The sequence below is a fragment of the Cyprinodon tularosa genome, unplaced genomic scaffold (genome assembly GCF_016077235.1).
Source record: "Cyprinodon tularosa strain WSP-4 unplaced genomic scaffold, ASM1607723v1 ctg761, whole genome shotgun sequence".
Classification (NCBI taxonomy): domain Eukaryota; kingdom Metazoa; phylum Chordata; class Actinopteri; order Cyprinodontiformes; family Cyprinodontidae; genus Cyprinodon; species Cyprinodon tularosa.
The window spans coordinates 1-65,643 of record NW_024039520.1 but is presented as its reverse complement, the minus strand read 5'-3'; the positions used below and the strand labels follow the sequence as shown (position 1 = coordinate 65,643).

Below are 65,643 nucleotides of genomic sequence, written 5' to 3'. Positions count from 1 at the left end.
GAGGGAGAGATACAATTTAAATAAAAAAATAAAAAAAAATGAGAAGATACATTAGTATTGCTGTTGAGACACACACCAATTGAAATATTGAAACAAGTTGATTTCTTAGCTGACATTTTAAACATCCTTTATAATACATATATGTTTAGCCTTCCTGTTACTTGATGAAATTCTTACTCTCCTTTTGATGGCCTCCAGCTATTTCTCAACATGCCGTTTCTTTACTTACTAACAATTATTTTGCAAAATCGATTTATCTATTATTTTTTTGATTAATAATCGGATAGCCATAGATTCTTTAAAGAAGAATTTTCACAAAATTAAAACAGGTGAAAATAAAACTTTTTCACTTAAATTGTTCTGGATAGAGCATATTGACAGAAAATTTACTTTTTTTATTTTAAATGCAAAATGTTGATGTATTTTTTTTAAATATATCAACATTAGTGCTCCAATTTGGACGCCCTGTCAGCTAAAGGCATGTTTTAGAATCTAGTGTTAATGATTAAGAGATCATTAAATTAGTTGACGATTATTTTAATAATCAGTTAATCAGGAATAATCTGATTTTTTCGGCCCTAACTGATACTGGTTCTTTTTCACTCAGCAGCACCATCTACCCAGACGAAAGATGTTGTCAGTATGCCCAGGTAAGTATGACAGCTTTACTGGTCAGAAACACATTCACCTTCTGATTTACCGGCCGTTTAAGCTGAAAACCACCCACCTGTAACTTCAAAGAGCCTTTACATATCTCCTATCCCTCGGTTTGTCACAGAAGCTGGACAAAACTCAAAACATTTGGACCAGTGTATAAACATAAGGCTGATAAAGTGACACTGTTTAGAGTTGGCTCAAAGTTGAAATAACACACTTTGTTTATTCTAGATATCTTTTATGCCTTGCCTGTCATTTCTACAAAGGGGAAAATATGCATTTAATGACTGAGAGAGAAAAAAACTGATTCACGATGACTCATGGGTGCAGGGATATTTGGGTCCTTCAGAACTTTGTTGTTGATCCGACAGTAAGAACATTGTGAGTCTGAGTCAGGAAAGGGCCAGTCAGATGGAAAATACACCCTAAGATCCCAACACAGAGTCAATGAAAAGCAGCTCGCATGTACAGAAAAAGAATTATGGTATTCTATGTGTTTGGAAACATTTTGCAGCATCAATCTGACATTTATAGCCTCTGACCTTAAACGAGATGACCTAACAGGAAGGAACCGTTGGGGAACACAAACCTTCTCTGGCCAGCAGTAATGAATGGAGTACTATTAACACACACACATTCACAAAGGCTCTTACATCTTTTAGACGGGTGGCACCTCTGTGCAAAAACTTGATTTCACTTCCAAGAACACAGCTGAAAATCCAAGCGACCCTTTCTGCTTAAAGCTAAACAGAGCACCATAAATTATCACCATGAAGCAGGTCCAAACTGTGCTGTGGACCAACAACAACCCAGTGAACCCAGTGAAGCTATTTGATGACTCCTCCTGGACCACCTGAATCAAACAATGCTGAGTCAATATGGCTCCATAGTTCAGGAATGATCCTGCATATAAAACAGAACAAAGTGACAGGAGCTGCCTGCACAGAAACGCTGTTTTGTCACTTAAAGTGTTGCCAGAAGTCAATTACAGATGAAGCGAGGCTTAGAACAGCTTGATGAGTAAATAAATAACCACAGCTATCTAATTTTGCATCATTTTAAAAGGTGCATTGTGCAAGTATAAAGGTTTTATTTTCCTTCCCCACTAGGGTTGAAAGGTTAGGTTAAAATCTTATTGGGTTACATCATTGTGATAATGATACAATGAAACTATTAATCGATTATTAAAATAATCGTCAACTAATTTAGTAATAGATTAATCATTAACTGGAGTCTAAAATATGCCTTTAGCTGACAGAGCGACCAATTATACCAACAATGTTAAAAAAAATACCTAAACCTTTTGCACTTAACATAAAAAGTCTGTCAATATGCTCTATCTAAAACTCATCAAGTGGAGTTTTAACATGGTTTCATTTCTTTAAATGTATAGAGGACAATCATTTATTTCTCAGTGGATCATCTAAATAAGCGTTCCTCCTACTTGTCAATTATTCTGGTGATATGTTGACGTATGGCTCTCCTATGTGCTCATCCCGTTAGCTATCTTTTTCTGCACATGGTGATCTACGGTCTCACACAGTCATTGAAGCTCACATTTCTCACCGAGGTTCTTTGAAAATGGCCGAGGGTCGTAAGAGAAAAAGTGTCTACGAAATATTAGAAGAAAAGAAAGGCCTCATAAGAGGCGGATATATCCTGGAATGCTTTATGCCGAGTGCTTTCCTCGCAAAGCATTATGGGATTTGCTTTCACAGCGGCCCACTATTGGGTACGGCGACCAATAACAAAGATGGCGCAGGCACCACGCAGTGGAGGAGGAGTTACTTGACCAACGGGGAGCAAATAGCAGTGATCATCTGTCCAAACGGTCAGTTAACTGAGTTCACTATTTAGTCCACTATATAGTCCCCGCTCTATATAGTCACTGAGGGATTTAGGGGATAGGGTGGACGTATAGACACAGTAAGCTTGTATGAGCTATGAGGACAGCAACTTTTAAAAAGACCGTGCACGAGGAGAAATGGACTCGTGCACGCTCTCGCACACGTTTAATACCCGCTTCACGGGAGCGGGTACAAGGTTGTGCATGTGCATTTCTTTTTAAAGTGGAAAGGGCGGGTCTTCCTCCACAATACATTTAAGGAATCTTTGGCTATCCGATTATTAATTGATTAATCGAAAAAATAATTAACAAATTAATTGATTTGCAAAATAATGGTTACGTGCAGCCCTAAAAGTGATGATTAAAAAAAGTATTTCTTCTTTGCAGTCTTTCTTAGTCAAATGGGACTGTTTACAACAGCAAATAATAACCCCACAATCAAAAATATTACTCTTGAAGAACATATTTAAATTGGTCTTCCTCAGGACAAGAGTTACAAAAAATTACGTCAAAATATATATCACTAAACATTTCGTACTAGCACCCACCTTTAATGCATATGCATGTGGGGGTGACGCACTGGGCCCTCTGGTTCATCTTGCACCTCTAACCCAATCACAGACTCCACACAAGACTAATAAAAATAAAATGTTTGCCGACTGATGTCTGATCGGGATTAAAAAAGACAAAAGTTACTTTTGGGGTTGCTTTCAACAAGGAGGGAGCTCAGATCTGTCCTGAATATGGTCCTTTTCTGCTAAAAGGCAAAGATGCTCCTTTCAATATAGCTTAAATATTAATAACTTTCTCAACTCAGATGATATTATGCCTCTTATAAGCTAAAGACTTGTGTAATCACAGTGAGAGTCTGCAGGCCCTTTCCTCTTCTCAAATGCATGTGCACAACAAGGCTGTTATTTAAACATGTCGCCAGAGGGGGCGGATGTCTGCAAAACTGGGACTTATGCTATGCTGGTTTTAACAAAAATGAATGAGATTAAACTTGCTCTATGAAATGCACAGAATCTTGAGCATTACTTGATAATAATTCAGTTGCCAGCCTTGGATGAAGGACAAAATAAGAAGCAGAGAAAGAAAGAGCGAGCGAGGAGGATCTGCAGTAAGCTCTGTCATGTGTAAAGATTTGGGTTGAACCGTATAATCACCCAGAATCTCAGTAATTCTGCCAAGTAGCCAACAGTGTGCTGAAAGAAAAAGAGAGACAGAGAGAGGCCTTGGAGTAAAATGAAAACAGTCGAAGAAAAGAATCTGGAAACTATGCCTGCAAGATGACATTGAAGTGAATGTATAAACACCTGATTTTAAAGATGGAAATCATTGTAAAGAAAACTGTAAACGACTGAATGTCGCAGGCCTTTGAGAGAACATCTGGGGATTTGCAATAAGTATAGAGCATAAACCCTGCTAAAAATAAAACAATTTCTTCCTGATCTCTACTAATAAGTCATAAATTGTGTAGCCAAAAAATGTTCTCACAACTTCTACGATGTAATATGAATCAAACAGATGTAAAGCCTTTAAATCGGCGGCTTTACTGAGATAGATCGCTGTTATCCTATAAGATTTGGAGGCGGTCATACACTGGGTTCCCCTGAAGACAAAAAATAGCAGATTCTGACCGACATTTGGCCTGCAGTGTACCAAAGCCTTTCCCCTTATATTCTCACACAGAGTACACTCCACTAAAGCACGTTTGTTAACTTTTAAACTCACTATTTTATGATTTCCTCTCAGATCTGTGATATAACCCAGGTGTGTGTTCAAGCTCTCACGTTGCACAAAACAGAGACCACGATCTTTGTTGACATTATAAAACCAACAATGCTTTTGAAAAAGTACTTTGCCCATAAGCTGGCATCCTTACAAGCAGAGCAAGAGTTTACTAGGGTTAATGTTTTTTTTTTTTACCCCATTCAAACTTTGATAATCGTAAAACGTTTCCATGCTTTGCAGAAGCCAATCAGACACCAAAGGATGTTGGATGTGCTCACACATTGGCATCTTCTTCAAAAGAAGAACAGGATATTATTATGAAATGTTTGATGTATTACATCTAAAACTTTGTGGGATTAATTTACATGCAGCTCCTCCCTGAGTCCCTTTTTTTCTGAGATTACACAAGGCCTGGATGCTAGCTGGATCCTTCTAACACGTGGTTCTCAAACAGTGGTTCAAGACCCGCTAGTGGCACTTCTGTAGCTTCTAGTGGGACCCAGAATACAGCAGATTCGCTAACAGTGACCTGGCTAACTACTGTTAGCTTATACTATTTATTATTCATGCTTTTCTATGCATTTTTTTTTTACTTCATAACGCAGTAGTTATGTGCTAACTAGCGAAGCTTGTAAATCTCTGTGTGAAAAAGATAAAGTGACATGGGATTAGATTAAAAAAAACAAACAAACAAAAAAAAACAGACTGACTGGGATTTTATTTTCAAATTACCTTGCTGTTCATTAGGCGAGTTGAAACAGGTGCACAAAAAGTTGCAACCATTTCCAGTTTCTTCCTCGTTGGTTTCCCTATATTCAGCTCCATCTATCATCTAATTAATTGCTACCCGCTTCCCTGTCCCGGCTGAAAAAAAGGATCCCCATAGCATAATGCTGCCACCACCATGTTTTACTAAATACAGGAAAAGCTTAAAGAGTTATAACTGAAGAAATGTTTCAAATGACATGCAGTGCCAGTTTTCCATCACTCAAAGCATTTTACATCTATTCCAATCACAAAATTCCTCAAACGGCCTTCATATCATAGATAGATTTCTACAAAAATTGAGTTATAGCCAAATATAACTTGATCATATTTATCTGCAAATAGCTGCGCTGGATTTCTTTATTTTATGTGTATCGGAAAAAAGGGAACTTAATGCAAGTAAATATATCAGATAGGGCTGAAACAACTATTCAACAATCAGATGAATCGATTATTGAAACAATTATCAATTAATTTGGAAATCAATTATTGTTAAATGGAGTATAGAGACTCTAAAACATGCCTTTAGCTGACAGCTAAGAATCGTTCCAGTAATTATACCAAAATTGTGAAAAAAATATATAAACATTTTGCATTTATGATAAAAAAAAGAAAATTTTCGTCTGTAAATATGCTCTATCCAGAGCTCCTCAAGTGAAAAAGTTTTAGTTTCACCTGTTTTAATTCTGTAAAAAATCTTCTTTAACCCTTCATAGGGCAAGTTACCCTTTCTGATCACTTACAAATGGAGTCATCCCCAGTCTCTCCATGAGGTCTAGAAGCACAAGATCTATATCCAGTCATTCAGCAAAGATACTGCTACATGGCTGCACATCTTATTCTAGCATTTGAGCAATTAGATGAGCCCTTGAATTATGTATTTCCTACTGTAAATTAAGTTGAAAAAAGTTAACAAGTCAAGAAAAATGTAAAAAAGTAAAGTTAAAAAATTAATAAGCCTAGTTAACAATTATTTAGATTTATAAACTAAAATGTAAGTGCCAGTATGAGCATCAATGCCTCTAAGGTTATGTTGCACCAAAAAAAAAAGTGTTTTTCACTCTCACAGTGTTTTTCATTAATTTCTTATAGAAGCACTCTCGTTATTTTTCTTAATATATTGTTGGAATTTCTTGTTTTTACATTAACATACATTTTTTTTGCCATCAAATTATCCCATTTTTTTCAATGTTACAAAGGTAATAAGGTCTTGTCCTGGATTCCAACAACACTATTGTTTGGAAATTTCCAAAATAATCATCAGTTGCAGCCCTAGTATCAGAGTTGTGTTTTACTCAACTTCTTTGCACCATTAAAGTGATGCAAAATTACAAAAGAAAAAACACAATAAAGTTTGAGGTGACATGTGAAAAGATCATAGTCAGTGAAAGACACTCAATTAAACTGTAAACAGCATTTAGTTTAATTTAATAAACTTCTTGCTACTCTAACACCTCAGTCAGAGAGAAACTTATCAGATCAAGAAGTGATGCTGTGGCTTTATCATCTTATTATTTTATTACCAAGGCCACATTGATCACCAAAGAGGGAAGGGTTTTACAGCTTTATACTCTGACCTGCAGATTTAGGTCACTACTTGAACCATAGTTCATCGCTTTAACGATTATATGATCATATAAACTAACAATTTTAAGGGATTTTCTGTTATTTCTAACGGCAATTAAAATCTCTAAGAGCAGCAGAGGGTTTACCATGGAGCAGATGAGCTAACCATCATTAGCTCTCCTGTATCAACAGGTAGCTGCAGGTCTGACAGGTAGAGAGCACTTTAATTAACACGCCATTATTCATTGGAGCTCCAACTGGCTCTTTCCTCCTTTATGTTATAAAAACGACTGTGAGCACCTGTTGAGAGGAGTTTATTAACTCGGCTACAGAGAGGTCACGTCATGCTAACGTTACCTTAGCTGCCCGCTGCTCCATAACCATAAACTAACCGCCGTGGGGGTTAGAATAAAATCTTCAGTGCGCTCTGTGTCGAGTTTATTCGGCTGACTGCGCGTGGATAAAACTGAGCGGGGTATTGTTCAAATTAAAGTTTACAGAAAACACAGAGAGGACGCCTTACCTGTGGAGGTGGCTGTCAACGGCTCCTGTTCTGCTCTGTGGCTATGAAAACCGAGTCAGCTGCTCTCCACCGGCCGGGGCCAGCCCTCAGGGGAAAAGCCTCACCATAACAACCTGACCTGAACGTCTCTCCTCCTACAGCGAGGCCTCCGCTAGGGGGCGACAGAGTCTCCAGGTGATGTGTTTCGTTGTGGAAGTTCAAAAGCTTACAGTACAGCCTTTATTAAAGTATTCTCACCTCTTATCCAGAGGCGTAGCCAGAAAATTTTCATATGGGTGGCCAATAACCAATGTACACTGAGGGGTGGCCGAAACCGGATAGACACCAGAACCTTATGGTCAAGCCAAATATCAGATTAACTATATTTTTCTACAGCCTTTGCTAATAAATATACGCATATACTTAAACATCTGTGCTTTCTGGATTAAAGGTATAGTGGATAAAATACTTTAACATTTGAGTTCTGGGGCAAACATCCTTTCCATTGTCATTACTTACCCTTATCAATAATCATTCTGCATAAAATTGATATTTACAAATACTGATACCTACATAAATTGATTATTTAATATGTTTTTATTAAAATAGTTATTTTCAATGAAGAGTCCTAGAGGATTTGCAAAGACATAATTTTCTCTTTACCCAATATAACACAAAATCTAGTTCTGAAAAGAGCATGAATTCTGCACTTATCATCTTTAATGTTAGTATATTGATGTGTATAATTAACCGCAGTGTTTTTGTTGTCAAGAAATTATGAATACATGAAAAAAAGGTAAGTAATATATGAAAAATTCAAATGAATATTCCACTTGAGAGTATTGCTAATGCCACCATCTGTATTGGAGGTTAAAATAAATATTAGGGGTGGTCACAGGGGTGGTCAATGATTGGCTAAGGGTGGCCATGGCCACCCCTGGCCCCCCATCTAGCTCCGCCCCTGCTCTTATCCATGATTATTTTGCAGATTGATTTATCAGTCGTGTGTGTGTGCCTTTTTTTGCAGTGAGCACCAAATATTTGTCCTATCACACCTGAGCTGTTGATCTCTACAGCTCCCACAGAGATACCAGAGACCATCTTGGTTGACCGACACCTTAAATTTCAGCTCAGATGTTGTTCATCACTCAGTAGGTTTGCAGATGTTACCTTATCGGCGTTGTCTAAACAGCCTGAGAGGCCTTCACTGCACAGCTCAAGTGAAGTCAAATCTGCTTCTGCAGAAGATCTGAAACCAAGAACCTCTGAAAAATAACACTCACACGAAAAATACAACAAAAGAATGGATGGAAATTAGTTACATTAGAATTTATTTACAGATATCTGATGAGATGGGAATATATACAAATGCAAGCCACACTTTCCAGATTTGTATCTAAAAAAAAAAAACTATGCACCATTTGTCTTCAACTTACTAACAACGTCATTCATTCAGTGTCAATTATCTGAATAGTTTGAAGTCTGTGGTTGCAACAGGATAAAATGTGCTAAAACAAAATTATTTGCATCCACAAACTGACATTAGGTATGTGTATGTTTTTTTCTTTTTAAATCACTCAGTTTTGTCCAGTTATCATTGGAGAATTTGACATTTGGGTGCAATCTCTGATTAAATACTCTAAAGTTAAAGGAACATACTAAACAAACCTTTTGTAAATAAGTGGCTGTGCGGATGTGTCGTGCCTCACAGCAAATGCACACTACCCTTTTCTCCCATATGAATACAGACTGTATGAACATCCTCATTTGATTCACCAATTAGAGCAGGTTTCTTGTTGTCCCAGCGTTGGTATCTAAAACTAAATACACAGTTCTGATCTTTTATAGTTGGCTGATTCCTGCAATAAGCCAACTATAAAATAAATATTAAGGGTCCTAGTTAAAAAAAAATATCTGTTTAATAGAATCTTCCCTATGATTGTACATTGACACCTCATAGGCTGAAAGCAAAAGCTTGGGAACTACTGTTCAATAGGGATGAAACGAAAATCAAAGCTTAACAAACGGTTTTTCAGAGCATGCGGATATTTTATGTGGCTTATTTTCCTGGATTCCTGGAAAAATATGGCATGACACTGACCGAAGAAACCTCATTTAATGAAAGAATGGAGAACATAATCAACCTGGTGTTAATAGCATTCATTAAAGACTTATTCTAATCGAGAGATTTTTTTATGTCCTACCATCACAAAAAGAAGTTTCCTCTTATATTTTACTAAAGCTGTTCCAGCAAGCACCTTAGGTCCATTGTAAAGCATGGTGGAGGATTGGTGATGCTTTGGCCTGCTACTTTTCTTTTATTGTCAGTTAGACATTGAATGTTACCAAGCTAATATTAAGTTAACAGTTTTAAAGATTATTCTTCCATTGTCTCATCAGAAGAAGAAGAATAAAAACCCTCCGAGGAATAAAGCTCAGACAGACAAGATGATTTAGACTGTCTTAAACTTTCTCTGCCCACGACAAGCAGACATTTGAAGCCAACTTAGGAGGGATTTGTCTCGACCCAGTCAGCCTAAACATTGACAGCCTTGTTCCTGGTGCTGCTCTATTCACAGGGATTCCCATTCTTCTTATGCTTCAATCACTAATCCAGTAAAACCAATTAGGTCTCACTCCAGTAGACTGGAAGAGATAGTTTGAGAGGATGTATTCAAAGGGTTGTTTTGGGAAATCAACACTACGGGGTTACATAATGTAGGATACAGGATTCCCTGCTTCAGCACTATGTAGGACCACAGATAACTGTAAGAATAATAAAGAAACAGTGCTTTTTTACACCCCAGGTTCTGCTGATGATATTAGATGAAAGTCAAACTGTAACCACTAGAGGGGGACAAAGTCTGCCAGCAACAAGGACACATATTAAAGAGAAGTAAAGCCTTGGTGTAGATTGCGGCAGGTGGGTGAGGGATGATTGTTGAACATATCAGTAACCAAACAGCTTGAATAATGCTTCAAAGCGGGAGAAGATGCAATGTTAAGTGGTGAGTAATTTCTTGGTAGGATCTCCCAAAAAATGTTTTATTTTTTTCCCCTCAAAAAATATGCAAAGGGCTCAACAAGTGTTGGTGAGATATTAGGTGTTAGATTGTTAGGCCATCAGTGCAATAAAAAGGCAGGGGTTTGCGCCTTAAAACTTGATTCTCAGGCCTGACTCCATCTAACATGTTAAAATTGTTGATTCTTCTGTGGAATTTGTAATGGCAGCATGATTTTTCCAACAGCTGGGTGGGGAACATGATGGCTCATGTATAAGGTGTGAAAGGTTCTGCCCTGCACAGCACTTAGCAGCCTGTTGAACACCAGAAAGCCCAATGCTTGCTTTTGAATGGGAGTGCCCCCCCATAGCTGCTTCCTCACATGTTAAGAGCCCCACCAGGGTGTGGGAGTGGTCCTCCTCCACACACACACACCCCAATGGGAGCTCATTTTAATCCAACTTGTTTTCACTGGCTTGCTGGGAAGCAAGACTTTACACATTAGCACTACATTAACTTGAACAAAAGAGTTGCATTCCAGAAACCTTAGTGTTTGAGTACTGGGTTAGGTTCTGACCAGAGCTGTTTTCCATTTTTGGAAACAGGGAAACAACAATCAGTCCGAATAACATTCAATCAGATGACGAGAAAGCCAAAAATTCAAATTACTGTTATATTTTATAGCTACTTGTGTTTTCATTGAGCACTGTCTTTATGGATTATGAGAAACCTGCAAGAAAAACTGGTTTCTGCTACCTTAAGAATCAACAATCTTTGTTAGCATGAAACCAAACTGAATTTTTGAGAAACCCAGCTCTGAATGTACATATAAAGAACCCAAATTAACAGTGTGTGGGCATCATTAAAGGCCACACGAAACCTATAGCCTAAATATAAAACATTAAAAAACCTTAGTTATTATGGACAAACTGAGAAGAAATCAAAAGCATCTGTAAGCAGATGGGTTGTTGGGTGATTATTGGCTTAATACAAGAATTATGGTAAAAGTTGCAATTGAGATGGATCCAAGATATGTGATTTCTTTATTTTATTTTTTTATTATATGGGTTGTAGACTCAGCCATAAGGTTATTGTGAATTTTCAAGCTGCAAACCTGCCCATAGAGTCCACCACCATGGTGTTCTACTGTTACAATTTTATGTTTTAGTTCTTTCTTGAAATCCATGAAATGTTTCTCAGATGTAGCTCCTTTTCTGCCACCATACAGATACACATTTTAAAGGAGACCTTTAATCACAGATAAGAACAATATGTTAATGTGTGCTCTCTTTGATATGATCAGCAATCTAAAAATATATACAAATAAGAAAAAATTACTGGCTGGTAGCTTTAAAAACTCAACACAATTGAACATAAATAATAATAAGACTGATATCAAATAGATTACTATTAAGGTCAAGATGAACCCTTTTTGGACCACTTTCTTTTAGAATTCAACTCATTGTTTGGTGTTTATTCATACTTTCTGTAATAAACAAACAAACAAACTGTGAGATAAGTGTTTATTTAGTGAACTCCTGCAGTGGAAATTCTCATGGTGGCTTTTTATCTCCGGCATGCGTTTGGTGGAAAGAAAAATAACCAGTTTGTATATTAGCGTTTCAGTGTTTGTATATTAGTCAAAGCTTTTTGTATATTGCTCAACAGAAATAGTTGATTAGCTTTAATAGAGATCACCCCCCGCCACTTTGATTTATAGGTAATAAACCCAAAACCTTACAAGTTTTTCTTGCGCAAAATGGGGGGGGGGGGGGGGGGGGAAGTGAAAAACTTGTAAAGTTTTGGGTTTATTACCTATAATTCAAAGTGGCGCTTCTTTAATAAAAATGTATTATTATTGAATCAAAAGAGGATGTTTTCCTCCCTGAAATGTGGTGTTTTATTAGAGGTTTTGGTGCGTAAAGGTGCCATGCATCTCTGCTCTGGATGTGGTGAGTTTATATTTCCCTAAGAGTATTTTTATGGTCTTTCTCTGTCCTCTTTTTGTACACAATCCCTCCCCAGCCCCCCCAGGGGGATCACCACCTCTGCTCTCAGATAAGGCCCCCCCTCCTCCTCGGTTACGCGGCTGGATTTACATGAAACTGTTAATTGTTTGCTCTTCAAATAGAGTCAGCCTGGAGCCAACAGTCTTCCTGAACTTAAGGACCGACTCTACGACCTCCCCTGCCCCCCTTCTCTCCATCTCCCCCCCCCCTCTCCGGGGTTGCATCAACATGACAAAGCACTGGCCGGAGCAGAGCCTCCTGGCACCAGCCGCTCTGTTCCACACTGGAGATCATCGCGACCATCAACTTGACTTCTGCAGAAATGTGCAGCGGGACCTTCCTTCCAGCGTTGTAGCGCAGCAACCGGCTGAGATGGCGCCTCAGCAGCCACCCAATGCGCGCAACGAGCGCTCCAGCGGTGCCACGCCAGCCCACTCATCATACCCGGGCTGCAACGACGCCAATACGAAGCTGCGGGACGCGGCGTGGAGATCTGAAGGAGAAAAAAGCAGTTCCAGCTGTGGGAAGAAAAAAAACTACCAGAGGTATCCAAAACCACCCTACTCCTACCTGGCTATGATCGCCATGGTGATCCAACGGTCCCCAGAGAAGAAGCTGACCCTCTCAGAGGTAAATGATCAGCGAGTTATTTTTTGGATAGCACTTTTACGCACAGTTCAATTTCTGCTGGCTCAGAAATTACTGGAGAGTTCTTTGAGTTACAGTGAAAACATGAAGGCATGTGGTTTCCATTGAAGGATGTGACACTAAACAGTAACCTCTGTGTGACACTTGGGTGACCAGCACTTTGGTTTGCTTTGATAAGTTTGGACACTGCAGTGAAGCCAGACACTGATCTTTATCAGAACACAGATAAGGTATACAGTACATGTTTTAGAAGAATGTTATTTTAACCCTATGGATGAATATTCTGGTTGTTTTATTGTTGCATTTGAAGTGTTAACAGAGACATTCCTTAGCTGCATCAAATATGAATGAGCTGTTTTTTTGTTGTTTCCAGATCCTGAAGGAGATCAGTACCCTCTTCCCATTTTTCAAAGGGAACTACAAAGGGTGGAGAGATTCTGTGCGGCACAACCTGTCCTCGTATGACTGCTTTGTTAAGGTTTGTATATTTAGACTTTTAAACACTTCAAAAGGCCACAGCAAAACCAGATGTTATAATTGTTGCTTTGGAGGGAAAGAACTTCTTGATGTCAAGCCAGATGTGTGAAAAGCCTTCATATAAGTTATTTTAACCAACAATAAAATATTTGAAAGAGTTCAGCCTCTTAATGCACTGGCATTTGTTAAGCATGGAGAGATATTGGTTTAGTCAAAATAATTATAAGTGGAGTATTTTTTTCATTTATACTTTACCTCTTATTTGGTTTCTCTTTATCTGATCCCTGTCTATTTTAAGAAATAGGCAGGCCGAGGATCCAGCTTTACCTTGTCGACACATACTGTGAGGAGATGCTAAAAAAAAAAAGCTGACCACTAGTGACCAGCTGTTTGGGATGTAGGCCATTATCTGTCCTAGCTAAATAATTGTAGGCCTGAAAACTAAATTAATATGGACTAGGACCTTTATGGAAACCATAGATAAGAATGATGGAGCTTTTGGAGCAATGTGTAGAAAAACACCCCCTGGCCTTTGTTAGGTATGGTTGAGTGTCTATGATGCTGTGGGCCTGTTTCTATTTAAATGCATTGGTTCTACAAAATGTTTGAAATTGCATGAAGTTTTGAATTAATCTCTAAATATCTCTACTTAATAATAAAAAACAAGGATGCCACATGCCAGTGATTTGATTTCTTTGTTTAAAGAAAAATAATGTTTAGGTTTTCTAGGGCTGGATTTTTCATTTTAAGTGTGAGATAAACATTTTCAATGATATACATTTGTTTCAGGGTGTTTTGCACATTATCAAGGGCCAATACATGTGGCCCCCACTGTATGAAGCTTTACAGGTTTTTGCTTTTCACTGCTATTGTTTTGAGTTTTTGTGAAACTAAATCAGCCCTGCCAGACCAGGTCGTCAGGTCAAACGATCAGGAATTTTACTTTTTTTTTTTTTTTTTCCTGTACTACAGGTGCTGAAGGATCCAGGCAAACCCCAGGGGAAAGGGAACTACTGGGCCGTGGACCTGAACCGTATTCCTCTGGAGCTTCTAAAGAGACAGAACACGGCTGTGTCGCGTCAAGATGAGACCATCTTTGCCCAGGATCTGGCTCCATACATCCTGCAAGGACACAAGCCTGAATCTGAGCCGCCTCCTCCTTCGACCGAGTGCGTGACCTCTCTCCCATCAGGGTCATCAGGAAATCCTTCACCGTCACAAGAGGACTTGTTCCGACCCAAACTGGACTCATCCTTTGCCATCGATTCCTTGCTGCACAGCCTGCGGCCTACGAGTGCTTCTGGGGATGTAGACAGGGACTGTTGGTCTGAAGTGGAGCGCCCTCGGCCTTCGCCACCTCCCCGGCCCCGGTACGCCTCCTCTGCTAGCTCAGTGAGTCCTGCATCCACCTCGTCCTCTGATGAGGAATGGAAAAGTGTGTCCCACAGTGGGAAGCGTGTTCCTCCTGATGGTGAAACAGCTTCTGATGCTTATGAGGACTACAGACCACCTTTGCAGAAGTCTGCCAGAAGAGATACTGTTGCCCCTCCATGGGAGCTACCAACCTCCTACGCCAAATATGCTCCCCCCAATGCAGTTGCCCCCCCTAGTATGCGGTTTAATGGAGGCCCCTTAATGCAGCTGCATGGCGGACTTCCTCTTTACAGCTATGGCAGCTCTCCCGTGGCGCCCACTCACTTCATAGGTCACTCCTACTGGCCCATCCTGCCTAGCAGGCGAGTCTCTGTTCAACCCCCTCCTCTGCTCATGGATCTGGACAACATGCTGCAGTCTGTACCTCCCAATAAGAGTGTGTTTGATGCACTGTTGCCTGCTAATCAAAACACTTACTCTCATAATCAGCCTCAGAGTCAGTACACCCTGCAGAACGGGGCTCCTGTCAACAGGTTTCACCCATACTGACATGCATTGGCACAGACTGAACGACAAAACCAAACAGTAAATGAACAATAAGCTCCAGACAATCTCATTTATTGTGTCAAACTAATACAGAACCTGCTATGTTTTTTTTTATTTTATTTTTATTCACAGATCAGGACTTTCGGAGAAGTACCGGTAGCAATTCTGTCTGCCCTCAGCATGGGGCAAAGCTGAATCAAAACTACCTCAAAAAAATCTGTACAAACAATATCTACCTCGTTGTTTCAGTGAAACATTGAACTGCTACTGGCTCTTTGCACTGCAAGTCTTGTTTGCACACTTGTTTGAATGCAATGTCTTTAGGATTGCTTTTTTTTATTGTTGATCCACTGTGACTGTTGAATGTAACGGGTGTTTACTCCCGAGGAAAAAAACAAAACGGCTGCCAAATCCCAAAAAAATGGTTCAGGGTTTAGTTTTTTTGTTGTTGTTGTAGCTAATATTTTTGCTGGTGTTAAAGTGTTTTTGCCTGTGAAGGTTTAATTTTGTTTGTTCTTAAAGAATGTCTCTTTCATTACTTGCAAGAGAAAAACCCTCAAAGAATCCATCTTTTATAAATAATCCACTTAACTTCTAGAACACTCTGCACCAGTGCGGCTCTACTGATATCTAATAATTTTCTGATAACAGAAAAGTGAGTTTCAATTATTATATCTCATATTGTCTTTTTCTCTAATTCTTTTTGCACTATTTCCATGATAATATCTAAAAGGAACTTCTTTCACACATCTTCCTACCTCGACTAAAGAATGTAATCTGATATTAGTCCGTTTACTACTGACCTATAAGTAACTGCATGCTGGATTTTATATGCCAGTAAAGTTTTCTGGAGTTTAACGGTTTTATGTTTATTCTAACAGTGTTGTATAGACAAATAAAATGGATGGTTTAACATTTAAATGGTGACTTGGATGCTGTTGTTGCTTTTAAATCTCCTGAGGATCCAGTAAAATAATCCTATATGCTATATATCCTATAGGCCACTAAATGACCAATGACAATTTGAGCCATTAAACATCTAAAAACTTAAGTTATGAAACCAATTACAATTTTTTTTCTTATTTTAATATAAGTGTAGGATAAATTATTTTAAGACCACTTATTGTAAATATATGATAAACAAATGCAGGGGGGGTAAACAGTCTAGAAAAGTTATACAGCTCTTTAAATGATAAGAAATTTGGATGGTTGTCATTTACTCTGAAAATGTTGAATAGCCAATTTTTTCATATGAAGTAGCAACAAAACATCTAAATAATCCAGTGAACTTAATATTGAATAGCTTAAAACAAAACGCATGTAAAGTTTCAATTCCGACCTTTGCAAATCAAGTTTTTTTTCCCCAGTGTTTTATACATTTGGGCGCAACATAATTTAGTTTGGTTTTACTGTGTATTTTACAAATCATTAAAAGCATGAAACATAAATTGCCTCCTGATTAAGTGGTGTAGATCAGCTTCATGTCTAAATCGGTAACGCCCAAAATGACATAATTGTGTGACCACTTGTAAGATTAACAAAAAAAACGAACGTCTGTGCTTTGAAATCAAAACTGAGTTTGGTCAAAGAATTGCAGATCTGATTATAAGCCCTGACCTAAAATCCCTTTGTACCTGTGGGTTCTGTCAATAGCTCGGCAAAAAAAAAAAACTTAGGATAGTTATGGTGTTTTGGAAATATTGATCTATATGTAAAAGATTTTGAAATTCCAATTTTATTCTAAATCAACCAAATAGAAACCAAAAACAATTGTATGTGTTTCATAGGTTACTAGGAAAAGTTTTAGATAATCAAATTACATAATTTCTCACACTTTAAGACTGCCTAGGAACCCTGTTGTGTTTGGGTTTCTTAATCTGGGATTAGCATTAATGATGCACTGATTGGATTTTTTTCAGCACCATGACAAAATCACTGGTTTGCTTTCTGACCAGTTCCATTATTTCACGCTAAAGTCTTGAACCCACAAAAGAGAAAAGCTGGACAGCAATTGACTATTTAACAGAGGACAATTTGAATCTATTTGAAGATTTGAATTATGTCCTTTTATGCATTAAACCATTCGTCACTACCTCATTTTTCAAACTGCAAAGGCAAACTGGCTCTAAATGTGGTATAGTTGCCCTATATATATATATATATATATATATATATATATATACATATATACACACACATCTATCTCCCATAACCACCAAAACATAACCGAAGTGGTGCAAGAGTTTATTTTGTGTGTGTGTTTTTTTTTTTTATATATATTTATAAAATGTTTTTAATTAACCTGTTGACAGCAGGAAAATCAGGTGATTCAAACCCCTGGCTGATTTATTCTGGCATTGCTTTAGATTTCCTTACTATCAGGGTTCAGCTTCTTCTTTTCACCTTTTATGTTATTTTTAAATCATTTGATTCTGTGAGGTTTCATTTCTAAGATCTTTAGTTTTCATCAAATATCCCGATTCTGAGTTTTATAAAAACTAAAAGGACCAGTGAGCAGATGTAAAGCCACAACTAAACTAAATGACAAAGTTAATGAATGGTCTCGGTACGTATTCCCCATTACATGCTCTGTTTAGGTTTACTGGGACATTGAGCAAGCCGTTATAGGGAACAGTAATGCATCTTTCTATAAAGAACACACAGCTCCTAACCTTTACTTTACTCGCCTTTAAAACTGAGTTTTAAGCCACTTCAGTTGGCAGCTTCACTGTAGGAACTTTGATTCAGGAATTGGTACGGTAGGTTCCAGCCTTCTTCTTTCTCTTGTAGCAATCAGATTTCCATCAACAGTCCAGCAGCCATCAGCCTCCCACTGCTTCCCCCCTGCTGGGACCACTATCTCTGTATCAGTTGCCTACGCATGCCTGCACTCCCTCGCCATCCTTTCTCCTTCTGCTCATGATCATTCCTGACACCAAAGGTGGGAGGAGGGGGATCAACGCTTTAACTCCTCTCTGCTTAACAAAACAATCCAGGGTGTGACTACCTGTCACACATCAAGTCTGTATCATTTAAACTGTCTTTATATGAAGAATGTGGATTTTTCCATACTTTTGCAAACAGATGCTTTTCAGATGAAAGATGAAGGAAATAAGCCTTCTGTAACAAGCCTTCTCTAATCTTCTAAAAGAAGGAAACATAAGATAGTTGTAAATATGGAAGTTTTTTTTATAATTTTTTTTAAGTAAACAGTTGAAATAGTTAAAATGTGTTCAGGCAGTTATGATTGCACCAGATTAAGGAGTGGAAATTTAACAAAGTAATCCTCATATAGATCAGGAATCTGATCCAACCTTCTGGCCTGATATCAGCTTTCTTTTAAAAATCTTTATTTCTTGCACTATTAGTCTACTAGAAATTACAGCTGTTACAGTTTTAACTTCTTTCTCAGGCTCTCATTTTATATGATTTCTACTCTCCTCTGGCCTCCAGGTTCCTTTTCCTTTCTCCCTACACTCCCTCTTGTGCCATTCGGTATTCAAAGACGCTCCCCCTCTCAGTGAACGTCTCATTCAGACGCCTTCTCTTGTTCTGAGGTCCCCCGTTCTTTAGCTCCTCGTTCCCAAACCCCCCTCCTCCTGGGGTGTAGAGGCAGAACATGTCCTGTAAGAGGAGACAAAGAGCAGACATATGTCTTTAAAAAAAAAAAAAAAAAAAAAAAATCAATGTTGTTTTACTATTCCTCAATTATAAGATATAATAGGTAGATGTCTATGGTGCAGTTCTTCCTTTTGGATAGGAGGAAAAAACAATGCAGTGACAGATGTTACAATTGGGATCAAATCAGAATAATAACAAAATTAAATATTTAAGTAAAGAAATTAAAATGTGCCTCAGATTAATAATCCACATGTGATTATATGGGTTAAATCTCAGAAACAGATGCAGTGTAGACAGCAGACATGTTCTTATCTGTTATTTAAGCTGCTGTTATTAATCTTGTCGGCTATACCTTCTTTTAAAAGCACTTTTTTTGTTAACTAACTTGTGTTATCTTAGCTAAAGAAACTAGAACAAAGTTTGTCATTGCTATATGCTACTGATAACGACTGTTAAATCCAATTCGTTTCATTTATTTACTTTTTAAGATAAAATAATTACTACCCTTTTATTTTAAAACTTCTTGTTTTTTATTTTTGAGAAAGAACATCCTATTTAAATAGATGTAATCACACAGCAAAGTTAATTAGAAGTTTAAAGGGCCTAAAATTGGTCATGTCATGTAATCTCTACTGAAAAAAAAAACATCAATGCTAGTTAGAATGTCAGGATTTAAGTAGTTTGTCAGACAGAAAACAGTCAATTTTGATGGAAAATGATTAATAATTAGTAAACAAATGGTTTTATAAAGCCTTTCATTTTAATTTGACATGGTGATGGGGGAAAAAAAAGTTCCTCTAATCAGAGAATATCAACTATGCTTTAAAAAAGAAAAGACTCAAATGCAGTTGTATTCAGAATCATTGAGGTGCTAGAAATGAATTGAGAGCAGCGCAAAATGACTCAAAAGAAACCAAAAAAGAGAGTTTGTTTTTCCTGTGTTGGGATGTCTGCTGTTCATCGGGTCTAAAACAACAGAGACTTCAGCCGAACAGGAAACTGACAATATTAGAGAAAGCTTATCGGATTTATTCTCATCATTTTCATCATGGCACAGGCTGATCCAGGAAACATTGAAGCTAAAAATCTGACTTAAGGTCTCGGCACATTAAATCTGTATGGAATATCATTAACAATTCTAACTACGCTAATCTCTGACTAAGAATGTTAAAGACATATCCGCAAGTCCACTATGTAATTATTTAATCTCAATTTAGAAATATGAATTTGATCTTGTCAAACTGTATTTCTCTCACTAAAACAGGCTGTAACATCACCACACATTCTTTTATAGAACACATTACATTATCAGTCCTACAACAAACGAAAAGCAAAACTATAAACTTTCCTGCTGCAAAAACTTTTCTAAAAATAGGTAAAAATGTCTTATGAATGCATTTCCATTCCTCTCTAATAAGTGCATTTGCCTTCATTTGAGCAGGTATGAAGTATTTAGAAATTATGCACTTTAAATAAGATACGGCTGTTTTTTTTTTATTTAAAACAAACTGCAAATTGTCTTACTAACCTGCTGAAACAAAGAGAAAATAAATTTATTTGAAGAAAAATTAAAGGTATAGAAGAGGATTTTCACTCTCCACAAAAAATACACATGCACAACCCTTTACGCCTATTAAAGAGCTGGCATGCGCCCATTTCTTCTTGTGCAAGCTCTGTTTAAAAGTTGCTGTTTGCATCGCTCATACAAGCTTACTTTCTAAAAGAAGGTTTGCAATTTTTCCACCCGGAAAAAGAACATCCTCTACTATACCTTTACCTTACACAGAGTTCCAATGTTGAGGTGCTTGTAACAGCTGTAATGGCAGCCGATTTGTTTTACTCTATATGTAGATTTGAGAAAATCTTTATGCTACCATAAATATTTGTTGATACGATTTTATTGTTTAAATTTTCAATCAAACACATGCATAAGAGAAAAAAAGCACATAATTCTGAATGTAAATCTAATTTAGTCTAAATGCAGCAGGTCTAATGGGGACGTTAAGCAGAGAATCTCCGAGCAATCGTTCCTCGCCTTACCCCGGGCTCAAGGCTGACGCTGGTCTTTGCTCCCAGGTTGAGGGTCCGACCATCAGCTCTGTGCAGCAGGTTGAGTCCTGTTGCTCCATTCTCGCCCCCTGAGCATCAGAGAGAAAAAAGCAGGAAAAAAAAAAAAACTCTGATCAACAAGTGAAAAAATCTCAAGACCTTATAAGGGAAAAAGGAACTAAATGAAGGAGATCTGGAGCAGGAAGCAAAGATTACCCATAAGGCCGTAGGGGCGGATGGCTCGTCTTTCAGTCAAGACAGACAGGACGACCTTGTTCCTGAAGAGAAGCTTCCGGATGACTCCATCGCCACCCCCGGTATTTCCCTGCACCTCCTGAGCCGGGTCGCAGGGAGAAATGCTCTAAAATCACCGGATATCTGGACAACCGATGAATACGAGCTGAAATTAGTCAGACAGGAGAAACAAGACAAATCCGTGGCGCCTCAGCAGAAAACTGCCCCCACCTTTTTTCCAAGATCTCTGGATCAGTGATGCGGGTGTTGGTCATGTGAGAGTGGACGCCGCTCCGCCCGTGCCAGCTCGGCCCCGCCCCCGCTCCCCCAGCTACCGTCTCATAATAGCCGACTCTCTCGCTGCCGAAGGAAATGTTGTTCATACATCCCTGATCGATGGAAGACAGCAGTTGTTCAGACATCTGCAATCATCTGGTCAGCACTATTAGAAGAGAACCAACCTATGTCTCACCTGAGAGGCAGCGCACACCTCAAACGCCTTAAATATGACATCAACCACTCTCTGAGACGTGAGCACGTTTCCTCCAACCACAGCTGCATTCAGGGATGGCTGCAGGATGGAGCCGGGGGGTATGATAACTTTGATCGGCGTCAGGCAACCCTGCATGAGCAAAAATAGTTTTGCTGGTGAAGATTCCCTGTCATCCAGGTCATAGTCATTCCAACAGAGTTAAACGTTCCTCTTCCCATCCAGGAAGTTTTTTCCTGGATGGGGCGGACCTGTTCATCTGGTTCAATTTGCATGTTTTCTAAGCAAAAACAAGGCTTTGTTTTGCTCCACTCTATAAAGCCTCAAACTCAACACTAATTCTGACATTTTGAATTGAAAAAACTTCCTGGATGGGAGGTGAAACGTCTTCAAACTTGGAAACTAAGTCCGGTGGATTTGTTTTTTTTCAACTGTTTTAGAACAAAAATAGTTTTGCCCATCTGTTTTTGTCCAGATTTATAACTATTTCTCCAGGACTGGAAAAACTTTAAACAGGAAGGTCAACATAAACGATTTCTACCTGATTGAGGGGGATGTCCTGTCCGACCATGCAGCGCAGGCAGTAGATGAGGGCGGACAGGGTTATGGCCCGTGGGGCGTTGCAGTTCCCCCACACCTCCGTTCCCGTGCCTGTGAAGTCAAACACCGCGCTTCCCTGTAATGACGAAGGTTCATCATCATCCCTTTACATCCTTGGTTTAAAGTTATCCCCCCAGGAAGAAATCCTCGTTCACCTCTTCTTCATCAATCTGAACCCGAAGTCTGATCGGTGTCCCATCGTCCATAAAATCCTCTGATTCCACTTCCAAGGAGCCGCTGTGCTGTCGTCGGCGTGCAAACTCTCTCAGCATGTCCCTGACCGCCAGCTCAGCATTGCTCTGAAACACAAAGGTCACACTGGAACCTGTAGTCACCCTACAAAGGGATCATGTATAAAGGACTTCTCTTAAATAAAATATTAATTCCTTACAGTCCCTTACATTACAGTTACACCAACAGACACCAGAAAGCAGTACATCATCAAAAGAAGTAGGGATACATAGAAAGATATCTTTGAAGAAAGATAAAGGTTTGTATGGGTATTTTGTTGGAATCTAAATCTATATATGCTGCTATTAAAGACACGGATCTATTGGGCAGTGTCTCCCAACTTTGAATATCTAGACACTAAAAGGTATGCTCATTCTTTGCAGAATAGTTCAAGCCCTGTCTTAGTTAAATTGGTTTGGGTTCTTGCCCATCTGGGAGACGAAAATCTAGTAAGAATGTATCTCAAAGCCTGACGCAGGTTTTCTTCAGGATTTCTCTGCACCTAAAAACTGCATAGCTTCAGATAAGCTCCGACCAGCTTCCCTGTCCCTTTGCAATGCCGATCTCAGGGCGGTATGCAGAGTTAGCAATTATTTTAAAAAAAAGTGCAGAACAACTACAGTATGAGCCATGCATTCTACAAATATGGTCTTAACAAAAGAGAAACAAAAGATAACTGAAATAAATGATTAAAACGTGTGGTCACGAAAACCAAGACTGTCCATTTTACAAGAAAAAAACATAATGGTACATTTTTTATTGTTGACCTTCAGTTTAAACTTCAATAAATGACAAAAAAGTTTAAAAATGTAATGTGACAAAAATGAAAAAAAAAAAAAAAAAAAAAAAAAACTGAAAAAGTTATCGGGAACACTCAGCCTGTTTACCTGGATGTATCCCATGTAGGCCTGGACCACGTCTAAGCCGTAGCAGTCAATCAGCTCTCCCACTAACTGGCTGCCTCTCTGATTGGCTGCTACCTGAGCCCGCAGGTCTGACAGGTTGTCGTGGAGATTACGAGTCCCAGAGCAGCCGGGGTACTGGGCCGGAGCCTTCAGAGCTTCAGTGACGGCTGATATGGAGACGAGTGGAAGAGTCAGGCACAGATAAAACACCACAGGAAAACATCCATGTTCTAAGAGGCAAAGGGAAACAGGATGCGTTTTACCTTCTTCTTGGAAGACTCCCCCAGTGACAAGCTTAAATGAGGTGAAGACTGCCCCCTCCTGCTGAAGGGAAGTGGAGTGGGGGGGCATAGATCCAGGAGTGATGCCCCCAATGTCAGCATGATGCCCCCTGCTGGCCACAAAGAACACAGGCCTGTTGACTCCTTTCCTGAACACCTTGGGTTGGAAGACAGAACAAAGGCGACAGTGAAGGAAGGACAGATATAGGCACAGATGAAGACGTTTAGAGAAGAACCAAAAGCCTGACCGGTGTGATGACCGTCAGGTCTGGGAGATGGCTGCCTCCGGCACATGGATGGTTACTCAGAATCACATCTCCCTCGTTCAGTTTGTTTCCCATTGATCTGATCTTCACAAACAGAAGGAAAAATGGGTCATTAAAAAAAAAAAAAGAGTAAACTGGTACCCAGTCTGAGTTGATGAGCTCCTTCTCCTCACCTGATACTGGACCGTCTCCTGCATGGCCCCCAGATGGACAGGGATGTGCGGCGCGTTGGACACCAAACCTCCATCAGGCCCAAACACAGCACAGGAGAAGTCCAGACGCTCCTTGATATTTGTAGAGATGGAGGTCCTCTGGAGGACTCTGCCCATCTGCTCTGTAGCAGTGAACAGAACAAACATACACAGATAAATCTATTTCATAACCCCCCTAGAATCCCCTTCATCCATGTTTTTAAAGTTCCGACCTACCTGCGATGCTCATAAAGCGGTGGGAAAAGATGGAGAGCTGCACGGTGTTGAGCTCAGTGCCAATGGCGCACTGGGTGTCTGAACCCACAGTGAGGCAGACGTTGCCTTCTTCTGTTAGACGGGCCTCACAGGACGGCTCCACCAGGATGGTGCTGAGGGTGAACACATTAAAGACATTATATAGCAACCAAAAAAATAGCAGGTATGTGGATCGTTTTAATGTAAAGGACTGAAAGAATTTTTTTTAGATGAATTTGGAACAAACATCCACAAGGATACAACCAATATTATCTTCAACAGATGATAAAAGGCCCAATTCCTTTTTTTAACAACGTGACAAAAATGAATAATGAAAAAGGGTAGAATACTGAAATTATTAATTTCCATCATGGGCTTATATTTAAAACTTTTTTTTTTTTAAAACAACTACCTGGTGTTGTATGGTGACGGCCCAGGTCACCATTAACAACACTGGATAATCGTTTGCAATGTAATCACAATCTTCAGAAATGCAAACGTGCATTCACATTATATTTAACAAGAGTATGTCATCAATTGTATCACTTCAGTTCTGTAGGTGCCGATAACAGGCTTAAAGTGGATTTATAGCCACATAGAAAGGCAGAAAAAACTGCTAATAGCCGTCCTGGAAGCACAATCCATCTTGCGCAAATACATATCCATCTGGGTGTCCATAAATAATGTAATTATGGTACTAAAATTTGTTATTTCTATCCTTAACTCACTAGAGAATGATCATCTTTAAAAATATTTTAGGACTTTTGTGAGAAACTTTTGATGCTTTTTACATTTTCTTTGTTAAACTGCTTCTCTGACGTCGTCATCAGACATGCTCAGACAGTCCAGCAAAATATGACTAAACCATGTTTATCTGCATTTTAGTTGTTTCTTTCTTCAGATTATGCACTATATACCATAAGCTGAAAATGAAACAAAAAACATAAAATAAAAAAAAAGACTAGATTTATGTTTAAATCCAAATCCGAAAAGGTTAGCCATTGGAAGTAGCGTAGGATCCCATTTCCTGTGCAGATCAGGCAGAGACGAGTGATAAAACAGAAAGGATTCTAAATAATTCATTTTTTTCAGGAAATAAATCATTAACCTTTAACATATTATATTTTAGCACACTTACTATTTTTGGGGAGGGAAAAACGTAATTTAGGTCTTTTTAACAAAATAAAATCCAGAGCGATGTATATCAGGATACGCATGCACAAATGAGCTAATGGCGCATGCGCAGAATCGATCTTGTTTCCGGGACTGATCGGGTAGTGACAGTAGTGCGCAGATCCATGCATACCAGTGAAAGATAGCACTTGTAATGATAGACTCTGAGCATGTGAGCATTCAAGGCTCAGAAAACAATGAAACCCTGGAGCCAAGCATGTGTGTTTGTGGTTAGTGCAGTGAGTTTTGTAAAAACAAAAAGAAAAGGCTTGATTTTTGGCAACATCGTACAACACCAGTAAGCACGTGAGGATAATTGCAAACAGAAGTGATAAAGCACTTGATTGACCAGCTTTAACCTTATGGTAAAAGAGCAGCTTTGAAAAATATGCTAAATGAATGAAGTATAAAAAAATATACATTTTCTTTTCTCTTGAAAAATTATGTTTTCAAACGACCTTTTTTCAATCTCCGATCTGATTTTTTTCCATGTCACACTATTTGCGTATAGAGAAGAAGCTTTGACTAGGCAGGGTGGGCAGATCTGTGTAGATTTTTTTTCACTTCTGTTTCTGTGCCATACAGAGATTGAAACAATTTCCCACATTTCACTTGGACAGATTACGAAAAGCCATAAAGAAAAACGAGTCTGTGCAGCATCTAACTCCAGATCAGAATAATGCCGATATTAAAAACATAAGGAGATCTACATCTAAAGAAAAGAAAAACACCAATAAACGCCTTGGGACACCTTTATATGCTGACTGAGGGAGAGAGAGGTGATTCTCAGAGGGGATTTGGGAAGTTTATCGATGTTTTTTTCCCCCTTTCTGTTTTTCATAGAGGTGAGAGATACACTGCGCTTACATGCTCTGTCTGTTCCTCGTTATTTAGTTTTTTGTAGGATCACCATTTACCAGGCCTATATCCGTTTTTTCTGCTCCTGAAGTTTCTTTTTTCTTTCTTGAGAAGTGATAAACTATGCTTTCTGTCCCTCTTTTGTTTGTTTTTTTGTGAGGCTAATAGAGGAGCACTACTTTATCCGATTTCTGTCCTCCTAAACTCCTATCGCGAGTAAAGTATTATATTTTTTTTGTTTCACTCGTTGTTTTTGCATGAGTCTGTCCCACTTGCTATATATGTTCTGTGTGACTCCAACACTGACTCTTCCCTTGTGAGATTAACAGGTTTTATTTTGTATTTTCCCCCAAAGGTTTTTACTTTGTAACCACGTCTCTCTTCCTGTCAGACCCATGAAATTGATGCTGAATTCCTGTATAGTCTGACTAAAATAGACCTGGGGTCTGCCTCAGTTGGAGCTACGCAAGCCTCCTTGAGTAAAATCGTGTTGGGTGTAATCATCCCCATTGGCTTTCAATGAGCGCTAAACGCTACAACCTCGGCCAACGCAATTTTCTGATTGGACACAAAATCAAGTTCAGTGTGCTCTGGCCTCTAGCCAGAATGTAAATCTGCCGAGTCATGAGAGATATCAATAAGAGGCTGAAACAAGCTGTGACAAGACTAATGATCACTTCGACTTAAACTGGTATAGATTTGTTTATATTCTTGTGTAGGGTTGAAGGATTTAGCCAAAAATCTAAATTGGGATTACTTTCAGCAATTATTGTGCTGGAATTTTAGATGTTTTACTCCAGGGTTTTCAATTACCTTAAATCTTGCTTGTCCAGAGTCCATTGCTGAAGGACTTTACTGTAAATTTTGTTTGGAAAAAAGCTTCTACTTGCATGCTAGCTGGAGGTTTCCTTCCTTCTTCATGGAAACAAACCCACTCTACAGGTGCTGGTCATAAAATTAGAATATCATGAAAAAGTAGATTGATTTCAGTAATTCCATTTAAAAAGTGAAACTTGTATATTATATTCATACATTACATACAAACTCATATATTTCAGATGTTTATTTTGTTTAATTTTGATGATTACAAATGACAACAAATGAAAATCTCAAATTCATCATATCAGAAAATTAGAATATTACTGAAGACCAATAAAAAGAAAGGATTTATAGAAATGTTGGCCAACTGAAAAGTATGAACATGAAAAGTATGAGCATGTACAGCACTCAGTATTTAGTTGGGCCTCCTTTGGCCTGTATTACTGCAGCAATGCGGCGTGGCATGGAGTCGATCAGTCTGTGGCACTGCTCAGGTGTTATGATAGCCCAGGTTGCTCTAATAGTGGCTTTTAGCTCTTCTGAATTGTTGGGTCTGGTGTATTGCATCTTCTTCTTCACAATACCCCATAGATTTTCTATGGGGTTAAGGTCAGGAGAGTTTGCTGGCCAATTAAGAACAGGGATACCATGGTCCTTCAACCAGGTACTGGTAGCTTTGGCACTGTGTGCAGGTGCCAAGTCCTGTTGGAAAATGAAATCTGCATCTCCAAAAAGTTGGTCAGCTGCAGGAAGCATGAAGTGCTCTAAAACTTCCTGGTATGTGGCTGCGTTGACCCTGGACCTCAGAAAACACAATGGACCAACACCAGCAGATGACATGGCACCCCAAACCATCACTGACTGTGGAAACTTTACACTGGACTTCAAGCAACGTGGATGAAGTGCCTCTCTTCTTTTCCTCCAGACTCTGGGACCTTGATTTCCAAAGGAAATGCAAAATTTACTTTCATCAGAGAACATGACTTTGGACCACTCACCAGCAGTCCAGTCCTGTTTCTCTTTAGCCCAGGCAAGACGCTTCTGACGCTGTCTGTGGTTCAAGAGTGGCTTGACACAAGGAATGCGACAGCAGAAACCCATGTCTTTCATACGTCTGTGTGTGGTGGTTCTTGAAGCACTCACTCCAGCTGCAGTCCACTCTTTGTGAATCTCCCCCACATTTTTGAATGGGTTTTGTTTCACAATCCTCTCCAGGGTGCGGTAATCTCTCTTGCTTGTACACTTTTTTCGACCACATCTTTTCCTTCCCTTCGCCTCTCTATTAATGTGCTTGGACACTGAGCTCTGTGAACAGCCAGCCTCTTTAGCGATGACCTTTTGTGTCTTGCCCTCCTTGTGCAAGGTGTCGATGGTCGTCTTTTGGACAACTGTCAAGTCAGCAGTCTTCCCCATGATTGTGTAGCCTATAGAACTAGACTGAAAGACCATTTAAAGGCTTTTGCAGGTGGTTTGAGTTAATAAGCTGATTAGAGTGTGGCACCAGGGGCCATCAATTTTGAACCTTTTCACAATATTCTAATTTTCTGATATGATGAATTTGAGATTTTCATTTGTTGTCATTTGTAATCCTCAAAATTAAACAAAATAAACATCTGAAATATATGAGTTTGTATGTAATGTATGAATATAATATACAAGTTTCACTTTTTAAATGGAATTACTGAAATCAATCTACTTTTTCATGATATTCTAATTTTATGACCAGCACCTGTAGTGTATTAGTGTCTTACTCTTGTAAAAAGTAAGGTGAAAATTGCATTTTCTTAAATTGTGATTATATTGCAAATACCATTAATTACCCAGCCCTATTCTTGTGTAAGGTTTTTATTTGATCATTTTCCCAGACATGTTTTCCATTTATACCCTTAATGTTCTGATTCTGTTTGACAATTCCTTAGTTTTCACACCATGACTTGCCTTTTTCAAGAGTGAATGAATGTTTAAATCATCAGGATATCTCTGTTAGTAGTCTAACTGGCAGTATGCAGCAATATATGGTAGAGGGCAAGAGCTGCATTTCTCTCCTATGGAAAACCTCACCTAAAGGTCTAGTGCAGGGTGTTCTTTTTCTAGGTGAATCATCAAAATAAGTCATCCTACTAATTGTCAATCATTGCCATCATCATATGTGCTCGTCTATCTTCACTTACCGGTGGCGAGTCTGACATAGTGGAAAAATGGCAAATCTTCTTTTGAAAAGTAAGCTTTAATGAGTGATGCAAACAGCAACTTTTAAACAGAGCGTGCATGAGGAGAAATGGGCTAGTGCATGCTCTCCCACACATTTAATAGGCGTTCCTTCTCGGGTGCAGGTATAGAATGTGCATGTGCTTTTTTTTTTTTTAAAGTTGAGAGGCGAGCCTTTTCAAAAATTCGTCAAAATCCTCCACTACACTTTTAAATGTTGCCCCTGACAGCTCTGTAAGATACTTCAAAGCATATTGGGCCACTAATACCCTGATGGAAGTAAGCAGCCCACGGAGAAGCTTGCCTGTTTTTGTCGATGATGATGGCCGGGCCTTGGATGCTTTTACCACATGGCAGCTCCTCCCACAGATATACACTGGTGTCCATGTAGCCATCTTCAAAGTAACACTTGGTCATCTGCAGGCACAGATGCCATATTATTAATCTATCAAAGAAATATCAGTTATCTGCTTATTTAAGGTGTTAATGGATCAAATGTGTGAAATGTAAATAGTAGGGCGAGATCATGTGTGGTTATAATATCGTGGACTGTGTATACCGTGACTGGTTTGGCTTCTGTGTTTCCCATCTTTGGTTTATGCACAGAATCGATCCCGGATTTTCCACAGCCTCTCACTCTGATGTCGTCCACCACGATGGGTCTGTCTGGGATGGTGAATCCAAACTCCTTCAGATAACTTTACCCAAAAAATATGAGTTATGGCCATGAAGTAAAGCATAAACATGAAGCAATGTTAGCATGAAAACAGTAAACTGCGATATAAAAATATGAATATCAACCTAATGGAACATTATGTCAACAAATACGGACAAAGCTTTCTGTTAGTGAGCAGCACATTGGGACAGAAAACAAGCAAATGATGAGACTGCAGACCGTTTGGTGAAGGCGCCGCGGAAGTCCCCTGCTCGACATGATTGGGCGTGGCTGGGAAATCCGTCAGCTGTGACCATAAGAGCGCAGTCAGTGCCTTGGTAACGCAGGTGGAGGAAAACCTCTGTGGTAATCTGACCGCTGAGGAGGACAAGAGATGCCTGTCAGATTAAGAAACCGTTTACAGTCATCGTTACTTAGAAACAAGCAATTTGGCAAAAAGGTAAAGCAGTTTTTAAAGGTATGCCTTTCTGAATAATACAAAAAAGGTAAAATAAGCTGTTATTGTATAAATTTTCACAATGAAAAGTACATTTCTTAAAAAAAAAACATGAACGAAGAAAACATTCTTAAAAACACATAAATGCAACCTACATCTTTTGCTGATTAATTTTTTTAGAGCAGGAAACTAAAGAGAATGAATTATTCAACAGCACTTGTGGTAAAAATGTCAAAAAAATGTCTTTCAAGTGTTGCTTTTTAAAAAACAAGGTGACCACGAGATGCTGCTCTCTACTTTAGTTTGCTATCAGTTGCCTTACAGAGGCTTCCTTTTTTTCCAAGTTCTGATCATGCTTCAGCATTAACCTTAAAATCTATTCTAACTTATTATAGTCATCTATACCAGCTATGTCAATGAGTGGAGGGTAGCTGCAGAATGAGCCGACAGGATTAGCATTCAGGTTTGAAAACAATCTGGATAATAGAGCTCTTCTAACAATATGCAGGAAAAAAGAAGAACCAACTTTCCAACTGTTACTATTTAGTTTTAATAGGCGAATTCATCAGTAGTTTCTGTTGCCTCTGACCTGGAGAAGCCACGCGCACAGAGTGTGTCACGGCAGCGTCTGCAGAGCTCCTCCATCCTGCGGTCGAGCTCGCTGAAGCACTGCTGCTCATACTTTAGGGAGCATGGCTCCTGCACCTCCTCCACAACATCTGCCAGGGCAAGACCATACGCTGACAGCAAACCACTGTATCTGAGAGCGACAGACACACCAAAACCAGATTATCAACAATTTATACGAGCAACTAAGTACCCCTGCATATTACTTTTACTCTCTTTGCTCTCTAGAAGCCATTATCAAGCTTACTTATGGATGAAGACGGTCTTCATTCCCAGAGCTCGGGCTATGGCGCAGGCATGCTGGCCCCCTGCACCGCCAAAGCATGCCAGCACATGCTGAGACGTATCATGACCCTTTGCCTGTTAGGTTTGGTGAAAGACAAGGGTTACACGAGGCAGTTCTTTTTGGCTGTTGTAATGAAAGTTATTCCTGCAGAGTTTTGAAGTAAAACACCTGAGTCAGCGCCCTGATTGGCCGGCACATTGCTTCATTAGCAACACGAATGAATCCCATAGCAACCTCTTCCACACTCATCTTTGATTGGCTGTCTGGCATCATGTTCTTCTGCGTTTTGCTGTCCCCATTGGCTGCTGCCTTCATTGGAAAACAGAAATAATGAACCTCTCATTCCATCATTTGACATCTGTCATTAAAATAAAGAGCTAAGTCTACCTGTGTTTGGTTTACAGACAGGAAGGTGTTTATCTCCTCAGTGACAGAATGAAAATGTTTCATAGTCTCTTCCAAAGACAGGGGTTCATTCTCTGCAGGGCCGAAGATTTTAGGGAAGAAGGAAGGAAGGAGGCGACCCAGAGCTAAGTTAGCGTCCGTCACAGTCAGGGGGCCACCTGCGGAAAAATGAAAAATAATCTAATAATCTAAACTATACAAAAAAAAATCTGAAAAATCTGACCAGGAAATGTACCTTTTTAACAAAGGTACATTCGTTTTCAGTTAAACCTAATTTTTCTTGAAAAAAAAAAACATTGTGGAAATTGGCTATCTATGATTTAATTTGTGCCATTTTTTTCTTCCCTCCTTTCTGAAGAGAAGGAGGATTATTAACCCAGAGGAGGGGCAGGGAAACAGAGCTGAAAAACTTCAGCTGTGAATTATTGTCCAACAGCAAGGAGATTAAAAGGGCAACTTATAAAAGATGGAGCCTAATGCTGAAAAAGGATTGGCACTTGAAGGAGCAGAAAATAAACACAGAAGCAGTCTGTCATCTCACCTTTCCTATAGCAGGCTGGTCCTGGATGCGCACCAGCAGATTCTGGTCCCACAACAAACATCCCTGATCTGGGAAAAATTCAGACATATATTCTATGACTGTTGGAAAAGAAAGCAAATAAACCCCAAAAGTGTAATCTGTAGGTGTAATATAACCTAAAAAAGAGCCGGGACCCTCCGCCTGCAGCCACGGTGTTGATGTCCAGCTGAGGCGCTTGCAGGGTGACTCCAGCCGTCGTGGCCTCAAACACGTGTTCATATTGCCCTGCGTAGCGGCTCACGTCGGTGGAGGTTCCTGCAGCGTAACAGAATAGAGAAAGATAAAAAAAAAAAAACAGGAAGTAAAATATCTATACTGCATAAATATACTGTTTAGTTCAAATGTATGGGTGTTATTAGGGTTTAAGGTGCACACACACAAAGGTAGCCTCAAACAATTTAATTTTTACACTGCAGAAGACAGAAATTTAATAAATAGTCCTTGCACTCAGTATAAATCCATGTTCTGTGGAGGCCCAAAGTGTCTGAGAATAATAATGAACAAACAGAATCATGATGAACCAAGGAACACAGCGGATAAGACAAGAAGAACAACAACAACAACTATGCCATTTATTAAAAGTCATGGAAAGTGCTGCAAGCAGTTGGACCTGTTAGGGACACAGCAAATAGGTGGAAGAAGGCACTCTGGTGAGATGAAGCCAATTTTGTAGCTTCTGGGAAGAAAACCTATTAAAACAATTTAGATTTTGGTGGAGGTTGCTTTCCAGCAGAACAACGACCCCAAATATGCTCCCGTATCTTCAATTGGATGGTTTAGTTCAGAGCATCTTCTTGTGCTCCAGTGGTTCAGTTAAGAGTTCAAACCTTAATCCAAAAGTGAAACGGTGGAAAGACTTTATAGAAAATAATAATCGCAGATGTTTTCTTTCCCGACTGAGAATTAGCTGTATGCCACTGAATAATGGACAGAAATGTCCCTGTCTAGATAAGCATGTAGAAGCATAGCAGACTTCCAGCTGTTGCAGAGAAATGTAGCTTTATAAAGTGTTATAAAACCAAACTTAACTGAATTTGAATTAAAAAAAAGAAATAAATAAAAACTTTGCAAACCATGTTGCTATTTTTCACAATTGTGCACTAGCTCACTGTTTACTAAGACCAATGGCTTAGGATTCACCTCCCATATCAAAGCCAATTACAGGCTTCTTCTCCATTTGGCTGTATGAGGTGATGGCGTAGCCCACCACTCCCCCTGCTGGTCCAGACAGTACAGCTCGGGAGCCACAGAACTCCCCCATTGGTGTCAGACCTCCATCAGACTGCATGAACAAGACATCAACATCCTTAAGAAGAAAAGACAAAAATGAGATGTTAGGGAATTAATTCATTGAGAGTTTCAAACTAACTTTAATAACATAACTAATACTGTGACAGACCTTCAGACCGCCTTTAAAGCCGGCGGTGAATCCTTTTAAATACTGATGGATTTTAGGTGTGAGGTAGGCATCTGCGCAGACCGTGTAGCCCCGAGGGACCGCCCGCACCATTGGCATGACCTCGCTGGAGAGAGACACCTGGGTAAAGCCTAGACGACGGGCCAGAGCGCCCACTGCTTTCTCATGGTCAGACCAGCTGAAACAGAGAGGTGTTTAATGGGAACATAAAACCAGATTAAAACAATAAGTTTCTCGGTAATGTTTTTTTTTTTCATCCTAGTTACAAACATATATCTGTAAAGATTGAGGTAAGAGGCTAAATGCAGCCTATCGGAGTCTGAATCACCCATTAAACAAACATTACAATCTACCATTTCATAATTTTTAAACATATGCAGACTAGTTCCTCAAGAGCAAAGAGATTTCTAGGAATTGTCGAATGTGAAGGTTACATCTAGGGGGAGGGTTGGGGAAGAAAAACATGAACTTTCACCCAGTGGTCTGTATAAGTTACACAGACGATAGAGTAGAGGTTAATGGACGTACAGTGAAACTCCCGCAGAGAGGCAGTTATACAACCGCATATCAACTTCAGGGAAAATATCAAGTAAGAAGCTGGGAAAATCTGGTCAGATAGCTACAATAAGATCAGCATGATAAAGAGGGACAGCGTTGTCCAAGTACTGACGTGTATGAGTGCAGGAAGAGGACGGCCAGGCTGGATATACCGCGGGACAAAACACCTCGAAGGTCTTTTTCTACTTGTTTCAGGTCCAGTTCCTGCCACACCTCCAGAGAATCCCCTGTACTACCTAAAAACACAAAACATGCACTCTGAGCATCACTGAGGACATGCCTATGATAGATTCTTTAAGCTCTAACCTGCCAATACTAAAGACTATACAGAGATAGCAATATATGGTTGTGTCTTTGTTGCAGAATCTAGAGGATGGATAGTAAAACAGGAGGTTTATCTGTCAAACAAGGTAAAATCAGCCTCTAAGGCCATCCATTAGCATTACTAGCATCCATATCTATAAATATCAGTTCCTATGTGTCCTCCTAAGATATTAACCCTAAAGTTAACTTAGGATTTCCAAAGAGCTGCTAACATTTCCTGTTCTAAACCTAGAAGTGACGGTGGTGTCGGCTGCAGGAGTTTGCCCTGAAATCGAAGGGTTGACCGTTCAAGCTGCCTCTCAGTGTCACTGTGTCCTTGGGCAAGACACTTCACCTGCATTGTGGTGGCAGTGTACAAGCCGCATGGCAGCTGTGGCTACAATGTATTTGCCACCATCAGTGTGTGAGTGTGTGCTTGAATAGGGGGAATTACTGAATGTAGTATAAAGCGATTTGGTCAAGTCTCCTGACTTGAAAAAGCGCTTTATAAGTACAGGCCATTTTACCATCTGATCCGTTCTGTCTCATGATGGACAAAGATGAAAGCAGAAAAGAATAAAAGCAAATTTCTGCTGGAATCTGTTTAGCCTTCCTGTAACCTTCTGAAGTTTCACTCTTTTAAAATTAGTAGCTTGAATTCAAATGGATGAAAAGATCATCAAATACAGCAACTGACACTAAAAGGAAAAAAAAGTTATTCCATAGAAATATAGCGTATGATGTTTTATGATGTTTTACTAAAAAGTGAGTCTTTCAACCTTCCAAAGCTTCCAACTAGATTAAATGTACTGTATTAAACATACGCAGGGGCCCCCACTTCAATCTTTGAATGAGGAGTTTAACTAAATGAGGAGTTTAACTCAGGGAAACCTAAATGTAATTCTACATTTTTAACCTCACACCAAAAGAAAACCATCCAGGAACAGTTAATTAAAGCTGCAGTCTGTAACATTGAGAAGAGAGCAGACTTCAACAGAAAATTTGAAGAAATACAGGTTTCACGCCACTCCCCCACCCTCTCTGCTTCACTCATGCCCCACCTCCAAGCTCCACCCCTCTCACAGCATCTGCGCGGCCACCGCATGCGACCAGAAGCGTCCAAGCAGCGTACGCGGCATGGAGTGTGAACCGGTAAGAGCGATAACACTCACCTCCAAGCAGCTAGATATAAGATGCTGGTTGTACCGAAGTTTGCCGTGTAAGCAGTTGTCGTGGGATTCAGCGTGTGTGACGCTCAGACGCTCCTCTGGCTGTGATTGGTTGTTTTGACTCGTCCCGAATTATTCTTTCCAGATTGAAATACAGGCAGTATGCGGGACCAATTGAAGCAGTTTTTTTCACAGGTTACATATCACATGTACTGCTGTCTGGGCATAGGGACAGTTTTAGCCAATATGACAAAAAAGAGATTTTTAAAAACTTACAGACTTCAGCTTTAAGCAAGAACGCACCTGGAATTGAAGTACAAAGTGAGGTTCAAATCTAATGCCTTAATTTCTTTCTTTTCGCTTTTGAATTGTGCAAAAAAACCTAACATGCAAAGTGTCATGAGACAATTCAAGGTTTTCTAGGTAAAGAAATCTAGCTTTAGCACAAAAAACAACACATACTATACTGATAGAAAAGGGGTTTTAAACAATTGATATACTGTGTAAACACCTGTTACGACACGTTTGGTATTGGTCCTAGGCAGCTGGCAGTCATCTTGGCAGAGGACGACTCGCTCATCCACCTCTATGACTTCCTCATAAAGCACATCAGGGACGGCGACCTCCTGTTTTATGTGCACGAGTAAAAAAAAAAAAGGTATCATAAAAAAGCGACTAAAACTGTTCTGAACATATGTAAAGTTGAAACATGCAGTTATGTTTATGGCACGTAGAATGAGGTAAAGCTTTTACTTTTTTGTCCCTAGCTTCTTTCTCCATAGTTTTGTAACTAGGCTTAGTAGATAAGTGACCATTTAAACTGTTAATAGTACAACAGGTCAAGGGGTAAACTCTAGGAGCTAAAACATAATAGCTAAATCTCATACACCTAAAAGAAAGTATCTATACACATATGAAGGATGAATCTAAAAAGTTATGAAATCAAATGTTACCAAATCAAAAAGTCTGGGCCTGGCCTGTGTGCCAATGTGCAGCAGGTCCTTGAAGCCCTTTGTGACCAGGAGTGCGGCCCGTTCTCCTTTCCTCTCCAGCAGGGCATTAGTCGCCACGGTAGTGCCCATTCTGATCCATCCAATCAGAGAGCTGTCAACGGGCTGATCACGAGGAAAGGCATGTCCTGTTTCCTACCATCGGAAAACAAAACAAAAGTCCAAAAGAAGCATGATGAGGAGGAGTAATCAGAGGTCACAAATGACTAGAGACTATAGGGAGGGGACCATTGCCTTCCAGCTGGACTGTGACCCTAAACATACAGCCAGAGATACAAAGGGATAGATTAAATTAAAGATTATTCATGTTTTAGAGTGGCCCAGTTAAAGTCCAGATCTAAAACTGATTGAGAATCTGTGAAGCTTGAAGAATCGTTCATAAATGCTTCCCATCCAATCAGGGTGAGCTGGGGCCATTTGCAAAGACAACGATTAAACTTTTTATATCTAGATGCATCAAAGTGATTAACCAGAATTAACCGAAGCTGGAATCAAGGTGGAAACAAAATGTAACAAAGTTTAAGGGTTAAACTATCTTTTTCCAAAGCGCTGTATATTTACACAAAGATTCTTACCCTCAAAGCTTTCACAACAACAATATAGTTACGGAAAATATTTACCAATGGGCTGATTTTTTAAAACCATCCATCTTCTAATCATCTTACCTCCTCCAGGACCCTGCGGATTCCCTCGGTGGGAGCGTCTTTGTAGTTCTGTGGGTCCCTGGACAGCAGTTTAAGGACTCTCTCCCGACCATCAGGCAGACGTGCAAACACATCTGTGAAGGTACCACCTCTGTCGATGGCGAAGTCAAACTTCCCTTTGGTCTCAGCCATGGTGAGGAAAAACAAGAGTGAGGCTGTTGATCTGAGAGGCTAAAAACAAAAACACCAATTATAAATTCTCCTGGTTCCTAGAATTTGTAAAAGTAGATTGGGAGCAGATCTTTTAGTTCCTGTGGAACCAACTACCAGTTTTAGTCCGTGAGGCAGACACCCTGTCTACTTTTAAGGCTAGGCTTAAAACTTTCCTTTTTGATAAAGCTTATAGTTAGAGTGGCTCAGGTTATCCTGAGCTTTCTCTATAGTTATGCTGCTATAGTCTTAGACTACTGGAGGACATAGGGACCCCTATTTCATAATATTGCTTCATTCTATCTCTATTCTCCCACTCTGCAAAATCTATTAGTTCTATCTCTAACATTATGCTCTCTCTGCTTTTTCTCCAAGTAGCTTCCCCTCATCTGTTCCTGTTTGGCTGTGACACCATCCTGGAGAGAAATATCAGCTGTGCTGCTGCCATCAACACCTTTGTTTATAGATGTTGGAGATCGGCCTGTTTTTTTTTTCAGTGTAGTCCTGTTTCTCTGACTGTGACTGGCAGGATTGTTCTCATCATCCTCCAACATTGGAGCTGGCTCAGAGCTTGTCTGCCTGGCTGTGTGTTTCCTGGACGGGGCCGCCTTTTACAGCTGCTTTTTGTATCTCTGCTTCTGTCTCCTTGAACCCCGGTCGGCCTCAGCAGATGGCCGCTCACACTGAGCCTGGTTCTGCTGGAGGTTTTCTTCCTGTTACAAGGGAGTTTTTCCTCCCCACCGTCGCTACAGGCATGCTTAGTGTGAGGGATTGCATGCCAGTCAATGAGTCGATGCAATCAACTGGTTTTCCTTAGATAGAAAACTTTGTATCAATTTGACTGTATGATCTGGTGCCATGAGATGACATGTTTTTTTTTTTTATTGGCTCTATATAAATAAACTGACCTGAATTGAAAATAAATAATAATAACTGAACTTTATTGATCTCACAATGGAGACCCATCCCCAATCAGGGTAAACACAGGCATTTTCTTTCTTTCTTTTTTTTTTCTAGACACCCTATTTCCTGCATTTGACCTCTGACCCACAAACACTCCTGCATGTGCCCTGAATGCATCATAAGAGTTCAGTTCATATTAGACTCGATTCAACAATTCCTCCCATGCAAACCCTACTAGAGTCCGGTGGAAGGCTGCAGCTACTTTACAACTGTGTGCATTAGGATCACGTTTGTTGCAGCAGGGCTGCAGCAGATCATACCTTGTGACAGCGCTGCATACCACAGCTGCATTAATACAGAGAAACACACAGCGATCAGAGCTAAACCGTCTGTGGCTATTAGCTGTTTATATGCTGCGAACCCGAACAGCACCGATGTTTCTGCTCACCTGGATCGGTCCTGCGCTGCTGGATCGGTCCCTGTGGTAATCCGGGGTAATCCTTGGTAATCCGGTGACGGGTCTGGTTGTCTTCTCTCCCAAACAGAAATGTCACGTTTGAGGGAGTCGATGGGAGCAGTTTGGGGGAGGTTTAACTCCGCCTTCATGGGAGGAGAGAAGCCCTGGGTTTGAAACCTGAGCTGCACTGAGGAGATGAAAGGAACCATAGCTAGCTGTAACCACTGAGGTTTGGCTGGAAGCACTGGATCTCATTATTACACCTGCTAATGTGTAACACAGAAACCCTTCTGAAATAAATCTAATTAAAAGGGGAAAAAATATAATCTAAAAATTTTAAATAACAATGAAGTATTTCTAATAGGCTGTTTACTAAGACACATTCAAAAGGTTGAGACAGAAGGGAAATAAATAAATTATTTGAAAAATACATTATGGAGTCAAACTACATCACAAATATGTGTATCCATGCAAAAATGGTGCAAAGTATTACACCAGCATACTTCTAAAAAAAACATGAGTTTTCTCTATTCCCACATCCATGAAAAATAGTAAGAATGATCTTTTTTAAATATAGATTTTGTTTTTGATGAGATGTATTAATTATATTGGATATCTGTTATTAATCTATTTATAACAGTCCTCTTTAAATGATGTAGTTTTGAATAAAACAGCATTCCATATACTTATTATTTTAGAAATATTATTTTTAATATTTTTATTCTTAGTTAAGCAAAATAACATCCTTCTTTACTAAATAATTTGACTTGTTTAAAGCAAAAATGCACCAGATACACGCACCTACATTTCTGTTAAAAGGAGACATTTTCTGTGAAAAAAAGATTTGCTGTTTTAATGATATTTTCTTTCTGCTGAGCCGTTTGGAGACAAGTAAATATGGAGTAACAAATATATGTTACCTCTTGTAAATACTGGTTTCATGTTTTATAAAAGAAAAATATTCATTTTTTGTACCTGGTCCAGCCCTACAGGTAATACACTACGTGGCAATAAAGATTTTTTTTTTCTATTCTGATTTGCTGCAGTTCAACAGAAATTTAACCACAAATTAACACTATGCTCTATTCTATTTGTAGTAGTTTGCCATAATACATACATTTGTCTTATTGCAATTTATTGATTTCAAATGACAGACTAACAAAATAATCCATCACTTCGGTGATGTAAAGTGACTCATTCAGCCCCATTGACTCTGATATTCTTGAAATTTAGTGCACTTAACTAACTGCATCAAAAGTCATCTTATTAATCATTATATTGCAACATATCTCTGCACATATACAGCTATTTTTTGTGGGCTTTTTGTTTGTCTCAGTTTAGAGAACATACAAACAGAGTGAATTCAGTTCAATAGATAATATCCAATTAATCCTGAAAGGAAATTAAACAAGGACATCTTGAAACACAAAAATACAATCAAAGAAAAAAATGTGAATAAGCTTAAAGCAGGATCCAATAGATGTTTGATCTATAAAGGAAATCCAACTCCACATAAACACCATCATAGTACCGAAAAATGCTGGTGGCAGCATCATAATAAGGGGATGATTTTCATCAGCACAGACATCTTCCAACAGGAAGATGTCTGTGCTGACATTTACAATTAGACATTTACAATTAGTCCAATTCAATGTTGAAGAAAGATGAGCGATGGGCTTTATTTGCCTCATCGATATATCAGAGGATTTTACTTGATTTTTCTGGGACTCAGTCATTAAGTGAAGAGCAGCTTATCCAAATAGTATTTTTCATATATTTGGGACAGGTGAGTTTTTGTGACATAAGAATATATAAAAGATTTGATTAAAGTGTGTTAATACTTCTGCAATCCTCTAAACCTGCAATAGATCACATCTTTCACCAAATGGAGATTTAAACTTAAACCTAAAAATAAACCAAGGTTGTAAATAAATAAAATAATCATCATTAAGAGAATTAATACAGAACAGTGTTCCATCTTATTGCGTGCTTAATGCCATCCAGAGGAAATAAAATCATAAAGTACAGCAAAGAGAGTTAAAAAACATTTTTATTCATGATTAAGGCACAAACATACATCAGCAACAGAGCGCTGACAGGTAACAGCGTGGCTAGTCAGTTCTGGACAGTAGTGTAGTAGAGTCAACAGGCAGTGCAGTCATGTATGAGAATACGATTTAGAAATGAATGACAGAAATGTCCAAAGATGCACAACTTTAAAAAGCTGTAAAATGACCTAAAACATCTGTGCTCTACTACATAGAAGTTATCTATAAGGAATATTAGCTTATCAATAAAAGGTGTCTAGATGTACTTTCTCTTATTGAATATAATAAATTACTAATATCATTTGACACTGATCATTGCTTCCTCACAGGATCTGATTCAAACCAGCAGAGCTGCATGATCAGTGTGAGCAGACATGAAATCCATCAGCCTACACACCACAAACAATTCAGTCGGTATTCCACACAGACACACACAAACATACTGACAACTGGTTTGTAACACTTCACAATCTTAATGCAAAAAAAAAAAACTACGCATCCACAAAACAAAAAAAACTAATGTATCAGTCACATTTTCTGAAAACCGTTGTTTGGTGACACCCTGCTGTGGAAGAATAAGGTCACTTCAGTTTTATGCAAATCATCCCAGAGTGTAACATCTAAATCAAAATTAAACACACTTGAGGCCTGTTCTATAGAGCAATTCATCGTATGCAGAATTTCTTTAAATTGTACCAATTGTTACAATTAACTCCTTAAGTAAACTTTAATTTTCTGACTTGTATTGTATTCATGCAAAATTGGAATTTGAAATTAGAGGATAAAGAGAAAGAAAAACTAAAAAAAAAATACTTGCTGGAATTAAGGCACGGCTGCATCCAGAAATTCACCGAATAATGAGTTCCAAGCTGCCATGAAACTTCAGAGTAAGGAGTTTAGAGCTGCATCAGCATCAGCATTGATGACCCATCATGTGGAAATGCTTCTTAGTGAAAGTCACCCTTAGAAGCAGCCAATCAACAGCCTGCATTTCAAGTTTGCAGGTCGCTGGCCTGAGCTGTAAGACCTTTCCTCCATATGTTACCATGGTGACAGACAAGGACAAAAGAAGCTCCAGGTTTGTAGATCTAAAACTCAGTTATCTTAATAAAGCCCCGAAAGGCCTCTTTTCAGCCAAGCCTGCATACCAGACGCTGTAAAAAAAAGGCACTAATAGCATCCAAAGATAAGTCTTTGTGCTGCACTGAACCACACCCACAGACATACTTTAAGGTAAGGCAGAAGCAACCTGCTGGTTAGAGATCTGTTAGGTGAAAATAAAAATCCATTTAGGTGCTTTACAAGTTATCCAGCATACATTTGGTTTAAATATGACTCAGATTATTCTTCCACCTGTCATTTCTGTGTTGTAAGACTGGTTTATATCCAGAGCTATCCAAGAATCCCCGCTTTGAGTCTCAGTGACAGTTTTGGCATTTAGGATGACATTTCTGATTGTTGACATTGCAGCGACATCCCCCACTGGTGTCTCCAGGACCCTTTAAGAAAATAAATATATATGGGAAAGTTAACATCATCAAACATTAAAGGACCATGATGCAACATTCGATATTGATGTCTTGCAGCTGACGTCACGGATGTTCGAATTTAGCCGCAGCCATATTGAGTACCTGCTCTGCTCCCATGCAGATGACATATGTTTCTAGTTCAATTGGGTGTTACAATAAAAAGGTGACCCAAATATTTAGTTTTACAGCTTACCAAAAGAGAATGAACATCGTCAGAGATAGCTGTCAGCGATCAGAAGGGTTGGCTGGACGCTGACTGTGTTTTTTAAACTTTCGCTTTACATACAAATATCTTCTTGTTTTTCCGATGCCATATTTTCCGGTCAATAACCGAGCCAGCTGTTAAATACCGCTAAGCATCTTTGCTTTTAATAGCTTTCAGCTGCTGTATGAGGACGGTTGTGTAAGATATCTGTATCAGTCATGAGAGGAAAAATCTGGAAGCCTGTCAGTTTAAAAAAGGTGTTGAAAAATAGTCTGCAGGGACTTCGTCTATTTAACTCTGTGTCATCCGTACTTAGAATTAAGACTTTTACAGATTAGAAAAAGGTTAAATGAATCTAAAATAAGGGGATGGACAGATTTCTTACCTTTGGTCCCCAGCGAGGCCCTCTGGTTACCCAGCAGATCTCAGTGTGACAGACAGTGCAGCGCAGCCAGTCGCATCCATCCCTCTTCTGCACAATGATGCCACATTGAGGACAGTGCATGGCCTCCCCTGACTGCACAAGAGTCTGTTTGTGGCACAAAGAAAAACAAAGTAGAATTTAGGATGAGAGGATGTGCTTGGTGCAAGCTGACACCGATGCTTTCTGGTTATACAAAGCCACCGATTCATCCTGGACAGCAATTTTCAAATTAGTTTGATTAAAAAAAAAAAAAAAAAAACACTTAATTGCTTCAAAGTGGTATTTTGCAGCTAACCTTTAGTAGATGCGTCGTCCTTCTAGCTGCAGAGTCATTTATGGCACGGGCTGTGAGGTCGTCTTGGTATTGTTTGCAGTTCATTCCTTCATGGATGGCCTGAGGAGGAAAAGAAGAACAGAAAACATGAGAAAAAGTCAAAGTAATGATGCTTATAAGCTACAGCAGTCGGGTTTTTAAATTCAGCTTTACTTAAAGGAACCGGATGTGCCGAATAAAAAATAAATAAATCTTGTAGCCAAGTGGTGGCAGTATCATGGTGAGGGCCTGTTTTTTCTGCTAAGCTAATGAAAGCCTAGGTATTTCTTTAACTCACCGTAAATTGACCTTTCAATCAAATAATGCACATAAAACCTTCTTAAAACTCCTTAAAAAGTTATTTTACAGGGTTAGGGTGAGTTGGATGCTAGTGTTGTAGTCAAGACCACAACATCAGAGACCAAGGAGTATTAAAACAAGGCCAAGACCAAAATATTTGGCGGCAGAGACCAGGATAATGTGGTCTTGACTACGACACTAGTGGATGTTTTAAACTTGTTCTCCTTAAATTTGCTGAGGCAGAGTTTAGTTTGGATGTGCGCTCTCTACATTTCTGACCTTGCAGATGAGGCAGTTGTGTTTCCTGCAGACCGGGCAGTGGAAGACGTTGACAGTATCCTCATACACACACCATCCTGGACAATCCGGAGTTGCACAGTGATAGCTGCCCTCGCACCTCGACTCTGCTACGGAAAGGCTCCTCTGCAGCCAGCGTTCATATTCCTCTGGAGAAACCAGCTGGAAGGGCACATAGCGGGTAAAGGTGAGGGAAAGCAATCTAAAGCGTTCTATAGTGCATTCTTTGGTGCAACTCACAGCTCTAATCTCCCTCTCCTGCAGGGCCCAAGGACAGGCGTATGCATCATCTCTGTATGGACAGGACACCTCGGGCTCCTCACACAGCATGATGACGGAGCGCAAGCACTCTCTATGCAAACCGCATTTAGAAATAGATGTTATTCTGCTGTGTAAAAAAAATGAATACCAGGTGCAGATAAACTAGTCTCTCACTCCCACGTCTTACTTGCAGAAACAGTGCAGACACTCTCTCAGAAGGACACCTTCTCCTGACTTTAGGTCAACAAAGCAAATCTTACAATCCACCAGTTCAGGATTTGGAACCAGGTCCTGGCCATCCATCTTCACCAGGCGCTCAAAGTTCTCTCTTCTCTCCAGCTCCTTTGCCTGAAGAAATGTTGATGTATATTATTTCATCATAAATAAATCGGTCTGACACTTAAAAAGCGAATCAGGCCAATGTAAACCATAGAAATCTTATCTGATCTCTTGTTCTTAAAAGGAGAAGCTGGGAAATAACAGCGTGCCCTTTGAGTTGGCCTTGAGGGGGATTGATTGAATGACTCTGCACAGGTGTTCCTGTCTGATGTCCATCAGGAAGGTTGTTTTAGCAAACTCTTCCCATATTGTAATAGCCTGATAAACCAGACTAAATGTGAGAATAAATGTGTAATTTTAACTCGTAGGCACATATGATTTTGGTCGCTGGCGGGTGGGGCTGGTTAACTAGGCTAATATTGTGATGTAAAGCACTCTCTTTAGGATGGCATGGATGGAAACTGAGGAGCAGCGAAATCAAAAGGCATTTCTGCAATAATCCTGCAGCAGCCATTTCCCACAGTTGGAATTACTTCATGGAGTTTTAAGTTCAAACTTATGTGAATGTGTTTTTAACCTTGAAACTAAAAAAAACAAACAAACAAAGAATACTTTTTGACTAACCCATACTAGATATGTCATAAGGGACTGGAGTTCTGGACCCATCTCATCTATGAAAATGAGAGATGCTTTTTTTCCTGCACATGATTAGAGGAAAATCATCAGAACTCTCCAAACAGTCAAATTATGGAATTACTGAAGAAACCCATCTTTAAATAGCGCAGCAGTTGTTATCTGTGCACTAAAGCTTGAGTAATGATTCCTCGTTGTAGATCTGTCAGCTAGGAGGAAGGAACACTGTTTAAAGTCTGAGTCTGTAGAGAAACTTGTTTTGAATATCATTTTTGCAAACCCTATTTAGCAAAAGTTGTTCCCCCATATATTGGTCAGTTTTTATCCCACCACAAACCGTCTCATCTGGGGCTGAGAAACAGCTCCTGAGCTGATAACACGGAGAAAAACACTCACCCTGTCCTTCAACAGCACATGTCCCTCCTACAAACTGCTCAGATACAGACAGCATGTTGATCCCCTATCTGGAGAAAGCTCCAGGATCTAATAGTTTCCCCTGTTGACCAACTAATCACCTTTTATCAGATTCTGATCTTTAAGCAACACACCACCAATGGACTTAATGACTTCAGGCCTGTCGCTCTGATGTTTGTGGTCATAAAACCCTTTGAGAATTTGGTGCTCAAGCATCTGAAAGACATGGCAGACCCCCCTGCAGTCAACATGGACCAACTCAACCATCAACGGTTGCTGTTTGTTTCTAGGAAGGGTGATCCTCACACAGACCGTACAGAAGGAGCAACTCAGGAAGTACGACTTTCTACAGGAGCTGCTTTTTCTACACCAACCGTCCGTTTTCTGTCTCTCTAGGGTTTGGCTCGTCTACAACTCGTCTGCATAGTTCAGAAAGACTGACCATCACTCCATCCAAGAGCAGTACAAGTCTAGAGCCAAAGCTAAACTTACACGTCCTCTTCAGAGGCTGTTCAACCTTTCACCTCCAGAGAAGTGCTACAAAATGCTAGCAGAAAGAATACTGTTTCCTGTTATTTGGAGCATAGAGGGAACGATGCAAGGCTTTCCTGCCGTCTTATGAAGGGAAAAATCAAAAACACTTTTAATCCAACACAGCAACAAACAGTTAAAACCTTTTATTTTCAGCTGCATCACAGGGTTAAAAACAAGCACAGTGCAAAATCTGATCACATACATTCAACCTACTGGCTCACTCAACATGTTTTCATGTTGCTCACATTCTGCATTACGTCAACTGAACTGCTTTAATATGAATAACATAACAATATAAGGTTTAACTCTTTAAAAGAAGTTAAACTTCAGTGGAGACAGAAAATGGGATTTTAACTAAAGTATGTATTTGTATAAACAATAACAGGGTTGTGCATGATGGGTGATTTGTTCTGTAGTTGCTTGTCTGTTCGCTGCAGTGGAGTGTGCATGAATCAGTGAGTATGTTCAGTAGTCCTGGTCCAGGTTAAACAGCAATGAGTTGTTATGAGGCCCAGCACTCCTCAGCATCTCTCTTCTCCCTTTCTCCTTCAGAAAAACAGAGACAAAAGAGAAGAGAGTCAACCTGAGTGAGTCTGAATGTTTCAGTTTCTCTGGCAGCCTTCAGTCAATTTCAGCTTTTCTCACTTTATCTTGATCAGTTTGAACGGTGAGCCTGTTTTCCTTTGATTCATCAGAGTTGAATCTATGTAGCCTTTGACAGCCACACCAACAGTACAAACTTCAGATAAAACAATACGCACACAACTGCATGAATACGCCTCCTCAACTGTTGTTGAACTGTATAAGGAGTGGTATAAAAGGAGGGGAGAGCTTTAGAGTCCCTCTCATACCTGCTGGTATTGTCGGATGGCCTCCTTCTCCTGCTGGATCCTTCTGAGCTCCAGGGGGTCCGGCTGGTGTCCTCCAGGGATGATGTAGCTCTCTGGACGGTTAGTGCTGCAGATCTCACAGCCCGGCCGCGTCGGTTTGTTGATGTATGTGCAAGATGGACATGACCAACCCTGAAGCAAAGACCAACACAGTTAACATCGTACACAGATATTTATAGAACATAGAAAATAAATACAGAAATAAAATAAGACTATTACCTCTATATTAACACGGTTTTTGTCAGTTAGCATAAAACCAGATGCATTTTTTTAAAACAAAGGCTGAGACATGGAACATTGATCCCATGTCAAAAAATAAAATACATGTAAATATATTTACCTAAGGACTAAAACAGGGTTTATACATGAATGAGTAATTCTTATTTAATGCATTTTAATGCTCTTTTAATGCTTTTAGAAAAAATCTTAATGCCATCAACAAATACCCATGACTTATATATATATATATATATATATATATATATATATATATATATATATATATATATATACATATATATATATATATACACACAGCAAAATCCTTCACCATCTTCACCATGGACAGGCTGCAGCCATGTCCCGAGTTCCTCGTTTTCCCGCCACTTTGGTTCAAATTTGCATTTTCCTCATTCTCTAGCATTTTCCCCGCCTCAAGCTTCTTTTCCGAAGCATTTTAATGTCACGATTATCAAATTTAATGAAGTTTAATGCCAATTAAAGCCTTAATTTAAAAAATAATAATCTAATGACTTTTAATGATTTTTAATGACCTGCAGAAACCCTGTAAAATTCTATGGGCATCACATGATCTAAAACACCTGAAATATTTTAGTTCTTATTGTTAAAAAAACAAATAGTTTCTTTTTTCTTTTTCAAACAGTATCTTGTCTGGCGATGTGGCAATAAGAATAATTGTCTTGATGCCAAAAAGAGCCCAAAAGATTTAGCTTTCACAAGTGGAGCAGTAGGGCTATCGCCATAGCGTTACGCTTGATTTATGCATATAAATAGCTTTATTATAATTATGCAGGGAGTATTATAGATTTTACGCACTGCAATGTAAGTAGAACAGGAAAGGAAAAACAGAAAAAAGGGAGAAAAGATGAAAGAAAGAGGAGATAAAAGGGAGATAACGATAAAACATCTTTATTTTGCTTCATCAACTGCTAAGAGATGTAAAAAGAACAGCACAACCAACGGATATAGTATAAGAGACACAATAAAGTAACACCTTGATACTATTGCTGAAGTAAGTGAAGTAATGTTTCTACAAGCTATGCTTATACCAATATGGTTATAGTTCGATTAATGACTCAACTAATGGGTCCCTTTCAACTGTCAAAGTTACAGAATCATCTTATGATATAGAGACGGACGGATACATCAGCCTGACCATATTTTTGCCATTTGCATTTTGTTCTTGTTTGGTATCGGCCTTAACATGCATGCTTTGTCCAATTCATTAGTGCTTTGGAGGAGGCTATATTCATTCTGATGGCCAGCTACTGATCTGACCAATGATAGGCTGAAACGGGTAACTTTAACTAACATTCCTAGACTGATCACCTCATGGTTGTCTACTTCCTCTGCTCTCCATTACCAGAGATGGGCTGGCATTAGTATTGGATAACACACACCAGCTTCTACAATAATAGACGCACAAAGCTGAAGTTGGCTTACGACTGCAGCTTTTGAATCACGAAATGCCTAAAGGGCTATTCTACCACTTTTCTCATAAATTTAGCTCTGGTTTAATATTTACAAATCTGTATTATATTATTCCAGGACAATATAAGAATATATTAAACACAGATTGGGATTTCTTAAACCTTTTGTCATTTGTGAAAGTTTAATGAACTATGATTTCAAAAGAAATATGATGATTGACGTTTTTTTTTAGTTGGTTTTTAATGGCATCTGCAGATGGCCGCTCACACTGAGCCTGGTTCTGCTGGAGGTTCCTTCCTGTTACAAGGGAGTTGTCCTCTCCACTGTCGCTACAAGCATGCTTAGTGTGAATGAGTCAAAGAGTCGATGCAATCAACTGGTTTTCCTTAGACAGAAAACTTTGAATCAATCTGACTGTATGATCTGGTTGAATTGTCTCTATAAAGTGCCTTGAGATGTGTTATGAATTGACACCATATAAATGAACTGATTTGAATTGAATGGCCTAAATCCTCTTTCATATTTTATGAATGCTCTTTTGTTTAAATTAGGACTCGACTAACATTTGCTGTAATTGTGTGATTTTTGTCAAATAAATGGAGAAACAAAAAGTAATATCGGGGATAGTTAGGTTATTATCAAAACAGCTTGTATTAAAAAATCTGCATCTGTCGATCTTTACTAAGATATAGCCTACTGCCGTATAATCTGTTGAAGGAATAAAGGGGGTTTCTAGTTGTTTTGGAAAAAAAAAAAAAAAAAAAGAAAAAAAAAAGCTAAATCAATGTTAACATGAGGGCGATGAAAAACAAAAAGTATAAATGTCAGAAAATGTTTCATCAGCAGTGTCACAAGCCTCTCCCTGTGTTGTTGTACCTGGGTAGAAGAGGTCTGGGAGCTCAGAGCCTTATTAAGTTGAGGCATTTCAAAGTTGATGAGATCTCTGATTTCACCAATGCTTTGTCTTCCTGAACCACCTGCAGCAAATAGATACAAAAATAATTTAGCCAATGACTTTTTAACCAGACTAACACTCTCTTCTTTCTTCTCCTTTTAAAACAATCGTACCTGTTAAAAGTCTGTCCGCTTGTTTAGTACCACATTACCCATGATGCATCTGTTCACTTTGTAGTTTCAATTTCACCTAGCTGGGCAAGTAGTTTTTTCTGTGCTTTCGGTGGGTATGAAAGCTGTGTGTGTTTTTTATGATATAAGTATACATTTCAAGTCCCATATTGTGTTTTATGTCAATTATCCCAGGAGGTGAAATCGTCCTTGTGTTGGTTACTGACAATGCAAGAGTTTACTTATCATAACTCAAGTTCTTTGTTTACTTTGCCAGATATAAACCCCATTTACACTACCCTTGAAAAACGTGCCGAGACCGGTCCGAGCTCAGTAACTGAGATAACTTATCGTGTGTAAATGGAAAGCAAACTGAACTGAACCGAGCTAGACACAACCGAACCGAGCTAACTGCAGACCAGTTCCAGAGGTGGGCTCGGCTCGGTTTTTCTCTGGCTCAGTTCTCTGATAACAACAGCGTCTGGCTGCACATCCTGATTCACGCTCCATTCCAGTAGTTGGCGGTAATGCCGCTCCAGAAACAGAAGAAGAACAACAACTTCCTCTTCAACCATAAACAACAACCGAAATCTTCTCCATGCAACATTTTAAATAATGGCATTTTAAATAATAACACCGAAGTACAGCAATAATAATCAAGCATAACTTTCTGAATGTGACGGGCGCCGCCATTTTCATTTGCTTGGTTCCCTCCTTCTTCGTCTTCTTCTTCTTGTGCTTTATGGCGGTTGGCAAATAACTTTTGATGTATTACCACCACCAACTGCTTTATTTCCTTCTTTAATACTGGCAGTAAGATCGTCACTAGGAGGCGAGGAACCGAGATAGCGTGATGTGTAAACGGTCGTCAGAACCGATCTCGGCATGGATCGGTTTTTCAAGGGTAGTGTAAATGGGGCTATATTGTCATTGTATTAGCATATGAGGGCATTACCGTGGGACTGGTTTTGTCAGTTGTATGTTTATTGCATTTGACCAATAATGCATGTGTCGTATTATGGCGCCCTCAAGTGGATTTCTATGGTACTACATGCCATTTTCATCCTGCATCTTTCCATCTCCAATATACCTGCTTCTATTCCATCAGTAAACCTTCTGAGCTGCACCGATTGGGTTGACATATTCCTTCTGACCGAGGAAGATTCAATTGATGAGAAATCTGAAATTAGCGCACATTAAACGTACACAGTCTTCTAGAGTAACCATTAGCAGAGCGACTATGTCGGCTGTTGCAGCTCTGTGTGCTTAGATTTTCTTTCTTATTTTCTTTTAAATCACAACCCTGACTAGGAGTTGATCTGCCTAAAATTAAAAATCATGATCCAGAACACAATGTCTAAGACTATAGACACTTTCTCACCATTCTTGTTGCTTTTGTGGAGCCTTGGAGGTAGAGTGGTATACGGCCTCCAGTCCTGAGAGGAGGGGCCGTTTGTGGAGGCGGCGGGGAGGGAGGGGTTTTGAAAAGACAGGGGAGGGCTGAGAAGGAGTGCGCTCTCCTGGTCCTGCTGCAGGACTTGAGGGGTCAGGCGAGAGTGGCGGGCTGACAACAGGTACAGGAAGGCTGTGTCACCATCCTGACGGATGCCGTAGGACGCCAGAGACCTGAGGTCAGCACACAAACACTGGCCAATAATCCAGCGCTGCACGCGAGGGTGGAAGCCATAATCGAGAAACATCTGGAAAGGAGTCCAAGCAGACAAAAAGCTGTTAGTGATTCTAATTACCTAGAAGGCAGTGTGTAAAGACAATGTTTTGAATGTTATAAGAACCTGCTGTTTTAATGACGCAGTAGTCATGTGAGGGAAAACTTTCACAGTGATGCAACAGGATGAGGAAGAATCCTCAACAATAGCAGCCAAACTGTTTAGAAAACAAAAACATCAGTGAAACGAGTAATAACTCTGCTTTCAGACCTTAAATTATCAGTATTACTGCCTTACTTGATTTCAGTGTCTTCATATGTTTTGGTGGAGGGCTGGATCTTGACGGCTGCCTGTCTACGGGCGAGAGAGGCAGCAAAAACAGACGCACTCTGCATATCCCCCGCCTCTATGGCCTTTTTCAGCTCTATGCAAGCATCCTCTACAACCCAAACACAGACATAGGGTATTGAAATGATCACATGAACAGATAATTACAATTAAGGACACTTTTTCCTCTCGCACACCTGTTTGTTGTAGAGCAGAGGTGTTCTGAAGATGGAGACCATCAAAGAGGTGCTGCAGACCATTCTCCTGGGGTGTGGCTGCAAGCATGAGCAATATGTAGAAAATAAAGACAAAAATATCAGTAAAAAGAAGAAAAAAACTGTAGTAAGTTCTGAAAAATCCCAGCCATAAAATTCACTCTTAATGTATTGAATTGAACTTAATGACAGAACAATGGTTGGTGGTGTATCATTGTGAAAATAGAGATTTCCATTCACAGAAATAAAAAAAAAAGTGAGCTTTGTTTTATTTTATTCATCTCACATGAGCTAAAACTTTTTAGGACTTCTTGCTCCGGTTAAAGCTGACAGGCGTCTGCGTCCAAAGCCTGAACCTTTAGCCTTTTCTTTTTCACACTAGTTTCAAAGCCTTGTCAGAGAAGAGAGAAAAGCTACGTAAGCTATGGGAAAGGTTTTTTGGTCTACCGGAAGTTTTTATTTAACGACAATCCCCCCCCTTTAACGACCGACCTTCAGTATCATAGAAAGGTTTCAGATATTACAGGCTAACAATGGAACCAAAAGACCCACTCGTCGGTTTCAATTTGCATGTTTCCAAGCAATACAAGGCCTTGTTTATATAAAGACTCAAACTCACAGCGGATCAAGACATTTGAATTGAGAAAGCTTCCTTGAGAGGTAGCGAAACGTCTTCAAACCTTGGAAACCAAGTCCAGTGGATTGCTTTTTTAAACTTTTACGGAATGACTATGACCTGGATGACTGGGAATCTTCATCAGCAGATTTATTTGAAGAGGCCGAAAAAACAATTTTTGCATATTTGCATCGGTTCAATTTGAAAAAACTGCAGAGATATATTGGAATAAAACATTCTGTCTTGTTTTCCTCCACAATGATGTGTTACTTTGAGAGAAAGCCGAAGGGGTGTGAATACTTCTGATAGCCACTATTAGCCGTTTAACACATTTAAGATATAATCTCACTTGGTACAACGGTTAACATAAAATCAAGCAGCAGAGCTCAGTTGGAAATCACAGCTCCTATTGTATATAGAAGCAAGGCTTTGTCAGAACTCATCAGTTTAATGCTAAATTTGCGAGTTAGAAATCCCGCTGCAGAAAGGGAAGCATCTCAGTTTGTTTTGCTCATTCATAGGTAGACAAATAAAAAAGGTAGAGTTGGGTGACTGACCACGATGTGCTTCTCTCAGCGAGGACATGACCACGGTGGCCCACCCCTCAGCCTCCGTCTCGCTGCTGAAGTTGAAGCTGATGCGGTCACATGGCGGCGCCACAGAAATCAGCTCGTGGCACTTTGGTGACTTCACTTCATAATTGATGGACCTCAGGTCAAACTCGGCAATGGTCTGCAACAAAGCGAAAGAGGAAGAGACTGTGAGAAAAAAAGCAGGAAGCGAAGACAATTACTACGAGTGTTTAATTCGGTGTATCTGCTACGCATCATAAATGACCCTCAGAGGTTTTTCCACATTGACCTAAACCGTTTGTTTTGAGCCCCTGATTTTAGTCGCTCACATGAATTTCTAGGTGTATTTATTATGCATGTTAAGGAAGGAGAACTGATCTACGAGCAGAATGATGGAGGAATGCAACGGATGTATAGCAGATATAGTGAGGACTGTAGGAGGAAACTCTTCAGCAGAAAAATAATAAAGTTTAACTCTATAACAAACTTAAATATTCTGGATTACTTATTTTTCTGAGAGCTTTGTCTGCTAAAACTCTCAAAAAAGGAAATAAGATGGCCGTATTTTATGAAGCAGTTTGTAAATATTAACGCATGTATTTATCTGTTGACCGTTTTTCCAATGAAACGATTAATAAATCAAAAGACAAGGTGCGCTCCATAGGTTTTTGTACCAAATGTGAATCAGGTGAAGCTGAACTTTGCCATTACATAATTTATTGGTAAAAATATATCAAAGAAAAAGGTTTTTCTATCTTGAATATAAAATGTTTATATCTTTGTACAGTTTCGGATTAATTACTGCCCTGGGTTGGATTTGCTTTTTCAGTATATTGCATTTTTTAACAGTCAGTTTACTCAACCTAATGATTAATCAATAATAATACAGTGGAATCCGCTTATAGTGGTCACGGATATAGTAATCAACTGCTTATAGTGTTCAAAAGGCTTGGGACAGAATCATTTCTACACAAATGCTGTTTAAATAATTAGTTTATAGTAATCAAGAAATCCACTTATAGAACTTATAGTTCCTTTTTCACCATTTTATGAATGTAAACAAAAAATAATTAATAAGTGGATCAAAAATGATGGTCTTCTGCATGTTGTTTTTTTTTTTAAAACTTTGACCTTTTACATCGTTTTGAAAAAGAAGTGCACTCTGTGTTGGACAACACTGATCCAGGGAACCATGGATAAACATGTTAAGTGATTTCTTAATGCGGCGCAGCAGATCCGCAACAGAAAATAGAGGTAGGCTAGCTTTAATTTTCTGTAGCCTATGCAGTTAAATATCTATGTTGTTGTTCTATTAAACCATTTGTTTCAAACTTCAGGCTAGTAAAAAAGAAATGCACCAGCAGTTCCAGGCTACCAGAGTTATGTCATTAAAGTTGCATGGTACTGTAATAAAGTTCAGTAAATGCAGAAGCTATTCGTTTCATTAAATTTTTCTCATAAAAAAAACACACAAATGGCATTTAGATGATGTTCTGCATAAATAATTAGTGAAATAACGGTAAATTCGGATATAGTCATCAACCCTTTATAGTGTTCAAATTGGCTCTAGACCAACATGATCACTATAAGCGGATTCCACTGTATAATGATAACTGAATTTTATTGACCTCTCATTGGAGAAATTTACCTCTACATTTAAGCTCTCCCCTTGGGGAGCAGTGGGCTGCACCCAGGGAGCAGTGTGGGGTTAAGGGTCTTGCTCAGAGAGCCAGAGTGGCAGTCTGTGGGAGTGGGGGTCGAACTCAGAACCTCAAGATCCAAGCTCTATACCCTAACCGCTAGGCCACTACTCCCCACTAATTTAAAAACTAAATAAGTTAACGATTATCTCAGGAGTCATTCCATGGCCCATGACTGAAATTAAACACAATTAATTAAGTTTTAGACTAGTAAAGTTAAATATTTACTAAAGTGCTAGAATAAGTAGAGATGACCAACTAATATAAACCTAAAGGACACATCTACAGAGAATGTAGAATCTACAGGTATGCTGTTTATCAGGTAAGCAGGTGAGAGTTGACTGAAAGATAATTTGAGCAAAATACCAGAGGACAACCTGTTAGAAGCTGCAAAACCAGCTTGGGAACAACCTCTAACACACAGCCAGAGCTGCAATGTAAAAGTTTCCAGCTGAAAAATATACAATCACTTTCACATTATCAAGCTTTGCAAAACTGCAACTGCACAGGAACGCTTGGATTCAACATTTGATGAGATATTATGTTTCAAGTGCAATATATTTGGCCTTTTGGATGGACTTTGACTGCCCTAGTTGTCTACAGTTGATGTGTATTTTTAGAAGCCCAGATGCTAAGGCTCACACGGACCAGTGGAGACACTGATGGAGAAAATGAAAGAAAACTGCAAGGATGAAATGAGAGTTCATCACAATTAATACCCTCATGACAACCGTCAGGAACAGTGTCACACTAGTTTTTCTTAATCAAGCGTTTGAATCAATGACCCATAGTTACGACCAGACTCAATGGTCATAACAAAAGAGGAGACGCAGCATATTAAAGAATGTCAAAGTATACATTTCTTAAAGCAATATTAATGTTAAAACCATAACTTAATATGAATTTAGGAAGCCAGGGAAAGCCGTGTTGTATGGTGTGGATGATTGGAGAATCTATAGCAGGAGGTCTGCAACATGGGGCTCCTTGGATCTTTCAAAATGGCTCTTGACAACTTTTACTAAAAATGAAAAAGTCTGGTAATTGTTTTAGATATAAAAAAATCAGGTTTCAACATAGCCTGATAAACCAGACTAAATATGAGATGAATGAGACATGGGAAGATTGTTGATGAGAACAATCCGCTGTTTTTCAAACCATGTCTGTGCCTATTGGCCAACGCTCTGACCAATGAGCGCAACTGACTGTGTCTTAATAAGCGCGACAGAAAGCTGGTGGGGGAGTGTAAGAAAAAAAAAAAAGCCTGTCGGTAAAACGGTGAATACGTCCTTCTTAAAAATGAATAAGCATAGAGCCTCTTCCTGCAACGAAAACCACAAGTCTAATCCTTCTAAAACTGATTCCAAAGCTGAGTCAAAAATCTCCATCAGTCCTTCACACACACGACTATGCCGAGAGAGGGCCGCTGCAGACAGGCTACCATTAGCCTCGGAGGTCCACTGGTTGCCGCGGCCCTCTCAACTTCGGAAAATGTTTTTTTAATCACGCATTAAATCGATAAATGGACCATATAGTGACGCTTTAAAGTATAATATTCTCACCTCAAATTATCTTAAAGCGCGCTTTTATTGAACAACTGCAACAGAAAAGAGAACTTTTAACTTTCAATGGTGCGCTCCATTGAAAGCTGCTGCCGCCGCAGTGCGTGCTACTGTTCAATAGTTGTTGCAATCTTCCTTGTTGTGCTTTCTCCAGCGTTGTGCAGCTTTGTTGTCACGTCCTCAAACCCCCGCTATGCTTGCAAAAATTCAAAACACATCTCTGCGTTGTGATTGGCCCGTCAGTTCTAGGGCCTGGGGCATTGACCGAGGCTAGACCAAACTCGCAGGCAGAAATTATTTTAGGTGCTGGTGGGTGGGGCTAGTTTATTAGGCTAGCTTAAACAGGTTTTCCTCTTGGAATGATGAAATTCAGGCAGACTGACAGTAAAAATATCTGGAATACCTGTAAGAACTATTTATTTTCTTCATTTGGCGTAGAACGTTTTTTTTTGAGTGTGTGTTTGTATGTATGTGTATATATATTTATATATTTCTTTTTTAGATAGATAGATGATTGTGAAAAAAATATAAATCTTAAAGTTTAGTTTTTCATTAAGCAAGGGAAAGCAAATTTATTTGTATAGCACAATTCAGTACAAAGACAATGCAATGTGTTTTCCATGATTAAAATATAGGAAAATAAAACAGAATCAAAGCAAGTAGGAATAAAAAATAAATAAAAAATGCAGAAACAAAAAAGAACATTAAAAACATTTGGACTAAAGAAAATAAAAAAGTTGAACTAATGATGTTTCAGTTTAAATGTTTAACTAGAACAGTGGAAGGCAATGCTTAACAAATGTGTTTTTAGTCTTCATTTAAAGGAACTCAGACTTTCCGCACTTTTCATAGTTTTTGGAAGTTTGTTCAAGATAAGTGGAGAATATGAACTAAATGCTGCTTCTCCATGTTTAGTTCATTAGCTTTAGACCTTGTAGTAGAGATGAAATGAAGAGTAAAATAATCCTTAAAGAACTACAAATTTCCTAGTAGATGGGTTTTATTTATGATTCATGTGCCATGTGTTTTCTTTTTTTTTTAAAAGGTCATGTACTGCTGCTCTAAACAAGTTTTATTTAGCTGAACCGAATTGGATTGTAAAGGTTGCTTTACCTGTGATTTCTGTGGAACAGTTAAAGAAAGCAAAAGGCAACAGTGTACCTGTGGAGGCCTGACCAGGTCCCCACAGGTCCCATGTCAGCTATGCAAGAAAGTGAAATGACAGATCTAACCACAAGGGGTCGCATCACCCAGTCAAGGGTTACACCTACATCTACTGTTTGAATCTAAAAAAATAAGTTTACAGTATGTTTTCTTAAGGTAAATTATAACTCTTAGTTTTTAAACAAATCTTCAGACAATATAGAGGGCCAAAATTACCACAGGTAACACACTAAAAATATGAAAATAACAATGTAAGAATACATTTATAGACAAGTTATGAAAAAAATATGACATTAATATGATCTATTTAGGCAGGAAACTTTTGCTCTGGCCAATTATAAGTTGAATTAAGATACTATTTGGTGTTTTTGTATTTATTTAGGGTAAAACGGTTAAAACATGATTAAAATAGGAGTCCCAGCAGGTCGTAACTCACCGCACTCTGGCCCGTCCTGCCGGGGCTCTGGATCGCCAGCCGGAATTCCCCGGATTTCCCCGGGTCCATGCTCAGCTGCAGGCGGAGTGACTCATCACCTGCTCCCGGAAGGCACAGCGGACGAACCCCGGAGTGGCACACCGAGACCCGAACCGACATGAGGACGGTTTGACAGCCCGGCTGGGAGGCTTCATAACTCCCGGTGAGGGCGGTCGACTGCTCCGGTGTGAGGCCGGGGCTGTGAGCCCATCCGCCGGAACTCAGCGACATCCCGCCGACAGGCTCATGTAGCGAACACGCATAAACACAGAAGAGTCCGGTGGGTGGCTGGCCTCCTGTTCCGCGTCGTGAAGCGCTCCTTTCACATTATCTCACAGTATTTGAAGCTGAGTATTTACCAGGAAACAAGTGCGCAGAGCCGCTTCCAAAAAAGTAAAAAAACAGAAAAACCTTTAGGTGTTTACTTCTATGTCATTCTTTTCTTCATCCACAACTCCGTCCAGACAGATAGTTTGTATGAACCGATCCAGTTGGCTTTATACAACTAGAAACATTATCATCCTGTCAAAGAGTACAGCGAGTTTGCTACTTCTGAGGCAGTTTGTTGTTGCGTTTTCCTTTTCCTCCAATGCGCATGCGCGACAGGATGTGTTTAAATTTTTAAACACTAGGGGGCAGCAAAGTACTCAGTTTATTACACATTTATGTTCACAGGTACGGAGGTCAAAAATGGGCATTTGATAAATAATTGTGTTGATATTTATGGATAATTTTAGTACAATTCGAACGACAAATAAACAGATAAATAAGTAATTTATCAATAGTTATCAACTGATCTAATACATAATTACCTTTGTGTCGTACCACAAATCCATTGTATCTCCAAGTCTTACCATAAAAGGGAGTAAATGGGGCTTAGGTAAATTATTGAGATATTTTTTTTTTCAGTAACAAACAAACTATATAAAAAAAGGAATTGTATACTTTGTCTTGTTTTGTGTTTCACTTGTCCTCCAATGCGCATGCGTGACAGGACGTGTTTAACTTTTTAAACGCAAGGGGGCAACAAAGTACTTAGTTTATTACACATTTATGTTTACAGGTGTGGAGGTCCAAAATGGGCTTTTGATAAATAATTGTGTTGATATTTATGGATAATTTTAGTACAATTTGAACCACAATCAACAGATAAATAAATAATTAATCAATAGTTATCAATTGATCTAATACATATTACCTTTGTGTTGTACCACAAATCTATTGTATCTCCAAGTCTTACCCATAAAAGGGAGTAAATGGGGCTTAGGTAAATTATTGAGATAAGTTTTTTTTTATTTTTTTATTTTTTTAGTAACAAACAAACAAACTTTAAAAAAAGAAATTGTATACTTTGTTTTGTTTTGCGTTTCCCTTGTCCTCTAGTGCGCATTTGCGATAGGATGTGTTTAACTTTTTAAACACTAGGGGGCAACAAAGTACTCAGTTTATTACACATTTATGTTCACAGGTACGGAGGTCCAAAATGGGCTTTTGATAAATAATTGTGCTAATGTTTATAGATAATTTTAGTACAATTTGAACCACAATCAACAGATAAATAAGTAATTAATCAACACTTATCAATTGATCTAATACACAATTACCTTTTTGTCATATCACAAATCTATTGTATCTTCAAGCCTTACCCATGAAAGGTAGTTAATGGGGCTGAGGTAAATTATTGAGATAAGTTTTTTTTTTTGTAACTAACAAACAAACTTAAAAACAAATCTAAACTTTGTTTGGTGACTGAGTTATGTCCCTCTGTACAGCTTCTAGGTAAGTTATCCAATAAGATGCTAGGAATTATATTTTTTGTTGTGTAGTAATTGTTTAATGATTTAACATAATGTGTTTAATAATAAATACAAAGTTTTGAATAAATGATTTAATCATTTATATATTTAATAAATTGACACATTAAATCATCATAGATGCACATTTGATTAGTTACATAATGTATTTCTCTGATGGATTATTTTAATCTTAAATGCTGTGTGTTTATTAGCCCATGATTAACAGAAACAACGGCTTGAAAACATCAGTTTGCATCAAATTAATCTATAAAATGTTTCATACTCAGTGAACCTAGCTACTAAATAAATTGACTTTCAGAAAAATATTGTAATGTATTGAATAACTGTAAATATTTTGGAATCTGCATGAAGTTAATCAATACTTGTTTATCAACTGCTTTTTGAAATGTGCTTAATTAAGCAATTATATCTTTATTTAGCTTCATTATGTATCATTTAAATGATTGTACAAGTAGCAATCATAAGCTGGGCGCAATAACTATATCTGACTGTGTTGAACTAACAAGAATATTTATGGCCTTCATTTCCAAACAGGTAGCCTGACGTAGTCCTACTCAATTCTAGTCAGAATATGAGTCTGATACTGCTCCATAGAGCTGTGATTATGGGGCGTGTTTTGAATGGACCAGGAAAAAAAAATGCCTCTGCACTCAATTGGATAGACCTACAACCAATAAGAGCAACGAAGTGCGTGACGTATGTTAAGCCAGGCATAGTTGTTGTCAACAAAAATCAAACCGTGCAGTTGCGCGCCTAGAATAAGAAGATGAGCCTTGATCGCGTTTCTCTGTTCCTCTTTTAAAATTAATTTGCTGTCAATATCTTCTAGAACAGACCTAATAGCAGAATCTACTCACCTCAACTCTCCGGCGGCAGCCATTGTTGTTGTCGCCCAAGCGCGCTTTGGTCACGTGGTTGATTACGTTACTGTTGATCATCTGTCCATCATCGTATAAAGCCCGCCCTGACAATTTGATTGGATCGCCAGAGGGTGGGCGATCATACTCGCGCTACTATGGAGCAGAGCCAGACCGAACTTCCCGACCTCAAACCTTGTGGGCGGGACTAAGTTCGGAATGGCACCCAGGCTACCAAACAGGTGGAATAAGGGAAAAAAATACAATGAGATATTAAAAATAGTTTGATGGAAAAGTTTAACTTAACACTGTTTGTGTTAACAGAGGAGAGTTTCTAAAGTCTGTGCATTAATAAAGGCTGTTAGATGTCTGAGAGAGAGGAGAGAGTCTGTGTCTAGTTTCCTGGATATCAGTTCTGGTTTTATCCAATCTATACATTATTGTTTATATGTGATACAGTCAGATTATAAAATGATAGGACTAGATGAATTTCTAACTGAGGGTATAGGTTAATTGTTTATTGTTTTAATTAGAATAGCTTCAGTGACAGAAAGATTACTAAAGAACCTTCATTTTTAAGAGCAAAATGGAAAAAGAAAGGAAAAGCTCCTGTGGACAGTTATACAGCATGAAAGCATCTAAAGAAGATATATATTTTTTGTTCTGTTAAAGATATTTGCAGGATTACAATAGCTATATCATCAGTTGCTAAAAGCAGACGATTCTTCATAACTGTTATTGATGAATCAAGGGCCCAGTGGCCTAATGGATAAGGCATCAGCCTCTGGAGCTGGGAATTGTCCCACCTGGGTCGAATCTGTTTAATCTCAGAATGCTGCACATTAAAGTGGAATTGATCATCAAGAGGTCAGTCTACCAGAAAGAAAAAACATCCTTCAAAGACATAACGCTCATTTTAAAGGAAACCTATTGTTAGGAGTTTCTTTAAATTACCAAAGCTTTAGAAACTCTTTCAATAACTTGAAAATAAATATTTACATTATTACAATATTTACTATTGAGGATAGTTTCCAAATTTTTCATCTGTGTTTGAGTGGATGAGTGTTTATTTAGGTTCTGTAAAAAAATTCTTTATATGTGGACTCAGAGTATATTAATCTACAAATATTCATCCTTTCTGACCCGAACATTATCCCTAGCTAATTTAAACCATCAGTTTTTAGGATTATCAGAGTAAGAGATTGATCCAGGTATGAGGACAGTACCAGTTAATCAGTCTGAGCGAAACGGAAATTATAGACCATGGAACTGCCAATGACCGACCCATATGATTTATTAATGGTTCAAAGTCAAGTAAACCCACCTAATTAGTTTTAATAAGCTTTAAGTTCCCATATAACGCTCACTAGCAGCTCTTTCCTCTTAGCTTCAAAACCTTTCAAAAGGAAACAAAAAAAAAAACATACAATGCACTGTAATAAACCTTGCTTCTTAAATTAGGTGTGAGAATTAAAGACGCTGTCTATGAGGTCAGCTTTGAGATTTCTGAACTTTCTTGGACCAGCAGGCAGAAGAATTTAATATATCTAATCACTGAGAAGAAAATACAGAAACGTGCAACTAATGAAGAGATCACATTTTTACCAGAGTTTAAATGTTAAAATAAGAGTATTTAATCTAACAGCGCTGTACATTTTATTCAGCTTGCTTACCAAACTAAATTATGCTTATATAATAATTAAGTTAAAGAAGGAGTTTCACAATTTTAAAAAGACTTTCATTGTTTACAGATTATATCTGGGTTAAATAGATTTGCGACTTTACTGTCTGCCTAATTATGGGTACAGTTTAAAATATCCAAAAGATCCTAAAATATCCTTAATATATTTCTGAGAAAGACTTTATGATAAATAATCAAAATTGAAGGATTTTTGCATCTCATACTATATGTCACATTTTCACTCATTTAGATTAAATAATGTTTAACCAAGATGATGATGTGTGACTCATTAAGAACAGCGCATCAGGAATATGTGTGTTTCAATGGTAATAAAACATAGATAAAGGCATGTAAGAACCAGATTTCATATTTCTTGTAATCCATAAGTTTTGATCTCTGAAGCACATTTAAATAATGCCCTTGCATTTGAAACAGATGATCGATTACATAAAATTTTACTGTTAAGAAATCTCCCACAGTTTCTGAAACGGTAAAGAGCCTAGACGTCTAAATATTTAAAAACACATAGGCATTCAGTCTTCATAGATGATGTGCATGGAGATATGCACATATTAACACATACATGCTGTTTTTATGTAAGGTATAGTGGATGATCTTCCTTTTATATTTCATTTTGCAGGGGTTCGTCTTATCTAATGTTTGTCCCACACACCAGTCAATGTGATGTGCTCACCTAATGCCAGTGCTTTTGTCGTTCAGGTGCACTTCTTGGATTTACATATGAATTGAACTTTGGTCTTAGCCGTTTATTGTAGCTCCACTGCTCTTGCTATATACATTAAAATTCATCAACAGTTACAACAAGCGAATCGTCTTACAAAGTTTGAAGAAGAGGAAGAAGGCATCAGAAGAAGGAAATCAATTCAGAGTGTATTTGAGAGCAGGTAAGATGGTGTTGCTCAAGCTCAGCTACTGAAAAAGCGACAAGGCCTTTTCTTATCTAAATCCCCCCTCCCCCCCAAAATATATTAAGGTTCTGCATGATATTGAAGTGTACATACATTGATACATTAGACTGGTTTTATTGTAATTTAGCTGCAGAGCCACACACCTTTGCCTTCTACCTCATTAAAAACAAGACTAGTTCTTCAAAGCAGTAAGTCTATAATTTTCCTTTTTAATGTTAGTATACTAGTATGGAAAAAAGGAAAACACTGTATATTTGCACTGATAATGCATTATCTATTAAAATGTCAAATTAATTAGGTCACTATTTGAAAGCTAATTGCTGCCCCCGTCTGTTTGAGAAGGAAATCGAAGGCGGTCCATTATATCCACATGGAAACAACAAATGACCTTAACTAAAAGGCATAACTAAAACAAAATAAAAGACAGTGTCTGATAAAGCACCTCCTGTTTAGTTTTTTTTTTTTGTCAATTCACAACTTTAGATTCCAAGGTTAAAAAAAAAAAAATGTTGGAAGAACAGTTATCAAAATTTGTCCTTTCATTATACCATTTAATCCCTGGAAATGGCAATTTAAATTCTGATTTTTTAAAAACTTTTGTCTAAGTTTTGTATGCATTCTCTTGCTTTCCTAGGTTTTGGTAGCACCAGCAATTCTGGCTTCAACTTCAGCAACCCTGGCATCAACCAGTCCGCTGGCCTTACGTTTGGCGTTTCAAACCCGTCAGCCACCACCTTTGGCACGCCCCTTCTCCAGCTAAAGAAGCCTCCTGCTGGCAATAAAAGGGGAAAGAGATAGAAAGAGATTTAGACAAGAATAGTACTGAGCATCTGACCGACTCGTGGCTTGTAGCAAGGAAAGCCTGTGCTAGAGTGTTTAAGTATGAAAAAGACGGAGGCGGTTCCATCACGTAACATATTATTTTGATTTCTTACTTTAACCTGAAATTGGACGATCCAATATTTGTCCTATTTTGTTTATGTTTTTTTTTTCTGCTGTGTCTGCTTTAAGCAGGGGCAGCCAATCACTTCAGTCCTCTCAGATGGTAAGATAATGTCATTTAAGACACAAATTAGCTCTTTAGAATTGTGTCTAACAGTTTGTCTCGCTATGGTGTCTTGATGCTAAAGCCAGAACAGTTGGTTTGACAACAAATTGCTCAGTTTCTTTCTAAATATTATGTTAGATAAACATGTGGCCAGTGATTGGCCGTGGCCAACATGCACATATGGGCTCGAATAGGGGGAGCTACATGCAAATTAATATTCAATTCAGTTTATTTGTACAAGGACAATTCACAACACATCATCTCAAACCACTTTACAGTTCAACCAGATCATACAGTCAAATTGATTAAAAGTTCTCTATCTAAGGAAACAGTTGATTGCATTGACTCTTTGACTCTGCAGCAATGCCTCACATCAAGCATGCTTGTAGCGACAGTGGAGAGGTAAAACTTCCTTTAAACAAGACGAAACATCCAGCACAACCAGACGCAGTGTGGGCGGCCATCAGCCGAGGTCGACAAGGGTTCAAGGAGACAGAAGCAGACATACAGAAAAAGCAGAGATACAAAAGGCAACTGTCAACCAGCCCCACAGGCGGCCCCTTCCAGGAAACACACAGCCAGGCAGACGAAGTCCGAGCCAGCCCCCATGTCAGAGGATGAAGAGAGCATATACAGTCCCAGTCAGAGAAACAGGACTACACCAAAAAACAGTCTGGGCTCAAATATCTATAAACAAAGGTGTTGATTGCAGCAGCATAGCTGATATTTCTCTCAATGATGTGTCACAGCCAAACAGTATTAGACCAGATGAAGCTACTATGAGAAAGAGCAGAGAGAGCGTAACATTACAGATTAAAATAACTAATTCTGCATACTAGGAGAATAGAGATAGAATCATGAAAAATGGGGTCTCTATGTCCTCCAGCAGTCTAAGCCTATAGCAGCATAACTAAAGAGATAGCACTGGATAACCTAAGTCACTCTAACTATAATCTTTATCAAAAATAAAAGTTTTAATCCTACCTTTATATCTGTTTAATGATCAGAGAGGATGGTGGTCAAGATTCTTAGTCATCCTGGTCATAGACATTCCAAAAAAGTTAAAAAACAATCAACTTTACTTTGTTTCTAAATTTGAAGACCTTTTGCTTCCCATCCAGGAAGCTTTTTCAATTTAAGATGATCAGAGAGATGCAGGAAAGGA

At 38.9% G+C, this 65,643-nt stretch overlaps 4 protein-coding genes across 4 annotated transcripts in view; 1 reads left to right on the top strand and 3 right to left on the bottom strand.

Moving 5' to 3' along the window:
• The window catches only part of ppp1r16a (protein phosphatase 1, regulatory subunit 16A), a 16,353-nt gene extending 9,127 nt beyond the window's left edge, over positions 1–7,226 (bottom strand). The window contains exon 1 of the mRNA XM_038270474.1: positions 7,092–7,226. The gene's annotated coding sequence lies outside the window, so the exon portion shown is untranslated. The remainder of the gene's footprint in view (positions 1–7,091) is intronic.
• Positions 7,227–12,233: 5,007 nt separating this feature from the next.
• foxh1 (forkhead box H1) lies at positions 12,234–15,268 on the top strand. The gene is made up of 3 exons (XM_038270466.1): positions 12,234–12,711; positions 13,103–13,207; positions 14,179–15,268. The coding sequence occupies exons 1-3, from the start codon at positions 12,310–12,312 to the stop codon at positions 15,127–15,129; spliced, it is 1,458 nt and encodes a 485-aa protein (XP_038126394.1). The 5' UTR covers positions 12,234–12,309; the 3' UTR covers positions 15,130–15,268.
• Positions 15,269–18,297: 3,029 nt separating this feature from the next.
• Positions 18,298–39,112, bottom strand: oplah (5-oxoprolinase, ATP-hydrolysing). The gene is given in 29 exon segments (XM_038270490.1): positions 18,298–18,750; positions 20,788–20,885; positions 21,013–21,109; positions 21,111–21,174; positions 21,262–21,419; positions 21,503–21,652; positions 22,062–22,196; positions 22,276–22,419; positions 23,239–23,423; positions 23,520–23,694; positions 23,786–23,887; positions 23,977–24,137; positions 24,232–24,383; positions 29,612–29,724; positions 29,867–30,005; positions 30,203–30,340; positions 31,009–31,179; positions 31,294–31,406; positions 31,501–31,641; positions 31,720–31,895; positions 32,279–32,346; positions 32,434–32,572; positions 33,458–33,623; positions 33,717–33,912; positions 34,405–34,528; positions 36,276–36,390; positions 36,718–36,909; positions 37,440–37,649; positions 38,980–39,112. Coding segments are annotated over 28 exon segments (3,936 nt in total). The 5' UTR covers positions 37,611–37,649; positions 38,980–39,112; the 3' UTR covers positions 18,298–18,597.
• Positions 39,113–41,020: 1,908 nt separating this feature from the next.
• Positions 41,021–58,742, bottom strand: shrprbck1r (sharpin and rbck1 related). Its single transcript, XM_038270489.1, has 14 exons — positions 58,108–58,742; positions 53,234–53,408; positions 52,043–52,120; positions 51,816–51,957; positions 51,645–51,735; positions 51,233–51,551; positions 49,663–49,763; positions 47,077–47,247; positions 44,553–44,713; positions 44,345–44,456; positions 44,087–44,266; positions 43,490–43,588; positions 43,156–43,299; positions 41,021–42,535 (listed from the first exon to the last, which is right to left on the bottom strand). The coding sequence occupies exons 1-14, from the start codon at positions 58,375–58,377 to the stop codon at positions 42,455–42,457; spliced, it is 2,124 nt and encodes a 707-aa protein (XP_038126417.1). The 5' UTR covers positions 58,378–58,742; the 3' UTR covers positions 41,021–42,454.
• Positions 58,743–65,643: the final 6,901 nt, after the last annotated feature.

Bases quoted from the DNA above. Each gene is read 5' to 3' on its own strand.
- foxh1 (XM_038270466.1), top strand. From the start codon at position 12,310: ATGACAAAGCACTGGCCGGAGCAGAGCCTCCTGGCACCAGCCGCTCTG. The intron at 12,712-13,102 runs GTAAATGATCAG...TGTTGTTTCCAG, and splicing joins AGAAGCTGACCCTCTCAGAG to ATCCTGAAGGAGATCAGTAC. The intron at 13,208-14,178 runs GTTTGTATATTT...CCTGTACTACAG, and splicing joins CGTATGACTGCTTTGTTAAG to GTGCTGAAGGATCCAGGCAA.
- shrprbck1r (XM_038270489.1), bottom strand. From the start codon at position 58,377: ATGTCGCTGAGTTCCGGCGGATGGGCTCACAGCCCCGGCCTCACACCG. The intron at 47,248-49,662 runs GTACAACAACAC...TCTTTGCTTCAG, and splicing joins CCCAGACCTCTTCTACCCAG to GGTTGGTCATGTCCATCTTG. The intron at 44,267-44,344 runs GTGAGTTGCACC...GTGCCCTTCCAG, and splicing joins AGGAGAGGGAGATTAGAGCT to CTGGTTTCTCCAGAGGAATA.